We start from the raw sequence: 69,538 nt of genomic DNA on the forward strand, positions 1-69,538 counted from the left end.
CATGTTAGCTTTTAGGTAGAGTACTAAACTCTACTTATTTGATCGGCTTAAGGACCTGCCAATTACTACTCACCCGGCTTGCAACCCGACCAGGCTAGACCCTAGAGCCCTAATGCTGGGTGAATGACTAGGCTAGATAGGGGATGTTCTCTTCCAGTGACTTTGACCACATGTCACCTTGACCTTGATTGCTAGGTCATCTTCTGGGTTCGCTCTTTACATCCCATATCACTATAGAAATTAATCTAGATCAAATTTATTGAATTATCATTTCAAAATAAAAGAAAAAACTTTCACTTTATAAATTAAAAGTGATATATATAATATAAAATTCTAATATTTTTTTAACTTATAAGTCAGTAGATTTCATACTAACATTCATTCAATAATAGAAATATCTACATATCCATCATTAATTTGATAAGAAAAAACTACTATTTCTATGAAAGTTACATAAGAGAAAGTCTAAAAAATAACTCCTCGTGATCTAGAGATAACTTCTATTATACTTCATCAGAATCCTGAATATTAAAAAAAATATTAGAGGTAAAAATGATTTATAATATATAGTGTTCAGAAAAATCAATAAACAAAATTTTTCAATAAGAAATCTCATCATCTAACAGATAATTCTCTTTCTTGCAACTATGTATATAAACAACACAAACATCCCTAAGTTAAACAAACCTCTTCATCTCATAATAAGAAATGATGATTCATGTGTTTGTTAATATCTTTGTATCTTTCAAGTTGTTGCACATGTAAAATAGATTTATCTACAACACAAAAAATATATACACTAAATCACCAAAATTGTTAATAAAAAAAAATCTTATGAAAATAACTACCAATGTACTTATTAGTTACCTAATTCTTGTACATGTGAAATAGTATTATCTACAACCTAAATAAAAAAAATAGTATATGTATCACAAAACTATCAAAATTCATCATAAAAGTAAGTTATTTAAATAAAGTTAAGATACCTTTTGATTACTAAATTCATTAGATTCCATACAAAAATGACATAGTAAGAGAACTAACGCCTAACATTTAATGAACGCTAAGCACATAATAAAATGGCATAGTAAGAGAACTAACACTAAGAATTACATTAACTAAGTAACGAACATGTAAGGAGCATTTAATTGAACACTTAACTAGCAACATTTAATCAAAACCAGATGCATGAAATCCTAATCATGGGACTACACATAACCAACACCCAAACAAATCATCACATCAAGAGAATGAATCAACACATAAAGAGGAATTAACAACTTATCAATCTAGCAAACAAAATAATCATATCAACTCAAAAGTATGATTGGGGAAATTCATCGAACACTTTGTAGACATCAAACAATTCAAACTACATATATGAAGTGTCAAGCATGGGAGTCAATTCATCAAGAATTCATACAATCAATCAATGCATCAAGAAGTAAACCAAACATCAAAGAGTAAACTGAATATTGTTGTTGGATGGAGTTTAGATGGGGCTGATTTGTTGCCTACTGTCTAGATCTGATCGGAGGTGAACAAAATGAGGTGTAGGTGCTCGACTATTGTCCGAAGATGAAGATGACAATGAACCGATGAGGAAGGGTAACCCCTTTCCTCCATGATGGATGAAATGATGTAGATCTGGATGAATCTGCGTGTGATTGGAGAAAGGGATAACATGTTGTCGGTGTGATGGAGAAGAAGATGTTCAGAGGAAGAAAGATCGGTGACCGGCTGGAGGAAGGGAATCCCCTTGACCTCCAACGGTGATGGGTGGTGATGCGACCGTACGTAGAAGGCGCCACGTGGCGTCTAAGGGTCAACGTAGCATGTGGGATGTCAGTCAAAATCAAGGTCGGTGAAGGAATATGTGTCACTCGGGGAACAAGAACTCACTCACTTGGTCCATTGTTACAGTTCCTGAACCTTCCCGAGCGGGTATAGTCATTGCTCGAGCAAACCCTCTGAGCTATCGCTCGAGTACCTTTATAGGTCATAGCAAACAATATCCTCACTTAAGTACATAACCGCTCAAGTGTATGAACTACTGAGTTATCGCTTAGGAGGAACACTTTAATGAATATTTAAGCTGCTTGTATTATTAAATGCTTAGTGTCACCTATATTAAATGCCCATCATAGATACATAAATATGTGGGAAATAGGAACGGTCAAGGGAAGTAAACTAGCAGTTAAGATGATCTCATTAATGAGACTGCATTAAAACTTGAACGAAGATAAAATGAAGATCCTTTGTAATTAATGTACCATTCATTAGTTCGTTAACTCCATTGTAATAAATATAGTCTCATTGAATGAGGAGGAAAATGAAAAGTCTATGAAAAATGTATAAAAGAATAATAATAAGAAAATAAAAGGGGGTTTCAAAATTGAAATACTATGTCTACTCCTTGTATCTTCTTCTTCTTCCTCTCCACCGTTACTTATTTAGGCATCACCGTAGTGATGTCAACTCTCTTGCCAATGCATCGATAAAGTCGTCCTCGAGCTTCTCGGAGCAGGATCAAGTGGAGAAGATGTTGGGGTTGCAAGGTTGCAAATATAGTCCCACATTGAAAACACACGGGAAAGATCATGATTTTATAAGAGAAAAAATATCTCCATTGGCATGAGGCATTTTGGGGAGAGCCCAAGAATACAACTACGAGGGCTTAGGCTCAAAGTGGACAATATCATACCATTACTGAGATATCTAAATTCTCTTCGATCCAACAATTGGTATCAGAGCCCGAACTGCCAGAAGGTTTAACTGCCGACTGTGCACAAGAGCTATGGTCTGATTGAGCCATGTGGATACAATATTTCTAAATTCTTTTCGATCCAATAGAAGAGAAGTGGGCGTTGGGAGGCAAAAAATAGGATAACCCCGAAGCTAGACCAAGAGAAGTAGAGATATCGATGATCTCCTATTTTTTGATCCCCCTAAGTTCCTATAGCTTCTCATTTTTAATCTTCGCCACTTGATTCAAATTTCCATCAACGGTTAAAAATAAACAAGCTCTGATCCAATGGTGGAATGAGTTCATATATTGATCCAATCCGAATCTTGATTAATAGTTGAGATCTACTCTTCCTTCACTTGGATGAACCATATCTTTAATGAATGGCTTAGATCACTCCTGATCTTAGATGAATAGTTTAAATTGGTCCAAAGTTTGATCTCTCATTTAAACCTAGATCTAAGTATCAATTTGGTCCGATATGATCTCTCACCAAATATTAGCATCAAATATTGTAAATATGATATAATTTGTAATTAAATCTAAAAATAAATGTAACTCATGAAATGTATTATAAATATAAAATTAACACAAGAGACGTTCAAAAAGTATGTCTATATGAGTTCAAATATCGTTGCAAAATGATGGTTATCATGTCGCGACCGTTCCGTGAAATGATAGTGGAACTGGAACGGTAGAGCCCGTGACAATTACTACGATTGTTCTGATAAAATATATTCAAGATAATTTGAGACAAAGTTTTTTACTATCGTATTTGAATGTCTTATATAATTATATTTTTAACCATATTTATTTATTAAGTGTCTTATTTAGTTGAATTTGAGACAGAATCTTAAATACTGTCTTAAATTTAATATCTCTATGTAAAATTTTGAGACATCTATTATTACTGTCTTAATTAATTAGTATTTGAGACGAATTTTATCAATGTCTTAAAATTTTATCTCAAAAACTTAATTTTCTAATAGTGATAATAGACTCTTAAGAACAATTTAATAGAAAGGAGATCCTTAATCCAACTATAGAGTTGCTATCATGTGAGATTCAAACCGTGGAAATAGTTTCTTACAATATAGAGTAAGATTATGTATAATAGACTCTTTTTTAAAATACCGCATTAACAGAAACTTTGTATATCAAGTTGTCCTTTAAGAATAAAGACATCCAAGAATGTCTCTCATGCTCAGAAAAGATTGTTGAAGAGGTAGATTGCATTAGAGTGAAAATGTTATTCATCGATCATCATTTACTAGACGTAAAATTTCATTCCACGGTGATATATAGATCACCTACCCACTAGCGGGTTGACCGGCTATGAGCCAATCACTTGCTCTCAAACTAGTCTTTTATGAGCCCTTTGGTTTGCGAATTGGATGTTGGCTATGAGTCCATTCCATGAGCTAGACGTTTTTCTTTCGGTTTAAATGATGGACAACGATGAAATTCTTTTGTTTTTTTTCTTTCTCCTTAGCGAATATTTACTTCAAATTATACAACACTTTCAAAACCACCTAAAAACCAGCAATAATCGTGCTAAAAAAATAGGATTGTTAACAAATCAAATTTTGATGAGCAAGCTTGGTTCAATTTGGTAAAGACTTGTATGTTTTAGTTCAATACACATACAGGTCAACTAAATCAACAAACTTAAATAACCAACTTGTCAAATTAAACTAAATGAATTTAAACCCATATAATTGTATCCATTAATCTTCATGAACAATGAACAATTAGGACAGGGATCCTTAAGTCCCAGATCTCTGGATCAATCCTGATCCCTTGCTCATTCATTGAATGGATGGACTGGACCTTATCTGTTTAACAGGTGGGGTCCAGCCTACCCATCCAATGAATGAATAGAGTCTTTTCTGATCCAAAAAATTTTAGACTAGAGGATCTGACCTCAAATAATTAATGTTTGTAAACATGCATATTGATGGATAAACTTTTATAAATATAGTAAATAGATAAATAAAATTTTGAAAATGAATGTTAAATTTATATAATCAAGTTCAATAATCAATCAAGTAATTTTAAAAATATAAAAAATTTAAATTGTGAGTTTCATAATATCCTGATAACACCTTCAAAAGATCTGCCCTTTCAGCCCAAGAGCAGCTAAAGGTCTGCCTGGGAGTCCCTCACTGTTGCGGCCCATTATTGATTATCGAGGAAATTTATTTTAAAATTTATATTTATATTTATATTTTCTGGACGAGATCACGATCATGTCCAAATGTCAACAGTGGCCGAATACAATGATTGACAGAGATGACTAAGCAGCCGAACCTTCAAGTCCATCTAATCTGAACCGACTAACCCATCTTGCTTTAATAGCGAAAGCAATGATCCAATCAAATGTGAAATTGACGACTTCAAATCGTCTAATTTAATCGATCTTTTCTCAATAAAAAAAAGACAATTCATAAATTGTTCTACTGTAGAAATCAATAATCTATAAGTTCGACTCCCACCTCACAAATCTCATTTATTACTCTGCGCTACGTGTTGGGCGTAGCGGAATCGTGCCTTGGCAGCGAGAAATATAGTGCCGACAAATGAAATTATTTGTTATGAGGATTATTAATTAAATAATTCTGTGTAAATGCATAATTATTTTGGCTGACAAAAAGATCGACGCCCCAATTAATTCTGCAATAAATTATTTAAACACTGAAATGACTGGTGCTCGTCGATGGAGTGTCTTCATATACGTTTCTTTTAATATTTATGTATTCCAGAATTCCACTTAAATGTAACCGGACTTTGTGCATAAATTTGGGCAAAAGTGATAAAGACAAATATTATTCTAATATGATTCTATGTTAAATTTGAGTTAGACGGACGTCGATAAAAATAATATTAATATTGATAAAGAGATGATTTTGATGTATTCTATGTATACACATCCTAAAAATTAATTTTCATGTAAAATTTTAAGGGTGCGTTTGGTTCAAGTTATCATGTATAATCTTGGTTATGTGATTACCAGATAATTATATAACCAAAGTTATGGGGAATAAAACATAACTAAATATTATTTGGTTAAATCTATTTAATGCAACAAAAACTTATTTATTTGAAGGTTTTAATGAATACCTTAGTTTAATATTTTACCGTATTACTCTCAGTTACAAAATCAACTATACATATTATTATTATTATTATTATTATCATTATTATTTATTTTTTATGTTTTTTTTACTTTTCTTTTTCTGGTATATTTTTTACTTTTTAATGTTTTTTTTTATTTTTTAATGTTTTTATATTATTTATATTTATATTTTTTTATTTTGTTATATTTTTAAAATTTTAAATTTTATTTTTTTATTTTTTTATTTTTATAAATTTTTTAATTTTTTAAATTTTTAATTTTTTAAATTTAAATTTTTTTAAAATTTAAATTTTTAATTTTTAATTTTTAAAATTTATATTTTTTAAAATTTTTTTAATTTTTTATTTTTAAAATTTTAAATTTTTTAAACATTTTTTTATTTTATTTACATTTTTTCTCTTTTTCCCATGTTTTTTCTTATGGGGGTATTTTTTTGTAAAAAAAATTCGTTAACCCTGGAATCAAGAAAAACCTTAGTTTTCTGAGATTTTCCGATTCCGGGCTGCATGACCCTTTTACTGACGTGTCGGGCATGGAACATTACTCGAGAATTATCGAATACCTAAACCAAACAAGATTTTTGTTGATAACCTTAGATGGATAACCAAGATTATCAAAAATAACTCTGAACCAAACACATCCCAAGGGTTATAGTATGAGGACTGGTGGTATCAAAATTTTGCATACATTTAGATAAACAACTGGAACGTTAGAGACCATAAATCAAGGAAATAGTCCCCGACACAGGCTCTCTAATGCTCAAGTCATGTCATTTTCCTCGGAAATAACAGTGTACGATGGAAAAAGAACTGTTGAAGATGAATGCGTATGTATATGTACCTGGATAAGGAAGAAGACCTCCTTTTTTATATGACGCTGCATACCTTCAGAGTCTGCCTGTTGTCAGAAAATGTCGGATGTTAGAGTCTGTCGGGTGAAAGAGGATGTACGGTGACCTTCCATTGAAGGAAGGAAGGTTCCATTCGTAGGTAATAGCAGACCAATGGAATATTGCATAGCGGATAACAGTTATTCTCTAACAGGAGGTTACGATTCTCTGACATTGTTGTTGCTTAATGTTTTCCGTCTCACCCGGGTTCAGCTATAGACAGCTCGGGATGACCGCTCAGATGTACCACTAGGCTCGAGCGTTGATGAGAAGGATGAGCTGTGGCGAACCGACCGAATTTATCTGAGACTATGGTGAGAGACTCATCTTTCACACCTCGATCGTTGAAAAGTTGACCAGGAGTTGTCTTAGTAACAATACCAAATCCATCTACACAGTTGGAGCTAGGAAAGTTCGATTAGTCGGGGGCAAGTCAGGAACTAATCCAAGCTCCATCTTACGTCTCAGATCTGGGGACTTGTCCTGACTGTGACAGACTAAGAATTATGCGACTGATGACGTGAGGTGGTCTAACTTCCTCATTTGTTTGACTGTTGATTGTCACATTCTCTTGACTATTGATCTCCTGACCTTATCGGACCCCTCTTTTATACACTGAATCACAATATATTTATAATTTCCAAAAACTTATATTTTTAAAAAATTAATGTTAATGATAATTTTTTAATTTTTATATACGAAGTTCATTAAAGGACAAAAAGAAAATTGCTTATATTTTCTTCATAGTTTCAAATCTCCGTGTAAATGCTCCTCTCTGTCTTTCGTTGACCTCTGTTGCCTCCTCTTTCTCCTCTCCTCTCCTCTCTTTTCTTCCTCTTCTCAATTTCTAGGGTCGATCAGCAAACTTGTCTGCTAGCGACCTATTCCGCCCATATATATAATCCAACAGGACCAGGAACTGAGTAGCGTGGCTCAATTTTGGGCTATCATGGGAAGGCTACCTTGCTGCGACAAAGGAGTGAAGAAAGGTCCCTGGACTCCAGAGGAGGACCTTCTTCTTGTCTCCTACATCCAGCAACATGGCCCTGGCAACTGGAAGACTGTTCCTACTAGCACTGGTTAATTACCCGTCTCTTAATTCAATTCCCCTTCATCGCGAATTGAACTATTGAAGGTAAATTAGCTTCTTTTTGACTGTTCTTGTGATCGCAGGGCTTCTGAGATGCAGCAAGAGTTGCAGGCTCAGATGGACTAACTATCTCCGGCCGGGGATCAAGCGCGGCAACTTCACAGATCAAGAAGAGAAGCTCATCGTCCATCTCCAGGAAATTCTCGGCAACAGGTGCTGTGCGTCTGTGTGTTTGCTGATCTGATCGACTGCTGTGAATTTGAGGTGCCAGGATCTATCTTTGTCTTACAGATGGGCGACGATTGCTTCGTACCTCCCAGAGAGGACGGACAACGACGTGAAGAACTACTGGAACACTCACTTAAAGAAGAAGCTGATGAAGAAAATTCAGACTCTCAATCAAGAAGGCGGCGCTGTGACCGCTGCTCTGTCCTCGACCTCTCAGCCTGCTCTTTCGAAGGGCCAATGGGAGAGGAGAGTCCAAGCCGACATTCACATGGCGAAGCGAGCCCTTGATGAGGCCTTGGCCTTGCAGGATAAACCTACAGTATCGCCGATGACGATGACCACCGCCACCGCCACCGCCACCTATGCCTCCAACGCAGAGAACATTTCCCGGTTACTCCAGGGGTGGATGAAGAACAAAAGCAATTCAGCTAAAACAACCGGATCACATTACTCCACCTCCACCGACGCCTCCTCCTCCTCCGCCGCCACCGTCGCGGCTAGCAAGGGCGACCTGTCGCCGGCGATGGACTGTTCCCTGTTCAAGCTTGACTCGCCGGAGACTGATCAGCTTAACCACGGCGACATCAAGATTCCAATCCTCACTTCTTTGTTCGAGTCTTGGCTCTTTGAAGAACAGAGTATGGAAGTAGGCCAGTTTGAACTCATCCTTTGAGCTCCCTGTCTCCTTCACTTGTATGGTTTTGATCAAAGGATCAACTTGTTCAAGGAAATTAATTAAGTGTACATTATGATCGATCATCCTGAAGTGTTGGATGGTTCAAGTGTTAGCTAGGATGACTGTTAAGCTGTGCCACTGAATTATGATATCTATATATATATATAAACAGAAATTCACAAAAATATTTCTTGATCGACTTGGTGATCAAATTGAACGAATCTCTCTCCATGCTTCTTGGCTTGTTATGAAACTCTCTACTCTATCCTGTACAAATCTATGTACATATGTAGAGATACAAACAGTGAGATTAATGAAGCAGCAACCGTCTTGGTTTGTTTGTTACTGCATGGACAATGAGGTAAACATGCATCTTTAATTTAGATTGTCAAAAATTTTCTTTGTTTGTTATTGCATGGATGAGGATGATCATGCTTTACCTTTTTAGTTTGACAACGCAACTACATGCCTAAACACATTGAGGTCAGCATCAGTTTCACTGTCTCTCACCAACTACAGATGGAGACTAGTATCTGACTTGTTGATATCAGATTCACACTAGCTCAACTATTTAACAAAGAGTTGAAAAAACCTTAAGTTGTAGTAATTATAGCTAATGCAAGGTGTTTAACACAACAATAAAAGGTAATTATACATGTGAAGCTTTCTTCGAGCCATGTAATTCATATGACAAGTCATAAATCATATGGTTTGTGATGCAGGATCAACATTGGAAGATCCAATCTTTCAGAGGGTATAACTTTTAACTCGGAATACATGTAGAGCCTTTGTACTAGTAATTTTAGTTTTTATAGTCTTTAAAATAAGTTTTAAAGTTTCTTTTTCTGATAAAGTTTCTTTCAAAATTGGGATTGAAGTCTAAAATTTAGAATTTCTTTTCTTTTTAAATCTTATGGCATATGATCTATATAATACCTATAAGAAGAATATTCTATTCTTAATAAAATTTCCTTTTTAAGAGTTCTGATTTTCCTTCTCATCTATCTGACTTTACTTGTAATAGTGGATATGAAGGAACTTAAATAGAGATGTGAATAGACATCTTTCAGAGTTGTATAGGAAGGACATCTTTTACTTTATAAATGGTGGTAGATTTAGTGAGAACACATAAATTAAAATATTTAGTTTGGAAATTTAAATCAAAATCAAATTAAAACTAATTCAATCTGAATTTGTTATCCTGTCTGAACTAGGAGTCAACGGACGCTGGGGACATGACGCTCCTTGCTGGATCCTTGAGTGCTCCGGCGAACCTGCAACAGAACCGAGCCGGGGGGGGGGGGGGGGTCCCGGCGACGGCCCTCCGACGCTCAAGTCAAGCGAGGAAATAGCAAAGAAGTGGCTTCAGAGATCCAGACGCGCGTACCTCCGGTGAAGAAATGGAGGCCTTATATAGAACTATCGAAAGAGCCCAGGCACGTCGATCGAAGCAGTCATCTGCTTTAGACCATACCCAAGTATGGGCCTATCAGAAGAGCATATATGAGGCCATACTGCTACTGTATCCACCTCTCCCTGATGTGACGGCGGGATCTTCCATCGTGCAATCTCGTGTACGGCCTTATCATCAGACGTGTCTTCTCTGACATCCCATATCTCGAGACAAGCGCATAGGTCGCTCGGCTACCTTTGTACCCTCGCCCTTATCTTGGCCGAGCGGACCACCCGCTCAGCCCTTAGGTCCCAGCCGAGCGGACTCCTGCTCGGCCCTTAGATCCTCCTGCCTTGGCGTCAGAAACCCAAGCCCATGGATGGGTTATCTATAGCTCCGCTCGGACCATTATCCGCTGGGCCAGCCCTCCATCCGTCCTTAGGCTGGGACCCTTCAGAGGGTGGGCCCCCCATTCTTACCGCCGGATCAAGATGTGAATAGACATCTTTCAGAGTTGTATAGGAAGGACATTTTTACTTTATAAATGGTGGTAGATTTAGTGAGAACACATAAATTAAAATATTTAGTTTGGAAATTTAAATCAAAATCAAATTAAAACTAATTCAATCTGAATTTGTTAATTAACAATGAATATAGTATATTAAAATTAATTATAAAACTATTATAATTTAAATTTAATATTGATTAATGAACCTATAAGATATATATAGAGAGCGGAGGGATATGTTGGACGCCCCGCGTCCACTCATGAGCTAGAGTGAGCGCGCACGAGAGTTACCATCATATCAATGGGTTATATATATAGGTTTTCGATATATAACTGAGTGTGTGAGGCGTTCGGAAGTAATTCAGGAGTTTGAAAATATGAGTGAGTCACGGATGGAGTCGCGAATAGGGAATCGAGAAGCTCTTGTGTTTTACTTTTTATTGATTTAGTCGAAAGCCTAATTATGTTCTCATCTTTGAATTTTCTAATGTTTCCATGGAGTTACAAATTAGTCAAAAGGGAATTAATTTTTTCCAAAAATCATAAATGAAAGAAAAGTCCTTTGGCAATGTCAAAATGGAAATTGGCGCACGATTACGATGTAATTCTCCAATTGAATGCCATGACTATTAAGCTTTAAACAAAAAAAAAAGGAAAAAAAAAAGGTATTCTTACATAATTGTGGTCCAATTAATAATTATATAAGGGTAAATTGTACTAATACCCTTTGCACTTTGTTATAATTACAATGCACGTGTTGAGTCTTATATTGCAATTTGTAAACATTTTTATTCAAATATACTTAATTCATCGGACAAATTATTTTTCATGGAATTATGAGTTTAAGAGATATTTAATGGTTATTATTTTATACTTCAATGGAAAATATGAAAATAAAAAATATATCATTTTTATTGAAATGGTTATTCCTTTTTCAAAAAATATAAAAACAATATTTTATCATATTTCTCATTTCGATAATTTTTTTATTAAATTTAAAACTATTGTATCAATTTTTAAATAGCTGTTATAACAATCTAAGAAAGCGATTTGTTAGCGTCCCTTAAAATATAATCCATCTCTAATTGGAACTCACTTTTCTTGACTCGATCAGTGCTTATCTATAAACTTTTGGAAACAAATCGCATGGACTCCACTTTTTATGGAAATATTTCTGATGAATTTTTATAACTTTAAAAAGTATATTTTTATTCAGTTCATCCCTGATTATATAATGAATGCTATAGTGGAATATACAGAAAGTTAAACTACAATTTAGAACTTTAATTCCATGTTTTGTTGGTCAACCTTTCTATCTAAAACTCCACTTATTTAGAACACTTGGCAGAGAAAGGAAAACCACCAAAACCGTCCGAATCTCTTCACCAGTTTGATAAGATGACGAAAATCTTGCAGGTTTTTAAGCAACCCACCCTGCTTCTCTTGTCATCCTCTTTGAACCTTTCCTTTCTCCATAAACAACGCCAAGATCGATTAGGTCTTCCAACACCAAGCTTCACGTCTTCATATTTTTTTTTTGGACGAGATAATTGCGGGTTGATGAAAGCAGCTGCTTCTGTTCCTGTTCTTGTGCGAGATGGCTCTGTTTGCCTTGTCTTTCTGGTTCTTGGTTGCCAATTCCCTGATTCTTTTGGTCAGTTTTGTAGCCAGACGTGTTTCCAGGTGCCAATATTTTAACTGGGAGCTGTTTAATTGATCATAAAGTTATGCCTCTGTTTCCGTTTCTCATTGTTTAATTCTGTGCAGAACTAGGACAAAAGGCTCTATTCCAGAAGAGAAGTGGCTCGAATTCAGCAATCACGATTCATCTCCAGAGAAAGAAGAACCGCTTTTGTCTTTTAAGTTTCAGTATCAGATTCCTGATCAACAGAAGGGAAAAAGCAACGGAGAAGGTTTGCTTAAAAATGAGATTTTGGTCGAGGAAAAGCCCGAACATTATGAGACTGATACGTTTAATGAGCTCGAAGGAGACAATGTGTCTGAGGAGTGCTCAGGTTTTGATTCAGATTCTGATGCCATTAGTGTGAGTGATGGCTACTCAGTGCATGACCTTGTTGTGGATTCTGATGCCTTCTCGTCTGAGGAGGACTTTGAAGTGGATGAACTGAAATCAGATGAAAAAACTACTTACCCATGCAATGAAGAAGGAGGGATCGAATCTGTCATGGTTACTAAATCTCAAGGAATGCACTTGAAGTATACTGATTCCAGCAGTGATGAAGATGACAATGATGAAGTTTATCTGATGAGCCATGATGAAGCCCTTGCCCTGGATAACAAATATTCAGCCAGAAAAGAGGCAGATGATTGCACAAGCTCAAGGCCATTGCTGGACCCTCCTATCAATGCTTATTTGAGATCGATTGCCGAAATGGATGTTGTGCAAAAGGGAGGTCTAGATGAGCAGGAACACAAGTTTGAGAAGGCACAAGTGAAGGGCTCGGGTGATTGGGATTGTAATGAACTGGAAACACCATGGGAGCATCAGGAACTCATTGAGCAGCTCAGGATGGAACTGCAAAAGCCGAAGAATGTCGGCCTACCGACCATTTTAGAAGAGTCAGAGAGCTCCATAACAGTGGTGGATGAGAGTTTCCTGAATGAGGATACCATGGTTGAGATCCAGAAGTCTTACTGGAGCTACAGAGAAAGGATGAGGAAGTTTGACATACTGAACTATCAAAAAATGTACGCGATAGGTTAGTCGAAACCGAAAATTTATTCCTTCTCTCTAGAGTTCACTCCAAATTGCATCTCAATTTCCTGCTAAACTCACAGGCTTTCTTCAACTGAAGGATCCTCCTCTTCAGCCAGTGGAATCTGGGACGCTAGGACTAGCATTCCAATACAATTTTCCTCAAAGCTTTTGGTCGGTTCGTCGCAAGTCCAACTCAAATCCATCGGAGAAGCTCATCAAGGAGCTCCAAAGTGACTTGGAAATGGTGTATGTTGGACAAACATGTCTTTCCTGGGAGTTCCTGAGATGGCAGTATGAGAAAGCTAAAGAAATGCCTCAACTTTTCGATACATGTGGAAACCAAACTGCTGGAGAATTCCAACAATTCCAAGTGACAATTCAAAGGTTCAAGGAGAATGAGGCATTTCAAGGGCCGAGGTTGCCTAACTACATCGAATATCATCGACTTCTTCACAATCTTCTCCTAGTGCCTGTACTTAAAGGTATAATCTGAACTATATGAAGCCTAGCTACCACCAACATCTTTAGAAATTTAGAGCGGAGTGATTGAGGCCAATCTCTTGTTGCAGAGGATTTCTTCAAGGACAAAATGGAGGATGAACAAGTAATAAGTGGTAAACAGATGGAAGAAATCATGGAGGAATCAATCAGAATTTTCTGGGAGTTTGTCAAAGCTGACAAGGATGAAACTCTAGGGTTTCTCAAAGGGTTCATGGGCACTCATGTTGAACTGCAAAGCCCTTCAGATTTTGACCTTCTGGAAGACATCCAAGCTGATTTATACAAGGTATATTATACTTGTGATCAATCTTTAAGCACTTGAATACCATGTTACTTATATATGTGTGTTGTGCAGAAGGAGAAGAAGCTTAAAGACATTCTAAGGGCAGGCAACTGGCTGATTAAGAAGCTCAAGAAACCGAAAGAAGGCAGACCAAATCAAGATCTTTTGTTCTCCCAAGTAGACTTGAAGCTTGTGGCAAGAGTGCTGAGGATGTCAAGGATTACAAGTGAGCAGCTGCTGTGGTGTCGCAAGAAACTGAGCAAAATCAAGTTTGTAGAAAGGAAGGTCATCAGGGAACCTTCTTTCTTGCTCTTTCCATGTTGATGTTTAGAGTGATGTGTTTGTTAGATGCAAATCACACAAGTAGAGTTGCAAAGGTTTTTTTGGAAACGATTTAGTGTTATTTTTGGATTCACTTTAAGCAGTGTTTCAGTGTCAATAAATTGGACATAGTAAAACATTGAGAGTGTTTATAGGATTAACAGTGCAAATCTCTAATGAAATTGGGTTTATGATCAGTTTTAACTATCCAAACTGCAGTTTGGAGACAATTTCACTAACTCTGATCATTACTCGATATTTAAGAGTATCCATGTCAATTTTCTTATTACTATATTTAAAATTTAAGATAAATAATCCATTTTATTAAATTTAGATAATCATTTTTCACTACACACTACATTAAATATCTTAAAATTTTCATCATCCTTAAATTTTTAATTATTTTCTTCTATTTCTTCATTTTTTTTATTATTATATTTAAGGAATGAGTGGAAGGAAAGAGATTGAAAAGACTTTAGAGAATTACTATTCATCAAATCTAAATTTAGAGAATGGATATGGTAACTGCAGAGGATTTTTAGTTACCTTATCCAAAATTTAAAGTAAAATATTTGAATAGGGTAGCTGATGTGGATGCTCTAAGTTTGCTTGTGAGAGTTTAAATATTTTCAAGTTTTTTTAAAATGAAATTTATTTATTGAAATTTTATTGAGCTCAATATTATTTTATATTTTAATTAAAATATTGATTTGATAAATGGAATTTATATCATTTCCTTATTTTTAGCATATTGTAGATAATTTAAGATTATAAAAATTAGTAAGATTTAGATAAATCCTATTTATTTAGGCAGGGAGTAAGAAAAGAAAAGTGGGGAAATAAATTTGTCAATTTCTCCCATGGTACCAATATTGTTATCAAATTAAAACCTTTTTCTTATGAAGTTGAAAATTATATGATGTTATTTGAATGGGGAATATCTTTCATAGTATATTTGACGTTGTTCAAAATTTATTTTCATTCAATATGCATCGTAATTTATTTTTTTTAATTATGATTCTATTTTTCATACTTACACCTCTGAAAAATGAAAAAAAAACATTTATGATCAACGTTTACACCATGTATAATAAGATTATTTTTATCAAATAATAAATATGTTTATTAATGTTAAATAGAAATGCTCCTGTTGGGTTTGAGTAAGAAAAAGAGATTTAAAAAAAATAATAAAAAATTTCTTGTCAAGAATGGGATTCGAACCCATGCCCTTTCGGACCAGTACCTGAAACTGGCGCCTTAGACCAACTCGGCCATCTTGACGTTGTGTTAATGTTGACTTCTAAATATATTTAATTTTTATGAAACCGGTTTTACATTTAGCAATAAAACCCTTGCCCCTTGTTCGGGTTTTTTCTTTTATTGAATGTACTCTCGACTGCTTCCTTCCGCCATGGCTCGCCGCCTCTACTTCAAGGCCTCCCGCTGCTCGTGGCTGCCTCAGTCTCTCCTCTTCTCCCACCCTCAGCCTTCCCTATTCGTCCGCCACTCCCGTCCAGGTGTGTCTCTCGTATCCATCATTCCGTTCTTTGTTTCTGTCTTCAAGCTTGCGACTGTGGAAGAGATTGCCGGTCTTTGTATGTAGAATACGTTCAGGCCTTCAAGGGTTCAATAAATGTGCTACCTTCATCGTTTAATCTGTGCATCTAAAATTTCCGCTTCATGCAACTTAGTGCACATCAGACTTTTTACTCTATCACTTTCGTCAAGTATAATCTACCGAATCAAACTGGAAAATCAACTTAAAGATTGGATTTTGGAGACTCATTTAAACAAGTCTTTCATTCTATGCAGTGAGTGATATAGCTACTATCGCAGAAGATGTGGGAGGGTTTAAGGAGATGACCGCAGGAAATAGGAGGAAGTACTACATGCTTGGAGGTAAAGGAGGTGTTGGGAAGACGAGCTGCGCGGCTTCTTTGGCTGTTAAGTTTGCAACTCAAGGTCATCCCACTATTGTTGTCTCAACAGACCCTGCTCACTCCTTAAGTGATTCTTTTGCCCAGGTATGGAGTCGCTGCTCATTAGCAGTGTAGAGATCTAGTGATCTTTTTTTTTTTCCTGAAATTGAAGGGAACGTTCTTGAATCCATCTCTTACATTCTGAACTTTTTCTTTCAGTCTCTTGCCTTATTTGTTTAGGCTTTTACTAATTGTGTTATTGTGCGTCACAACCGCTAGGATTTGAGTGGTGGAACATTGGTACCCGTTGATGGGATGAATGCGCCATTGTTTGCACTTGAAGTAAGCCTAAACCTTCTAACTTGTCTCTCTATTTTTTTATTGAATTTCTTGAGGTATGTCCTTGCTTCCTTGGACTCCTTCTATATTCCCTTTATCCTCATGCTCTTCAAGTTTGTGCAGGAGCTTTCAGATTAATATTTTCGTTTTACAGATCAATCCTGAAAGGTCAAGGGAAGAATTTCGTAGCGCAAGTCAAAATACTGAAGGCACAGGGGTCAAAGACCTCATGGACAGTATGGGTCTAGGAATGCTTGCCAACCAGGTGCACCATCAAACACTATCTACAGTAGAATTCTTTCAAACATATTGTAACTAGTATATGTTTGTATTACTTGTCATGGGATTTGGTATATTTCATAGTCATCATTCATATGAATATGGCTGTAGGCATTTAGGATGCATTTAGCGCTGAGGAAGAGGAGAAGAGAAGGGAGTACACATTATAGAAGAGAGCAAAATTTCTAAGGGGACTTAGAGAATCTCACCATTATAGTATAATAGAACTACATTCCACAACAACCATAACAAAGATGGTACAGTTATTTTGACAGTAATTAGATCAAGTCATTGTCATTTCACTTAGGTTCATAGTCATCTCCCTCACTATACTATATTGAGAAGCTTGATTTGTCTACCTTGCTGTCCAGTAGGCTTTTTAAATTCTAGTGAAATCTAAAATGATCTTTTCTGACCAATTTACTGTTTCTATATCTAGTGGTTCCTAGAAATTGCTTACTTTTTTTTGATCAATCGTATGAAGCTAGGAGATCTGAAACTAGGAGAACTACTGGACACTCCTCCTCCAGGACTGGATGAAGCTATTGCCATTTCAAAGGTACAAAATTGATTATGCTAATGTTCCTGCACAAAATTTTATAATGTGAATCCTTTTTATTTTGTCAATTTTGTAGCTTATTGACTTAAAATCTGCGTGTGTTGTTTAAGATTATGGAATTTGTTAAAGAACAGGAGTATAGTATGTTCAGCCGTATTGTTTTTGACACTGCTCCAACTGTAAGCAATCTACATATGAACAGAAAATTATTTGTTATGTTTATTGTGAGCTACGTAGGCACATTGATTATCATTTTGTCATAGGGCCATACCCTTCGGTTATTATCCTTACCAGATTTCTTGGATTCTTCAATTGGCAAGATAATAAAGGTTTGAAATCTTAACATGATGTTTTATTTTATCTTATACGCGCCTATGTTTTTTCTCCATTGTATCCTTGAACAATAGTTCAGTGTTGTTGAAATATCTTTCGTGTATTTGCTCCTAAGAAAATTGTTGATGTCATGCAAACTATACTGATGGACTCATTATATGCAAACCTACATGGATCCACCCTATTCAACGCTTCATGTCTATTATGTTTTTGACTACTTATACCAATTTTACATCCAAAAATGATCAAGGGTGTGCTTGGGTTGACTCACTATATTGATGGTAATTCAGCAGTAGCTTGCAATTGTGTTCTAGTCCATAGTAATTGTTGCACAACGATAAGCTCACTTGATTGCTCCTTTGCTAATTTCTTTGCCAAGGTTCTTATAGTCCTTTTTCTTGAGCTTATTAAGGAACTGATTGGTTTGAAATACTCATTGTTTCCTGATGCAAATTGACTGATTCTTTCTGTTATGATCTAGTTTATGCACAGAGCAACGTATCCTAATACATCCATGCTGACACATGAGAGTCCACACATGTCTACCTCCATTGATCGACCATCACATCTGAAATTTCACTGCATGACTATTATATCTATGTAGAACCATGATATGTATGCTCTATGGACCCTAATCAATAAGCTGATCCTCTAACCACTAATGATATCAGATTCTAACTAAATCCTTAAATTCATTTACGATTCTCTTCTGTCCATCAACTTCATCTTCACATTTCTATTAAAATGAGTGAGGCTATGTAGGAAAATGCTCATCAATTGTTTCCATCCAACTGGCTTGTCATTTTGGAATTTTTAGGTGTATAATGACTAGTGCAGCATGGTGGGAGACAAGAAAGTGTTTTGTCAAGTTACAAGGATGTTGTGGTGATTAAGTGAAACATAACAATCATAAGAAGCAATATTGATGGTCTTTGACCAGTTTATGTGCTCCAACCACCACTTATAATGATGCATGCAAATCACAAATAGAGATCTCAATTTCTGTGTTTACTGTAACTTTGACTAGTTTACTATTTAGGTATTTGTTTGACTCTAAAGCATGACAATTGACGTCTCATATGATTAAGAAGCATGGTGCATCATTCAGTGTCGTATACTTAAACTAAAGAGCATGATGTTATTTGTTAGATATATTAATGCAGATAAGCCAATGGTATCGTGGTAGTTATTATAGTAGTAGCATTAGTCAGTAAAAATATTCCATATTTAATTGCATGCCAAGTCCTATGATCAACGTGGTTACCAGTTCATTTGACATAAAATCTTAACCCTATTGATGTCATCAATGTTTTGCTGAATATGTCGGTGTAACATTTTGTTTTTTTGGGTTTTTTTGCTCATATCAGCTAAGAAACAAATTGGCTTCAGCAACATCAGCCCTTAAATCTTATTTTGGACAAGGAGGACCAAAACAAGATCCGGTAAGTTTTAATCTCCCACAAGATACACATGTCCAACTCCTTCATATGTAACCTTTATCGCTATCCTTTTGATGTCTAGTCTGATAAACTAGAGCAACTAAGGGAGAGAATGGTCAAAGTACGGGAGCTTTTCCGAGACACAGAATCAACCGAGTTCATTATCGTTACAATTCCAACGGTAAGATATCATCTGTGCTTGTCCGTGCATGCACCAAATCCTGCATTTATCATGACTTCGTATTTATTGTGCCAGGATAACTAGTTCTGCAATATGGATTCATTTCTTGGGCTTTTGCAATATTATTTTAGTTCATGCATACAACCGTTTTCCGTGTCTAACATTGAGAAAATTGCACGATCTAATAACTAGAAACTGATATTGAAGGTCATGGCTGTCAGTGAGTCGTCTAGACTATATGCCTCCTTGAAGAAAGAAAGTGTACCCGTGAAGAGGCTTATTGTTAATCAGCTTCTGCCACCATCTGCAACTGACTGCAAGTTTTGTGCAATGAAAAGGAAGGTAAGTTTACAGTCTCGAAGTATCAATCTGTATTTTCCTCATCACATTCATGATAGACACTTAGCAATCTAGAAAATCAGACTCACTTTAGTATTCATATAATTTTTTTACTTCTGGTAGGATCAAATGCGAGCCCTTGAAATGATAAAAGACGACCCGGGGCTCACGGTCCTGAAGCTAATCCAAGCGCCATTGGTCGATGTAGAAATACTGGGTGTTCCTGCCTTGAAATTTATGGGAGACATGATCTGGAAGTGAGATTGCACACACACATTTGCTACATGAAGTTCCACCATATGGTTAAGGCTTCATTTATACTTCTAAATCGATTACTTCTTAACCTCCAAAATCCAGAGATTAACTCTCCTGCTTCATTGAATGTCACAGGCAAAGAGGAGAATCATTAATGAATGGTGAAGCCATCTGCGCAACATGCTATTTTTCTATTGAGTTTTCCTCTCTTGGCCTCAGTATAATAACAAATGAAGTCGAGTTTAACCAGTTGTTTTCAGCAGTTTAGTTTGGTAATAGTAGTTTATTCATTGTAATCTCACTCAACATCCCCCGGAAATTAAAACGGCGGGAATTCAACACGCGGAGGGCAATTGCTGATGGACGAGATGGGGCACTCGATGAGCCGCTCCCCCTTTGCATCCACGCACACGGAGACCTCGTACAATTGCCGATTCCCACCCCCGTCCGCGTTGCACCCCAGCTTCGGCTCGAACCCGGTGCTGTTCCTGATCGCGCTCGATATGTCTGTCGAGCTGTAAAGCCCACCGTCCGGCTTTATCCCTGCCGAAACCATAAACCACCATTGAGTGCCAATAAACCCTGAAGCAATTTTGTTTTATGGGACGAGTTAACCTGCATCTTGCAGTGCTTGGAGGAGGTTAATTTGGGTCCTGAGCCGGAGAGCGGTCCCGAAGTAGGCGTGCTGGTCGAGGACGGACTCCGAGCAGGTGCCGTGCTTTTGCCACTCGTGTTTCCAAAAGGTCGACTCGTCGCCGCTGGGGCAAGCCAGGCTGGGCCAGTGCGACCTCAAGATCTCCATCAAATCCGCAATCTGCAATTTTTTTATTTTCTCTCATTTAATCAAAATTATTATAAATTAATTAGTTTTTTTAATAAAAATTAAAATAAAGACGCACTTTTAATTTTTTACTTATTATTATTTTAAAAAATAAATTATCGTAAAACCGACCTGTGAGGCATCATATGCGTTCTGGCGATCGCAATTGGATGGATAAGATCCGTCGGCGTAATTGGGCCAGAGCCCATGGATGGAGAAGTCGGCCGTGGGCTTCCCGGTGGCCGGGTAGCAGCAGCTTTTCTTGGTGTCGCAGAAAGATCCTGGCCACTGTTATACACTTAATTAAGTAATTAATTAATGACTTAATTAAAAAAAAAAAAAGGTCTGTTATCTTAGCGGCCCTAGGGCCCCACGGATATGGAATTAATGACTTAATTAAAAAATTAGCAGTGAGTGGTGTAATTAATCACCTGCAGAACGAAGTAGAAGAAGTCGAAGTCACGAGCAGTGGACGTTGATGGAGCAGAAAAGAGAAGGGGAAGAAGGAGAAGAAGCATGATGGAAGGCAGCGTCATATCAAGTTACGATGTAGGTGGAGGAAGAAGGATGTATGTCGTAGGGTACTTATAGTCGTCGGAGAAGGAAAACTGGTGGTGGTGGCGGCGGTGGTTTTGTTTGGATAAGTTTGTCGTGAAACCTACAAACTCCAGGTAGAGGACGTTCCCTTGCATGCATGGCTTCCGGTTTATTAATTTGGATATATTATCATGATAGGTTTTTGGATTTAGGGTTCATTCTGAGCAGTTTCTTAATAAACATTTCTTTTGGTTGAAGTTTTACCTTTCAAGTGCGTCGTAGCGTGATGTGTAACGGAAGGGTGACGAAATAGATAACCTGGAGAAGGGAAATCTTGCACTCTACCTCGATAGCTAGGCCTTGAGTGTGTGGTTGGATTAGATCAGTGAATCGGTTTTCCAAATCTAATCTTCTGCCTTTTTGGATTTGTGAAAAGTAGTGGCATGCAGATAGTTAAGTGAATCTGGATTAGCTCATAACAAACTCATATACATTGTCCAAAAGAAAAGCTATGAAAAGAAGGATTAGAGTACTTTAGAAAGAAAATGGATTCTCCAGCCTATTTAGTTTCCCAAAAGATGATTTCGCCTTGCTCCCCAACAAGTCCCAGATCCTTGAGCCGCCTCTCCTGATAATATTCTAAGCCATCCAACTCGGACTCTCGGTCTCGGAAAGCATCATCAATTTGCCGGAGTAGTTTCTTCTCGCCTACTCTTATGCGAACGGCAATGCCAAGTCTCTCACCCAGATTCCCCCTTTCCATAAGTTTTTCATCCTGCATGCATAACCATGAATATGAGATGGTTATCAATGGCACAAAAGCAAATTGAGACAGCAATCCAAGAGAAGATGCACATTTGCAAGGTTGTTCATTTGAATTGGCTTTTGCTTGGATGGTTCTCCATATTATTTATCAAAAAATATAAGTACTAAAAGAGCAACAGCTATTGAGTGAAAGAAAAACGAAAAGAGCAACAATTTGCCAAGAGTTTGAATGAACTTAGTAGAAGAATGTTGATTTCAATTTACATTAACAGAACACATACCTCTTCTATAGTAGTGCCATAGCCAGAGAGGGCAGATTTGCAGGCATCTCTGACAACACGACAGATAGTTTCTTCATTGGCTCGACTCACAGGCAATTCAAGATGATCCCAAACTGAATTTCTGAAAATCGATTCTAAGAGAAAAGCATCTGTTCCTCCAAGAGCCACCAACCGTAAATATGGAAGCATCAATGGAGGAAGAGTGTGACCTTGAACAACATCAAAGTATGCAGTTTCAGCTAAACCATTAGATTCTGCAATGTCTAGTTTGTCTCCATAAAACGGGTCCAATTCACTTATCTCTAAAGTAAGAGTATATGCATCCCGATCAGGCCTCGGGTCAACAAAACCATAATCGAGGGCCAGATCAGCATTGCTCTTCCCCATATCATACTGAATATATACCTGCATTCAGTAACCATTTCATGTCTGAGTACAAATGCTACTTGTATTTGAATAAAAATTGGTTAGATCCCCATAGTAACCTCACCATGGAGATAATCTATTTGCTATTGAAAAACATAAATTTGGCATGATCGCGATAGAAAGAACTTCACCTGTTCACCAGATTTGATGTAGGCTGGTGTCCTAAGGGAGAATATCAGTTCCCTTGAGAAAAGGCCCTTTCCTTTGATCTCCCAGGAAGATTCCTCTACAGTAATATTGGAACTATGGTTGATCTGCGTGGAAAGAACAAAATCATGAAACAAAAGTGTGAGCCTTGGCATTATACACTGAGATCACCTCTGTTTTAGTAGCATTGGTGCAAGAAGATACAAGAGGAATTGAAGAGCACTTGAAGAAAAATCGTCAAAGAGATCCGATGGCTCTTTTTACTAGTAATACTTCCATCAAGAAAAAGCAGTCCCATTCAAGTTCTCAGAAGTTCTGAGACTGAATGACATGAATATTGTAATAATAACTAGATATATAGGTGCATCAAATACTTCAGCAGCCTGATAGACCTTGCGAAACCCAGTAATAAAACATTTGAAATTATGCTCAAATGCATGATAACATGGACTTGAAGCACATGCTGGAGACATTTGATGTCATTGATACTCTCAATGCAAATAAACAAGCAAACAAACCATGAGTTCCAACTATTTGGAATCAGCTACATGGATACTAATTATCTATTTGTTGGATGATAGACGGAGAAAAATCTTGGGGAGGTCTGTATATGGACAACAAAGAGAGACTAATATTTCAGTGATAATATTCAAAGTTTCATCAAGTTGTACTACTTGGAACAAAGAAGATCTTACAAGATCAGCTAGCGGAACTAGAGCAAGATTTTCACCACGAAGACGTGAAAAAGCTCTTGACCTGAGCATTCCGAAAGCCCAAAGAAAATCAAGCAAAGTTATGGCTGAAGGGAAGAGATCTTTGTTTGGAAGTATGACTTCTGCTTCCACTTTTGTAAATTCACTTTCAACATAGTCTTTGGCACCGATTGTGGTGCTCAGTAGTTGAGTCCCTGCATCATGCACACACATACAAACACACATCATCTTAATACAAGACGTTGAGGCTGACGAGGATGCTTCTGAGAGACACGAGATTGCCAGTGATAACAATGTAGCTGGAAAAACAGAGTTCGCTTACCTTGTATCTCAGAGAGCTCCTCTTCTGGCCTGCACTGCAAACGCCAAATATCGTTTAACGATCAGATAGCACAGGAAAAGGAGTCTTTTTGTGAGATGCCACCACTAATTTGAATGGAAGAGAACAAGACATGGATATGAGAGCAGCTGAGCATGCAAGTTCTCAGTCTCACCAGAAGAGAGTGGAATTGGTAGTCGTCGGAAGGATGTTGAGATAGGGGTGCCAGGGGGAGGCCTGGCCCAGGGCCTTCTCCCGGAGGAGGAAGAGGGCGATGGCGACCCATGGCCTGAGGCCGCCGCACAACCTCCCAATCTCGGAGGCCGCTACCGTGTCCGCGTCGATCCAGAGACTTTTCGGAATCTCCACCACCACCTCGTTTCTAGGGATGTCCCTCTGGGCCACGAGCCCCAAACCCTCCGGCACGAATCCAGGCTTCACCACAGCGGACGAGGCAGAGACCGCACCCTTCTTGGACATCCACTGCCAGAAGTCAGCCACTGAGGACTCCGGTGGGGCGAGGCTCCCTCGGATGCGAACACGTACGGCGGAGCCGTCGACGATCCTCCTGCCACCTGCGGCGTTGAGGAGAGAGAGGGGCCAGGGATTGTGGAGTGGGGAGAGGAGGCAGGATGAGGAATGGGGCAGAAACCGAGGCAACGCCATCCCTGCTACGATCGAGAGAGAAGAGGACGAGGGGAGTCCAAGTACCAACCTCGGCCATAAAAATTGTGATGGATATGCGAGGGATTCATTTTGGGATTATCCGCTTAATTTTTCATATTTCTCCAATTTACTAAATTTAGCAGTGATCCAAACAATCGATCTCAGTCAACGATGAGAGGCTAGGCGGCGACGATCCACAGCTCACCGACGACGCCAGTCGACCCCACGACCTGCAGGTCACGCCGGCGGACCCGTCATAGTCCCGCCGACTTGCACAATGCTTACTACTCCTGCGAGCTGTGCAACTACACGCTTGACGTCTCCTTCTCCTGCGCTCGGCAGAGCCGCCACCAGGCGCACAAAGATTCCATGCACATCTTCATTGGCGACGCCGCGTCCAACGGAGATCATGGGATGTCGATTGGATAACATAAGGGTCTGCTATTAGACTGAGCAGAATAACTGCTCAGTCAGAATTTTACTGTATCCGTACTACGTCCGCTCAGTCATAATTCCGCTGCAATAGTTGAACTTCATTGTCGGCCGAACGGGATAGTTGCTTGATCAAGATATCGTATTCTCTTAGCGTCCAACACCTCCTTAAGATACGGTTGTTCAACGCATCCCCCAAGTCAAAGGTAGCATCGGATCGGGTACCTTCTCTTCTCGATCGGAGACTTGATCGCTCGATCGACCGATACACTTATTGTTCATCCGGTCATATGATACTCGAACATTGACCGTTTTAACTTTAATCTTCATCGTAACAATTATTCTTGTAAGATGAACCCCTTCTTATCATCGTATCACAAATTATTCAGGACATATTGTAATAAAATTAAAAAGACAATTCTATATACCTCATGTTACGGTGTAATGCACTTTCACAGTTAATCAAACAAACAGAAAAATACTTTCTCAATTAATTAACTAGATATTCACTTGTTGATTCTTAGTGGAAAGATAATGTAACTAGATATTCACTTGTTGATTCTTAGTGGAAAGATAATTTTGAAACTCTAGTTGCACAGTGATGAGCTATTTATACATTCAAAGTTATGCTAATGATCAATAAAAATTTTAATGGAATTAATCATCTTTAAAATTAGTAGATTTAAAAAATTAAATATCTTAGATTAAAAAAATACAATTCTATACCCTCAAATTTCCTTCTTTCATTTTTAGAATAGAGAGGAAAGAGTTTTTATAAAAAATTTACATGTGATTGAATCTACTCTTCAAAATTAGTCTATTAAAAAATTATATACTGTATTAAAAAATATAATTCTATATGGCTCAAATTTAGAATTTCCTTTTTGAGTTCTTACATTTCAGCTCTTGAGAATAGAGAGAAAAGAAGAGGAAAAAACAATGTGTTCTTTGGGATAGAGAGAAAAGAAGAAAAAAATTATAAAATCTGAATAAAAAAGTGATAAATCGTAGATTGAATTTGAGAGACGTAAAATTTAAATATGCATCCAATCCATTGAGGGTTCTGCGAAATCATAACAAGTCATTAGGCAACATTAGTTACCTTGACAATATTATTGCTGTGTTTATTGTATAAAAAAAATAACATTTTGAAATCTTAAACTTAATTACACCTTTCGAGTAAGAAAATCTGATTTTTACATAAACTTTTTTATCTTCATAGAAAAACTATAAACACTGTTAAAAACGAAAAATACTCAACTATTTTCATTAGGGGTGGGCATAATTCGGTTCAAATCGAAAAAACCGACCGAACCGAAAATTTTTGATTTTTTTGTTTGATTTTTTCGATGTTTCGGCCGGTTTCGGTTTAAGTTTTTTAAATTTCGATTATTGGGTTTGGTTTACGATTTTGACTCCCAAAAAATCGAAAAAACCAAACCGACCGTATTATACTTAAAACATTATTTTTATGAATATTGGATCATACAAGTAAATAAGTTTCTAATCATTTATAATATAATAACATAATCAAATTATATATTTATATTTATTTATTGTTAGCCAATAACAAAATTTTAATATTACTTTAAATTCATAATTATTTTAATAAATTGATACTTTTTCTTTATCTCTAACTAATATTTATAGTAGCATAAAATCAATTTAATTTATTGTATAAATCGTATATAACCGACCGTATAAATCAGACCATATTACAATAAAAACCGGACCGAACCGTAATAAAATGATTTGATTTTGGATCAAAAATCTTTAAAACCGAAACCAAAAAAATAAAACTATAGTAGGGTAAAACCGGACCAAATCGGCCGATGCTTGGACCAAACTGGCCGATGTCCACCCCTAATTTTCATGAACAAGCAAGACACGATGTGTATCTGAATTTACATCGAACAGTATAATTTTGTGCACGCAATTGATTTGAATGAAAATTCTATTATACAGAGCAAAGACATTAGTTAGATACAATAAGTTCAAGATATGGTAACCTTTATTGAACCCCAAAAATTTGATGACAAGACGGAACTTCATCATGCATTAATGCAAATATATACGTGCTGCATAGAAATGCCATAGGAAAAAAGTTACATTCTAGTTAAATCCCAATAACACCTTATTAATTGCAGTAAAAACACACTATGAGAAAATAGTAGCCTCATGAGCCACAAATTGATAAAAGAAAATACCAAAGTCAAAACTGTTCCTGGTGTAAAATAGAACGACTTGACGATACATGAGATCGCTAGTTTGTATTACGGTGTAATTACAAAGTAAATCATAAAAAGCAACTGATCAGATGCGAATACCAGCTCGCGAAGCTCTACTGGAAATGCTATGCCATAATCGTTGAGCAAAGACCAGCAAGCAAAAAGCGACCTAGGCTTGCTCTTTTTGTTCAACTCGGATAGAAATACCTCAATTCACTGTTTCAGAGAAATTTTCATCAGCTACTTTCGGTTTTGGATCAAAGTAAAGAAATCTTGTAACAAAATGAATCATGCAACCAATAACTCGGGATTGCCTTGAGTGTCTGAACTAATTATACAAAAACTCTATCCTGACAGTTGTCTATTGTTCTATCAAACATATATTGGATTGAAACAAGCAATAATAATACAAAAAAAAAATCAACATAAACCTATCTTTTCATAATCATTAGTCATGTTTAACATCCCAAATATCATTAGTAAATATATGACCATTTTCGAAATATTTAACAAAGTTTTTAATTCATAATATCTTCAAATGCAAAAAAAAAATAAAAAAAAGGAGTAACATTTATTATTACCTCGAAGGGATTTCTCAAAGTTCTCCAATTGGGTCAGAAAACCATGATTAGGAGCTACACGTGGGCGTTTGCCCCTTACAAGTGACAATGCCTCTCGCAGAGTAATATGATTCTTCTTCATCAAATAAGCAAGAACAATAGTAACACTGCAAAGAAAGAAAACTAGTTACAAGCTAGTTGATTGCATGGCAACCACAAACATAATGTGTGAAAATGTCAAGTTTTATAGAACTTGCACATTACACTAATAACTATTTATTAAGAGAACAGTATCCTTAAAGTGCTAAAGCACCAATTGTGTACTAATGGTTGAAATTGTATATTCTTTCAAGAAACACAGATATAATAACCATCCCATGTACAATTCATAGTTGAAACACAGTTAATGAAGATAATTAATTTTTTAATTGATCATCTTGTGAGTAAATTGACAAACTGGCCTAATGCAAATTGTAGGCCTTCCAACTTGAAAGCATAATAAAGACATTGTTGGCATGACCAACAAAAAAAAACTGTGATATCCCAGCTAAATCTCAATCACAATCAATATGTTCCTTAATTTTGGAATATTTTTGTTTCATATTATTCAATCATTGTTTATATAAAACATATAAAAGGTTTTGTCTATTGTGTTTGTCTCTTCAATCAAGATAAAGCGATAGATAACCTACAACATGATTCATGGTTATTACCAACCATGACAAATGAAGAACACAACCTTGTCTTAATCTCATAATTGCAAGAAACTTAGCAGAAATTCTTAGTTCCGCTTACTGGATCAATTTGACAATGCACGTTATTTATACAACAACAACAACCAAGCCTTTTCCCACTAGGTGGGGTCGGCTGTATGAATCCTTTTACGCCATTGAGCTCTATCTCCTATTATATCATCATCTATATTTAAATAAATTTTATCTTGTTTTATTGTTGCTAACCAAGTCTTTTTTGGTCTTCCTCTTCCTCGTTTTATATGCATGTTTATCATAGTTTCACATAGCCTAACTGGAGCATTTATTGGTCGTCTAAGTACATGTCCGTACCATCTTAAACGTGTCTCTCTGAGTTTTTCCTCAATAGACGCAACTTCTACTTTCTCTCTAATGCTCTCATTTCTTATTTTGTCCATCCTCGTATGTCCACGCATCCACCTTAACATCCTCATCTCTGCAACTCTCATCTTCTGCTCATGTACTCGAGTCATAGCCCAACATTCAGCTCCATATAACATAACAGGTCTAACTGCGGTTTTATAGAACTTACCTTTAAGTTTAAGAGGTACTTGAAGGTCACATAAAATACTCGACGCTCCCCTCCATTTCACCCATCCTGCTTGTATTCTATGTAAGACATCTCTCTCAATCCCTCCATCATTTTGTAAAAATGATCCTAAATATTTAAATCTCTCGGTTCCAGGCAACTCGTCCTCTCCTATCTTAACAATTGTTTCATTACTTCTAATATTGCTAAACTTAAATTCCATATATTCCGTCTTTAATCTACTAAGCTTAAAACCTTTCCCTTCTAGTGTTTCCCTCCAAGATTCTAGCTTAACATTTACTCCTTCACGTGTCTCATCTACCAAAATAATATCATCTGCAAACAACATGCACCACGGTACTGTGTCTTGAATGTGTGCAGTGAGTTCGTCCATAATTAATGTAAAAAGATAGGGACTTAAAGCTGATCCTTGATGTAACCCTATCTTTATTGGAAATACTTCAGTTACTCCGCCTGAAGTCTTTACTCTGGTCGTTACATCCTCATACATATCCTTAATTAGTTCAATATATTTGATATTTCTTTATAATGCATATCTTTACAGATCCTCATACATATCCTCATACATATCTTTACAATGCACGTTATTTATAGGAGAGCAAAAATGATATTTCTTAATATTCATTTGATCTATTTTTTCTTTAACCCCACCACACTAGCAGTGTCAAGGAGAGCTATCACAAGTTCTTCTACATCAACAAAAATTATACCCAAAGCATTCTTATCTGAATTTGTTAATTACCATCTTAGTTAATAATTAACTTCTGTGCAACATACCAAAGGAAACAACAAAAATGATAAGAGGAAAAAAACAGAATTGAATTTCCATATAAGCTTATAATTAAATATAAACAGTATAAGAGATACTTATGCTTCTATACCACATTTCTAATGCCACAGCGTATATCCTTTAATTTTCTGTTGACAGTGTACTGTTGTTAAAACTGCATGTCTGCATCTTAATGACTTGAATGTTAGTCTACAAAAATATTTATACATGTGGTGGATAAAAGAAGGGGATTCCTCTTCAAGTGTGACAATGTGACTAAAGATATAGAAGATTTGGCAAGTTTAAAAACCGCTCAATATTTTAGGTCTGGACTCATAACATCACACATCCTGACAGTTGGTAGTGGAAAGCAATATGAGAACTTAATAGATTAGATTACATTGTTAAGCAATCATATTAGGAAAGGTTAATACAAAAATCAACAAGAGGGGTGAAGAGGGATTGGGCAACCTCAAGAAAATCAAAAGAATATTCCAATTGAGCTTTTATAATATAGGTAATGGTGCCTCAAAATTCTATTTTTTTCCTGGGGAAACAACCATAGTCCCACCCATACTCTAGCAGAAACTTTTCCAAACATGTCTCTTGACTTCAACAAACATGAGAGCAACAATCAACGGACTAAGGCAAGGCAAATGCCCCCATAATCAAGTAGTTCATTTCAGGTATCAATCAAAAAGTAGACAAACTGATAATAATTTCATATTTTGTAGAAGGGCAGAAGAATACACTTTCACTCAATGTGATTTCACAAGACATACATGCAAATAAATTTATAAACTCTTCTCTGCAGCTCTATGCTCAAGATGAATGAAGAAAGGCAACAACCAAAGGTAACAGAATGACTATACATTGCCCTGATTTGCAGCTGATAAGGACTGGCCAGAATGACAAAATCTTCAATGACATAATCACTAGATCACAACAAAGGTCCAAACCTTTATAGTTATCTGTCTCAAGTAGTTCCATCATGTATGAGTGCAAAGGATAGGCATCTTAATGTTTCTTTTCCACTTTCCCCTCCCCCCTCCCCCCTCTCCCCTCTCCCCTCTCCCCTCTCCCTCTGATATGAATCCCTAATTCAGTCCACTGAGCTTAGTTTTCTTCAAAAAGTTTTAATTTACATAGCAAACTCGTGATTATTAGAAATTCCCTTCCTGTAGATCTATTAGGTACTATAAAAATAAGAATACTAATAAAAACAAAGAGTAAACTGTAATTTTAAGTGAAATTTAGTTTCCTACCAAGTAACAAAAACATGAATTATTCTATAGTCTAGTTTACTATGTAAACTATGTAACTCAATATCATTATTCTGCCTTCTCTTGGATATAAATTTCATCTAATAGATTATAAGACAATCAAAGAAAGAAACAGAGGGGGAAAAAACCTTCTAGACATCCCTGCAAAGCAATGAACCAGTACACTACCACCTGAGCTTCTGGCTTCATCAATGAAATTAAAGCATTCATCAAAATGCTTATCCAATTCCGTCCCCGGTGTGTCAAACACTGAAAATATAGAAGAATGTATAAACTAATAGAATGTTCTAATAAAAATAGTGCAATTAATGCATCTGTAAAGGAGACATATATGAAAACATGAACATGTTAGTTTCAGAAACTTTGTTATTCTAGTTATTGACCTGATCACCTAAATATATAGATTACTGATCATTAGTAAAGCACCTTCTTTTGTTCGTCTCAAGAAGGATTGCACCTTCATACCATGAATGACCTACACAGCCTTTATCAGAAAGGCAGATCATATTATGTTTGGGAAGAGATAATTAATAGTCAAAGACAAAAAAAAAAACAGCTTTTCAAGGTAAGGTTTGTCTATGTCAATTTGGCCATGAATTTGTGTACATGCATTTGCAAAGTATCAATTCAAACAAAAAATTAAGTCCTATTAAGCGACAAGAAAAAATCTGATTTTTTTTGAAAAATTATTTTCAAATAGTAAATAAAAAACAACTCTACCCACAGTGAATAAACTATTCCATGGCTGGTCCCAAGCTTGGATAAAGGAGGAGGGTTTGCCAACCAATGCCAAACAAAGACAAATATTATGTTTGGATCCATCAAACTATTGAGCAACTCAAAAAAAAAAAAAAAATAGAAGAACAATCTAACAACAAAATGGGAAACCATAAATTACCAAAAGTGAGTCAAACCAAAGTAATATAATGATTGGTTGTTATAATGCAGGTCGGCCTTGAACCTCATCCATCAGATAAATCAATTTGTCAAAGCACCAAATACATTCACTAAAGTATGAGTATTGGGCCCTAGATTTTCCTTAACATTAATTACTTAAATTTTTGGCCATCAACAAGAAGAGAACATAAGCCAGAGTGAAATTCTTTAGATAATTAATAAATAAAATATTTGAGTCAATTGTTTGAATAAATGTTTTTATAAACCTTTTGAATAGGTAGATATATGTGATAGGCTCATCAAATCATTACAATAATCATGATTATGTGTTGTTTTCATCAAGTCACATCTGTCTCAAATACCATTTTCTAGAATATTGCAATACTCATGCTTTGGTAGTTGTTCGATTAAGATGAGAAACTGATTTGAGCACGCAAGTGGTTTAGCAAGCGGCTAGAAAGGTTGACTTAGAAGGGGTGTGGTCCAACAGTCTTATGACTTGCAGAATTGTCACCAAGGGATCTCAGTGCATACACTCTAATGCTCAAGTCAAATTGGATTTGAGTTGGAAGGCAAGCAAGCTTGAGAACAAGTGTTATGGATCTCCAAGATGTTAGCTTTGGTTGGCAATTCAGCTGGCTTTTAATTGGCCTTTGTGAAATGACCTTGGTGGTCCTCTTCCAATGGTCAGCATGGTCTAGACAAGAGGTCTGCGAGTATCGCAAGGTAGAAGGATTGTGCGCATGGAGGGACTCCTCTTCAAATCGCTGAGATGGTGGGCTTCCTAGTAGCAGAAACGCAGGAGTGGTGGGAGGCCGCTGCAGGCTCCTCCTAGAGGGAATATCTAATTGGAAAGACCCTAACCCCATAAAAGGGCTCTAGTATAATGTAGAAGTAGAACTTGGGGAAATAGAAATAATTTTGTATTACTTCTCAATGAGAAAGATAACAGAATATATATGAATTTAAACCCCCTAAATTTAGAACTTAATGTGGGACTAAACTTACTAGACCAATAACCTTATTAACTAATACAACAAAGAACATCCGAAAGAAAATGAAAAACGTCTGCTGAAAAATAAAAAGGAAATAAATTCTATGGGACACAGTAACAACAATGAAGAAAAGGAAAAGTAAACCAAAAAAGATTAAATTGGAAAGATGGAAACATCCAAGAAAAAATTGAAGGGACGGAACACAATGAATGTCTGAAATGAACAAAATGGCACATCAAAATCATGGTTACAAAGTTGACCTGGATGAACGTGCAAATAAAGTAGAAAATTCAAGCGAGAAGGCTCACCAATTATTGCTAAACAGAGAATAAGTAGGAAGTTCGGAATGTCTCCAAACAACAGAGACATGCAAGATTACATTTTCAGGTCAGTACTCATATCAAAGATGACGATACGAACGTAATAATCCATCAATTTTTAGTTCCCCATACAATCGATAAAGATAAATCGCACAAAGAATAAAACGAACCGTCAATCTTCTTATAGACGAATTCATCAGGGAATGCTGGATCCAGCGACTTCGCGACCGTCAATATATGAGTGATGTTCAGATTCTTCAGCGCTGGCTTATTGAGAGCAGCGCCCACCGATCCCAAGAACAGACCCTGGCACATCAGGAACCGATCTTAGACACATAATAACAAATCAACTGTGGAATTCCAAGAACAGATGGTCAACTCAATAATTTTTTATTCTTATTTTTGCTCGTTTACCTCCTCGATCTTGCACGGGACGTTGTCCTCTCTTGAATATCTTGCAGCACATAGTGCCTGGACGCAGGCAAGGAGCTTGCTCCTTCGAACTTCTTCATCCTGCGACATGTTCGATCAAATGCCAGCAATCACTGCTAGAAGATAAAATAATCAATCGAGCGGAATCGAGAAAGGGACGATGGGAGAGGGCCAAGATCTACGAAAGAGAGCGAAGGAGGAGGAGGAAGCCGAAACGGTGATGAGGATGAACAATCGAGACGAGTCAGAGTCGTCCAAGTGTGTGGTTGTCATTAAAAGTAGCAAAGAAAATTAAATTTCATTTTAAAATAATAATATAGTCGGCAGAAAATTAATAGAATAATTTAACATCCAAAATATCATTTAAATTGTTTTTTTTTAAAAATTAATTAAATAATTTTAATCATAAAGTAGCTTTATTAAAGCTGCTTGCTGTTCTAAAGTTATTAAAGACATTATTCTACGAGCTGACCGACTATAAAAAATATTTTAGATATTAAATTATAAATGAAATCCTATTATTTTAATAAATTTAGAAAATCCTTTAAATATAAATGCATTGCCTTGTACTTATTTAAAATAATAATAATAATAACAATGACTAATTGGGCTTCCCCGGTTTCAGTCCCCGCCATGGCAAAACACCACGAGGAAACGAGGAGCAGCAAGGCGACAGCATCAGCACTGTCCAAGGCTGCTCTGTAGTCTGTCCTCCCCCTTTTCCCTTTGCTTCAGCACCAACCAACCTCCTTCCACTTGCATCTCCTCCGTTAACTCCCCGATTTATTTATTTATTTTTTCACAAAAAGGAGCGATCTTTCCATTATCGATTTCCCCATCTCGAATCCTGCTGTCACGGGCAGATTGCGAGCGCTGGTGGAGGTGTACTGCTCCGCCTCGTCTACTAGGGTACTCTCGCTGCTTTTCCCCCATGTCCGCTTCCAGGTGGAGGGCCGGCGATGGTGGAAGTGGCGGAGGACCGGCGGAGGAAGGTATGGAGTCACTCCGGCGGCTCGTGAGGCGAGTGAAGCCTTTCGAGCATGCTGGCCTTCTGGGTTTCCTTGTCTTAACTGCTCTACTGTTCGTTTTGCTGCTCTACTTCGCCCATCTGGAATACGGCTGGGGTTGGATTAGCCGGGGCGAGGGAGGATTGCGGAGATCTGTGACGGTGGTTGGCGGCGGGGGGAGAGGGAGAAGCCTCGACGGCGGGGAATGCGATTGGTTCGAGGGGGAGTGGGTGTGGGATGAGAGGTACCCGTTGTACGGGTCCAAGGATTGTGGTTTTATGGACGTGGGGTTCCGGTGCTCGGAGAACGGAAGGTCCGATCAGTTCTATACCAAGTGGCGGTGGCAGCCCGCCCGCTGCAGTCTCCCCAGGTTTTCCAACTTCTGTTTTGTTTTCCGTTTATTTTGTTCTTCTCATTCTCGTTTCAGATGTTTTACTTCGATCACACTTTATAGTGCCAATTTAGCATCTAATGCTTGCCTATTAAGATATTCTTGTGCCATACTGTTCTTTCAACCGCATTCTTTCATGGCTTTCCTTTTGATGCTACAAAGCTTAAGTGGAAAGAGAAAATTACAATCTTGAATTAAGCTTGCCCTAAATTTGTTGATCACATTGCCTTTCTAATACTCAAATTTTAGAGGATAGAATAATCGCATGTTTCAATTTTTTCAGCTGCCCTCGGTGGATTATTCACTCGAATCATTTGGAATGCCCTTACATTTATGTGTTTGAGTCACTGAGACGGTAGAAATAGGAAGCAGCAACTCGTCTTCTTTCTTAGTAGTTACTGCCCTTTTCGGTCAGCCAATTTATGATCGTTGCATGTTAACCTGGGGTAAGTCTTATCGACAACAGGTGGTGCCTCTTGTTTGTTGACATTGGCCAGGAAACTTGAGCTGTTTTAGCCGTAACTGGAGAGAGGAGTAAAATCTTGCTTGTTTGTGTTTGTGTTTGTTGACTTCAAACTTATTTAATTGTTAATAGCATTCCAATTTGCCCCTTTTATACCCACCTTTATGGTTTCCTACCACTCGTTCTTCAATGCTAACTATTCATCCTGAGCGCCAGGTATGATTTAGAGCAGGATGACTAGCTTAACAGTCAACAAAAATATCTGAAAAAACTGCCTTTTGGAAGTCCTTGCTGTTGCTGTTTTCCTTTGTGCTACATGTTGTCCAAATTGAAATCAAGAAGCATCCTTGACCTCCACCTTAAAATCAGATGCATCAAAGTGATTAGCAATGAAACCCCGGAATTCTGCAACAATAGGGTAGTTGTCCACCACTTTTCTCCAATGAGATCTACCTGGGCGTTAACCATTACAAGAGACTATTTTTAATAGTAGAGTATTTATTCTACTGCTACAATTTTCTATAACTCATTTGTAGGTTCAATGCCAAGAAGATGCTAAAGAGGTTGAGGAACAGAAGGTTGGCTTTTGTTGGTGATTCCATTGGTAGGAACCAGTGGGAGTCCCTTCTTTGTATGCTTTCCATGGCAGTTTCCAACAAAACCTCAATTTATGAAATTAATGGTAACCCAATTACAAAGCACATGGGCTTCTTGGTGTTTAAATTTGAAGAGTACAATTGCACAGTCGAGTATTATAGGGCACCATTTTTGGTTCCTCAGAGCCGTGCCCCACCAGGTTTACCAGAGCAAATTAAGACTACACTCAGACTAGATATCCTGGATTGGTCATCTTCCAGGTGGAAAGATGCTGATGTGCTTGTATTTAACACGGGCCACTGGTGGAATTACGAGAAGACTCTCAGAAGGTAAATATGCCATTGTGTATTTTTGCCTGCATAATCCTACCAAGCTTCTATTGTTATTAAGGTGGATTTTAGTCTACAAAGAACTATTATGGCCTTGCCTTGTTGTTCTTTCTTATCCAAGGAATTTACTGTTTTGTGTATATATTTTTTCTGTTAACTTGGAAGGAGAATGAAGCCAATTAATTTAGGTTCTTAAAGTCCAGCATTAATCAATTCATTTATTTTATTTTCTTGAAAACAAAAGGGCTGCCCCTTTTAAACTGTTTACTTGTTTAGTTGAAGGTTTTGTAGTTATTTGATAATTTTTATTAAAGATCAAAATAGACTATTACCCGATTGGTGTATCATCTTTAGTCACAAGCCTGCTTTTGTTTGTCTACATGATATAAGGTCTGATTTTCACATGTACGTCTTCCCTTTTTGTACAACCTAGATTGAAATCATGAAGTATGGTTAATAGATCTGCATTAATATAGTCCTTCACTCCATAAAATATGTTTATACATCAAACTCCTCAAGCTTTAAATTTTCCACTGTAAGTAATATAAGACTAGAATCGCATCTATTAGGTCCTTCCTGCGATTGTTAAGCATGAATACTTGACTATTATTTCACTTACGTACCTAGTTTTCTTTTTTAGTGGTTGCTATTTCCAAGAAGGGAGTGATATAAAGATGGAGATGAGTGTTGATGCTGCATATCGAAGATCAATTCAGACATTGTTTGAATGGATCCATAAAGAAATAGATAGGAACAAGACTCATGTTGTTTTTCGCACTTATGCTCCTGTTCATTTCAGGTTTGTGCTGATCAACTTTTTTTTTTTTAATATTTCTTTAAAGACTTTTTTTGTCTTAGGACTAGTTCCTATCCCATCCCTCTTATGTACCTTCCCATGAGAATTGATGAAAAACTATATTAGATTGCTGATTGATTTGCACTTGTATTAACTCATTTATTATATATTTTGACATCAAGCTTGCTAACAGTAACCTAACTGTCATTTGGATTGAGCACTCAAATTGTTTTTATCAAATAACTGTATTTTTGTAGTTCATTCCTCGTTGTGTAGGGAAATAGTTGAATGCTACCCTTTGAGACATTATAATACATAAGATCACAAACATGTGGTATTGCAGTCCAGGTCAATGGAACTTCTGGATAGATGACAAGATACATACCACTATACCAGTGTGATTATAATTAATTCAATCAATATGGATAAATAGTTCTTTCCATTCTGATGGATTTCTTTGTTTGATTTCCATTTTATGTGTTGCTGCTGCTGTTTTTGTCTTATCTCTTTCATATATATATATATATATATATATATATATATATATATATATATATATATATATATTGAGTTAATTATTTGCACAGGCTCACTTAGGTTTGAGTTGGGTTCACGTCACATAAATTTTGGTTAAGTTTTCATATCTCGATAATCTTTTTCATTTCTGTTAACCACATTGCCTATGTATGTAACTGTGAATGAGATTTCCTAATGTAATTGCCATCTTTAGGTTAGGCCTTCATTGGAATTGAGATCTGTCAGTATTTGTTTTTGGCTGTAACACTTTTTTTATTAATACAACTTGATGTTTCATGTTCACTTTTTGTTTCTTCTTGTTCACTTCTAGAAAACACTCCCAAAATTCACATGATTAAGGCTTTCCTCTCCTCTCCAGAGTAGGAACCAATCAGTTGTCATCCCAGAAGAACCTCTGGGAAGCAGCTTTTCTTTTGCAGTTAGTTTGCCATCTATGTTTTTTTGTCTTCCTATTATCAGATCAAGAGGCAAACTTAACTTATCTTCTAAGCAAACTTCCTAATTGATTTGGAATTCAAACTGGCAACATGTAAACAGCTGATGAATATAGTGAGGACCTCATGCTATCATCTTTGTTTGGGATAGGAGCTATCAACGACAGTATCAGAATGTTTTCTCTACATCACTATACTTCATCACTGTCACCTTGCTGGAAATGAAATTGATTGCATTGTTTTGGTATTTTGTTTGTCATTCTTTTTTGAACTATGAACTTTCACGTTTAGCAAGATAATCACCACAAAGATGCTTAATTGATGTCTTGTCTAGTTTACGCAATTGTTCACTTATTGTGGTCTACAGTTTCCTTAATATGTTTGATTGCAGGGGTGGTGACTGGAAAAATGGAGGGAATTGCCACTCAGAAACATTTCCTGATCTAGCTTCACCTATGATCCCGGAAGAAGCATGGGCACATTTATTGGAGCCATTCAAAACCTTCCCACTGGAAAATCCATACACAACTCAGGATTTTGAGTTGGATCTGCTGAATGTGACCCAGATGACAGCTCGAAGAAAAGATGGTCATCTGTCTGTTTTTTATTACGGTCCCTCGGGTACTGCTCCCCGCTACAAGCAAGATTGCAGCCACTGGTGCCTACCTGGGGTTCCAGACACATGGAATGAGCTACTCTATGCTCTCATCCTAAAACGTGATTCTTCACTCAGTCGAGATACCACTGTTTAAGCACCACTGCCTAACTTGCATGGAACTCATACAGAAAAGGTTTGGCATTCCTTTGGCGGACATCGTCTTTTCCTATGACCAACTTCAGGTCCAAACACGGTTAGATCCCGCCGCATCAACTGCATAACTGGTTTGCGATCCAAGAGGCTTGCGGATTAACTTGATAGAACTGCTATTGAAGCAAATTAAATGTAAATATTATAGCCTATCTTGTAAATTGGTGATTTCTGTTCTGATTGTAAAGCAACAACACATTATACAGAGGTACACAAGAGGAACGGAATTTTTGAAAAACTTAGGTATGATTCTGTCAACACCTTATGCTTGGAGCTTGAAAGCCTTTTTAACTAGCTTCATTTGTTTTCCTGTTTATTGTATTACATTTGAAACAGAACCTAAAACCCAAGGTAAGATTTTGTTGTACATCATTTTCTGAATATGGATGAGTAGAGATTGTGTTTGTTCATAAGTGGCTGAAGGTGCATTACATTTATTATTATTAGTTGCAGTAAAAAATGTTCTAAATCCTTCAAAGTATTATATATATGTTTTTTCCCCATTCCTACTTGTGTTCTACACATCACATTTTGAGGACCAACAACTCATTGGAGACTCCTACCATTATTCCATCAGCATGTGGATTTCTATGATATGTGATGATCTGATAAAGGGGGTTCATTGAGTGAGTCAAACAACAGAGGTGTGATGATGTGATAAAGGGAGTTCATTAAGTGTGAGTCAAACAACAGAGGTAGCAGTCCACGGGAGGTCAACGGCAAAGGGCCGGATGCTGAGGGCCCAAGCGGATCTCTTTAGCAGTGACGATCGGGTATGTATTTGCCCGATCGGCAAAGAGCAGGTCCAAGTGAAGCGTCCATTCAATCGAGATCATCAGACGTTCGTCATAAAGCAGAGGAGCGTGTGTATGACTGGAGCATTAATCCGATTGGGCGGAAACAAACTATCGAGACTTGTCGTCATGCGAAGGAGCAGTCGAATCCTGCCGAGCAGAGGAATACTTAGCGGAACAACTATCCTACTCGATCAAGTAGATGGATCGCTGACACATCCTTTGGGGAGAGCGCTGCTGCCACAAGACTTGGTCAATGAACGGATCATATGATGAAAACTTCTACTGCCTTGTCGGGGATATTCATGCCTTGTTAAAGTTTGGTGTGCATTTTCCAGACGTGTTCTTTCATAAGATAAATTGGAGAATGTGCCCACGATCAATTAGAGAACGTGCCCACGTCTTGAGAGAAGTACGCACGTTGTACACCAGGGGCATTATATAAAGGAGGTTCATACACCGACGGAGGTATGCACGCATGATTCACTATTCATGCTTATGTCTACTGTTGTTTCACCTTTTTCCTCTTTTTAATGATTGACTTGAGCGTCGGAGGGTTAACACTAAGGACCCTTTCCCTAGTTCGACATTGACATTTCTTGTATTGCAGAACGGAACGGAATCTATATCTAAACTTCAGTTAATGTAGTAGCTACATCCTCAACTTGCTATCTCCATAATTTTTTTTTTTTGGACAGGATCAATATGTTTAATGCCTTCAGACTTTAGATCAAGTAAAAGAAAAAATTGAGTAGAAATCGGCGACGAATTAATCATAAGATTAATGGCATTTGATACGATGAATTAATCATCTGTTTATTTACTACAGCCACTGCCGTTTCCATCCTCGACGACCTCATCCATTCTTGGCGTCGGGCGCCGGCAAGTGCTGGTCCGGCGTGGCCTTCCGGAGCGGCGGTGCCGATTGGACGCGACAGAGCTTCGCCCTGTGCAGCCGGCACTTGAACGATCCAGCGTGCGTGGGCGGTGCGCACACGCACTTGGGCGAACCCACCGACCAGGACGACTGCGGAGCAACCTGCTGGCCCATACGGCGGTGGCTCCCCTCCTTGTAACCGCCTGCTTCTCCGCCGGCAACGAAGGTCGATGCCATGCTCTCAAATTCGTCCGCAAGCCGGTCTCGTGACGACTAATTAACTACAGCCGTCAAGACAGACTGCAGTCTGGAGTTTATATAGGCAAATTACGAATCTCAATTCCACTGTAAAATTACGAAATAAAGGTGCCACTGCAACTTTTTGTTAAGGCGACCGAACTAATTAGTGGGCGGTGCGTCGAAAACACGCGTCGCGGCGGCGGATTTGAGATATGGCTGGTAACGCAAAAGCTTGGTCGGTTTGTCGCAACGCCTGCATGGGGTCGCATGGGACGGAAGTCGCACCACATCAAACTCATCCGTCGTCATATTTGTGATTGTACGAACTATTTATACGGCACTATGCAGTCCATAGTTTAATCCGGAATAAAATTTGACCACTGAGTTCAACCGTCAATTTAGATTGAGTACAGCCGTCAATTTAGATTGAATTCGTTGAATTGATCTATCTCATCAAACTAATTAAACGAGTTGAGTTAAAATTTTATCAATTCAAATTTATCGTGGGCTAATCCACTTAGGCCCATGATCCATGCGAATCAGCCCGCGACAGATTTGAGTTAACCCGTGGATTGAAAAATATATGTTCATGGACGTGGAGAAGGACACGATACGATTTAAAATATGAAAATTTTTCTAGCTGGTTGTCGACTTTATTGATCATGAAATTGAGGTCAGATAGTTGAATTTGTTTTTGTATGAAACATTAAAATTTGTTTCTGTTTGTCAACAACTATCAACTCTTGCATAGCCCATAAGTTATTTATCTCACCCTTCGCTATCTTGATCTTCCTAATTATCTCTTGCAAACCATAAATCTCTTCTTCAAACAATGTTTTATGTGAATTTATCTCAAACTATAATTTTTCATTCTCCTTTTAAAGATTGCATATTAAACTGTAGAAGTTTGTCGAAGATATGAAAGTTTTTTTAAATTTTTTAAAAAAAGTTATGGGTCCGGGGGGTTGGTCCGTCAAACCCGCAATTCGCCTTCGATTGGGTGGGATTGGAAATTTCTCAACCCGTCAAATTGAGCGGTCGGCCCGTCCCACCCCACCAAATAGTTAACTTACCACAGACCAATCCATCTCGCTACTAATTGATTCGTTTGAGAGATCTAACCACGAGTTTGTTGATTCAAGCTGAATCGAATTATAATTCGGTTCAAATTATTTAAACCTTATAAATAATTAAATAAAATATTATAAATTTAAATTTGACTTAAAAAATTTATTAAATATTTTTTGAGCCCATTTGAAAGCCCGCGAATCGTCCCCATTCGATCGCAGCCCTAACTGCAAGAAGAGCTTCCCTAGTTGGGTCCGTACACCTGTCGGTGTAATTTAAACAGGTCAGATTTAATGGGCCTGGGCCCAATGCGTCGCTTCATGATCACGAGATACAGCCCGACCCATTGTGGTCCAAGTCAAAACGGCGCTGAAAACCCCTCCAGTCTCGGAGCCCTATCGCGACGAGCGATGAAAAACGACGCCGCTACGGAGAATGACCACGTCCGTCTACGCGATGGGAGCGGCAGCACCGGAGACGGCGTAAGGAAGAAGAAGAGGAAGGAGGGGAAGGGGGAGGAGAAGAGGAAGAAGAGGAAAGAGAAGAAACCGACCGTCAGCATCGCTGTCGCAGGGTCTATTATAGACAACGCGCAGTCTCTCGAATTGGCGACACTTGTATGTTTAGTTGTCTAGCTGAATTTTGTGTATGATTTCTTCCTGGAGACCCTTCCATGACAATCCTCCTTCTTTTCTCACTTCTCTCATTTGTAGCTGGCTGGTCAGGTCGCTCGTGCTGCCACCATCTTCCGGATTGATGAGGTTGGTGCCGCTCTTTCGAATAATGTCTCTTCTTCAATTCTATGAATCCCACAAAGCTTGCATTTTTAGTTTAGTAGCAATTCCAAACTACCATCCTCTCATGGATGTTGGTGTGGCTCGCTTTTCTAGTAGGAATCTCTGTTCCACTCCACTAAGTTTATTAAAAGAGAGATTGGTAATCCGCCAGATTTTATAAAACTTGAACTTCAGCATTAACGAAATACTCTTTTTGATATTATTCGGATTTTTGCATCCACTAACTACTCTTTCCTGAAGTAGCACTCTTTGTTTTAAGCAGGTTGTGGTGTTTGGTAACAAGGCATCAGCAGATGACGATTCTATACACCCTGTTAACAATGAGGAAAGCCAAAGTGGTGCTTTGTTTCTTGTGAGAATACTACAGTATTTGGAAACACCACAATATTTGAGGCGTCGTCTCTTCCCAATGCATAAGAGCTTAAAATTTGTTGTGAGCGCATATTTCTCCTTGTGTAGATATTGCTGATGCCCAAAATTCTTCATTTCACAATTTGAAGTTCTTGGGGCCTAGCCTTAATGCTTCTTCTATACTTTGGTTTAGGGATTGCTTCCTCCGCTAGATGCTCCTCATCACCTCCGGAAACACGAGTGGTGTCCTTTTCGAGAAGGTGAGTATTTTCCTCCTTGATTGTAAAATCGATGTGGATAACCATTGACCCATGTAACTCCTAACTATTATGAGTTAGTGTGGTTGGGTTTGATTGAGCTTGGTGATGCCAAAATGATATTTGCATGGTTTGCTTTTTTTTTTTTTTCAAGCTGCACTCAATAATCTTGCTTGCTAGGGAATTGGTGTAATTGGAATCTATCCCTTATCCTCATTTGAGTTTTAGTTGTGCTTCTTACTTACTATACCTTTTTGATGTGTATGAAATTTTTTAACATGCTCTGTATGAATTTCAATATGATAGAACTTGCAGATAATTAAAAATCTATGATTACCCTTACTAGTTGCCATCCAACACCAGTTAAATTTGCCATTATTGCACACTAGTTTTATATTGTTTTTGTGCACCCTCAAATAGAGTTGCAAATGAGCCAAGCTGAACCAAACTTTGTGTTGTTAAGATTGTTTGGAAAGGTAATCAAGCCAAACATAAAATGAACTAAGCTGTTGAAACAGCTGTTCAAGTTTGTTTTTTTAGATTGAACTTGGTTCAAGTTTGACTTTATCTTGATTCGTTTTGATGCTATCGAACTCTTATTCGAGCTTGAATCTTTTTTACATTTTTAAGCATGTTTGGTTGGTTAGTGAGCTTGATATTAATGGCTTATTATTTGTTTTCAGAGCTTCTTTCTTTATTTATAGGATTATCTATCTATTTGATGTGGTTTATCCATGGACATCATTCATGAACAAAATTTACAATCTCTGTTCATAAACACTAACGAGTTGAACGCATATGTGTGCTGGATTTGCTTGTTTATTTAATTTAATTTGTGTGTTGAACAATCTCTGTTCATAAACACTAACGAGGTTTATCCATGGCATGCATCGTGTGTTGTGTGTCTTGTGTGTGTGCATGGGTGAGTGCGAGTGTGCAGGGGGGTGAGTGCATGCACATGTACTATCCATGGTTATTATTTCATTTTTTTTCCTTTCTCGTCTCCATGGTAATGTAATTCCTTTGTATGCTATTGGGTTGTTGTCATGACTCAAGATGATTGAGTGTTTTTGTTGGAGTGGCTGTAAAATTCATCATAAATTGGTTCCCCTCTGTTTCTTATAATTTCCATGGTGCAAATGTTCACATCAGTCTCTTATTTTATAAGTAATAACATGAAGTCTACTATAGAATGTTTTATCCTTTTTCCCTCCTCTGAGTTTGGCTAGTTGGGTCACTTGCAAGTGCATATATGGTCAAAGCATATCACAGTAATTGCAGAACTGTGTAATCAAAATATTTAATCTCAATCAAAATAATGTTACTTATTAAAGAATTTTCATGATTAACAAATCCTTAGTACCAGGTGACCAAAAAGAATTGAGATTTTACATAATTATCAAAAATGAAAGAGTATCTTAAGTTTCTAATGTTGATCTGTATTTTTTCCAATAAAAAAATAACTATTCCTTTATGCTTATAATACCTTTTTGTTAATCAAGAATATTTTATTGATTCTTTATAAACTAAACATGCAGTAAACTTCTTCATATCTCATTTATTTCAGGAGATGTGAAGTTGTTATGAATTGATAAACTAACTTGATTTGAGTAATTCAATTGAAGATTAAATCAATATGCAATTAAAATATGCATATGCAGCCTTATGACATTTATGTGTGGCCGGTATTGTATATCCATATGTGGCCACACTAAACAGTTCTCAAAACACTACTTTGTCCTGACCTCACCAGTCAATCCGCACTATATAAAAAATCAGATGTTCTTAAAATATCTGGTTTTTTATAGTTCAGTTTTTATTCCCTTAGGATTTATCACATGATATTTATTTAGGTCTGCCTTAAATTCAAAAGGAACAACTACTCGAGCAATATCTTAGTCTTACCTAATGCCAGTAAGGATTTAGGAATAAATGGTTATGGAATGTATATCCTTAATAAAGACTCCATATTAGCTCTATTTGGATGGTTCAATATACAAGGCCCACTATATTGGTCTGCTAGATAATAGAGCTGTGAAGGTGGAAATAAAATCTAAAGAGCACACCTCTGAAGTTATTTATTTTTCATTTGTGCTGTGAGACCTCATTGAATATGTATGCACTTACTTGATGCTTAGAATTTCTATATATGTATGAACTAAGATCGTGACTTATAACCTAAACAGAGTTGCTCAACCTAATGCAGGTGTCACATTGGATGCTAATCCTTCAAATTCAGAGGGCACCTCTGTAGATGTGGGGTTAAATAAGGTTCACTCTCCAAATAGAAAATTTCCTTGGAACTTTCCCTGCTTCATGAACGCTTAACATGCTCCTATTTTTGCAGATGTTTACCCCTTTAGCTTACATTACATTTGTTGCGAACTACATAAGTTTTTTCTTCAATGTTCAAGAGTGTAAAGTATTCCTTTTACTTTGTCCTGTCCAGTCATATGGATCTGCAAAGCCGTTGATTGTGTACATTCAGATCAAACTGATATGAGGACACAGTCTTTCAATTCTTACCTGCAGGTTATGCTACTCTAATGGTTCTTGATATGTCAGCGAAGTATATTAGTAATTCTATTAACAGAAAACATTGACTATTTACTTGAAGTATCGGGACGTCATCATGATTGTAATGTACTGCACTTGAGATTATCTTCCTTTATGGGATGGTCAATGCACTTGTAAACCAGTATACTTTTTGTTCATCTTTTCCAGAATTTGATATGGATAAACCATGCCAAAGGCTAAATTATCTGAATGACTATCATATTAGTTTGAAATGAATCTTATCATATTTTTGGAGTCTGCTTTGTCTTGCTTTTAGTTTAATGCAAGTGAAGACTTGCATTTGAATCAGTAAGATAACAAGCTATCTTAGACTGATTGACAACATAGATTTTAAGATGCTATGGTCCTTTTGTAGCAAAAGGTGATTACGCTCATCTAGACGCCCCACGCGGCCCGCTTCTTATGTGAAGGAGGGTAAATCACGGAGTCAGCTTATAGCTAACCGCCAAGTGGCTAGGGGACGAGAGGAGTTTTTTTCCAAGGGCATGTACCCGCCCTGCCCCATCGTAGCAAATCTACCACCCTCAAGCCAACTGGGCACCCCTGTGGGGACAACATGCTATGGTCCATGAACATAGATAAGATCATTGGATGCATTATAAATAGCCATATTATTATTCTGAATCATCACGAGGAAAATTTTCTCTTGTTAGGCACCCATTTTGTGTGTGATTGTACTGATTAAGCACAATAGGATGTATTGCCAAATTTTGTGGAAATAGCTAGAGTTCCTCTAAGTTGTTTGGTTTCTTCTAAGAAATAGAGGAAAAGCTCAATTACTCTTCCATATGAATTACTCATTATTCAATGAATGTGATGATTGACTCAAGGAATGTCTTTGCAGACTATCTTGGTTGAGGGAGTTTTAGAACCTGGAAAACGTGTAACTGTAGCAATGGGAGAAAATCGTAGCACTGAACTAGGTAATATGAATGTTTCATTTTCTTTCTCAAGTCTAATTATATGTATATGTTGGCTGGATAGGAACTGTTTTTTTTTTTCCTGAATAATATTTAAATGTTTTCTATTCATTTTTTTCTTCACTTCAATAGTTTGTCATGTAATCTCATATGTTGTGTATTCTTGGTTAAGTCTTGGCAAAAGTTTTGAATGGGCTAAGCTCATTTTCTTATGAATCAGAAAACAAACTCTTTCTGTGTGAGATGCTTTCTGGCATCATTCTCAGATGTCTGAATAATGATGAACAGGGGTTGCTATCAAGCTTAATTCGTGTTTTTCTTCTTTTGGAGTAAGCTGAGCTTGACATTTGAACAAGAACTGATTATCTATTTTTGGTTGTGCATTTAATGACTGTCCCAATTGTCTGAGGCATCATACTTGCATGTTTGTTTCATTGTGCAAAGATGCACTGCTGGTAATGTTATTTGGTATTTTGTTTCTTGGTTTCAAGTGCTGCCCTAATTTGCAATAGTGAAGTTTTTAGGCTAATATCTGATTGTTAGACCAATTATATCTGTCTAGATGGCTTTAAGAAAGTTGTTTCCTCCAGTCAAAGGGACCAAATATGTATTTATTGGGGGTACAAAGTTCGATATGCTTCAAACCTCAGTAACGTCTTCAAAAATTGCTCCTACAAGGTATATGACATGTCCCTTGCTTCTGATTTCGATGAGAACCATGCTTGCATGAGAATATATTTTCTAATTTGTAGCGTGGATATGATCACATTATTGGAACTTCAGAGCATGGTCTTGTGGTTAATTCGTCAGAGCTTGAAATTCCTTCATTTAGGTAACATTTGTATTGATGTATTTCAGTAGCTTTTCTCATTATCTGACGGTTTATTGTGAAGTTCAAAATTTCATCATGTTGACTTGCTTGAAAAACATTCAAAACACGTTCTTAAATTATTTCTTTCTTTAACATTTATAGTTGTTATGTTAATGTCTGCAGCCTGCATTGCTCTCTGCATTGTTATATTTGTCTAAGATATATTAACTTGCGTAGACTAATATTTGTGGGATGCCATATCGTGCTTATGAAAGAACCTTTCCACTCGAATGGAGCTATATCTATTGCAAAATTTTAAAGGTTAATCATGATTGTTTAGAATCATTTCTGCTATTTTAAGATATATTTCTTGCCCTGTCTCCTTATCATGGCGTATCTAGCAGAGACAAAACGCTATGCATCTTGTCACAGACTTCTTAACTTCTATTTTCTGGAGATCTTCCATTGTTGTTATGTTTGTCTAGATTAAGGAGCAGGCTGTTTATTACATGTGTAATGGCATATTAGTTGCCATTTACATTGTTATACCTGTACTGTCTGAAATCTGGAAATATGAAAAAGATGACTTTAAACCAAGTGTGTTTCTTAGGTCAACCTAAATATAAACAGTGATAGAGGTACGAGAACCGGATCATGTTCAGTGGTGTCTGATATTGAGAGAACTGCTAAAATCCTCATCTCCTACAGATAGACAGGATTAAATTTCTTCCCATTCTCACCAATTGTGACGAATACATGATACAAGCTTGCTGTAGAGAGAATTGAAAGTGCTTACTGATCTCTTTTGTGCCTTCATTGTTCTGGAGGGATTCATATAGTTATATCCCTCTTTATGCTCAGGTTCTTCCCGTGTATAAATCAGTAACTAACCGAAGATGGTTATTACTTCTTTCCTTTACACTACTTTCCCCTTCAATATGTAATATACCATTGTACTCACGTACAACATCAATACACCCATGCAACATATTACAACACCAATTAAACTATACCAAGATGTTTAATGAAAATAACTACCCAACCACTACAACGACTGTTCATCAGCACATTACTCATTAATTATCTTCCACTATTATTAAGTATAAATGTAATTAACTTCTATTATTTTGTCTTCTATATTCTCTGCTGAAGAAGAACTTCTGCAGCTCTATCAAATAAATATATTAAAAAACAATCTATGCAGGATTGGTGTTATAAGTTCTCTGATCGTTAACAATTATTTAAATTGCATTTTGATAAATAATCAATGTTAGATAATTGATTTAATAATGACCTCACATGCGTCCATGTATATGCTTGCATTCCACTAATGCCCCATGCAAGAATAGGATCGAGTACACATGCTTTTTAAATCCTGGATGATTCCTATATCAACAAAGTTTGATGGTGAATCTTTAATTCATTATATTTTGAACAACGAAAAATATTGTATTGCTGGTTCAAACTGCTTTCAATTGCTTGCATCACCAGTCTCTCTACAGCTTCATTTGTATTTCATCAATTTCTCCTCTCACTAAATAATCAGTGATTTTTTAACAGGCACCTTCTGATTGTGTTTGGTGGACTTGCTGGTTTGGAAGAGAGTATAAAAGAAGATGATAGTTTGAAGGTATGGATAACCAAACTGTGCATACGACCAAAATATCTTGTCTAGGATCTCTATTTGCTGATATAAAACAGAGTAAAGAGGACGGTATCAATTGAAAGAATAGGTAAAAACTAAACAGGTCAATGAAAATGTCATACTTCCAAACCACTAAGATCACTTTTTATTTATTTATTTATTTTTGCAACCATCCAATTGCGATTTACCATGCATTTGTTTGTTTGGGTTCATTATGTGAGCTTGGAAGGTGCAGTTTACTCGTATAGGCAGTTTTGCAACTTTTTTGGTCTGTAGGCTTGCACCACATGGTCAAATTATGGTAAATTTTGAGAAAAATATAAGGGTTTGCTAGTTTCTTCAGCAGTAGAATTCGATATCTACAAAAAATGACTTGTTAATATGACATTTCATGGATACAATGATGGTGCATTTGATATGTGGAGTGGAATTGATAAAAAAATGTAGTTATTCCTAGAAGATGGTCAAGATGCTTTGAATAAAATTGACAAGGAATGAAATACTTATTCCTAGAGAATGGAATAGATAAGGAAGAAAGAAACTTGGAGCATGATTTTCTTAGACTACTAAAATATTGATAAATAAATATTTCATCTGCCATGTTCTGTTTACTTGACTGTTTGATCTTCTCAGCCTGGGGATCAGTCTATTCAGTTGGCTTGGTTCCTCCAGCCGGCTCAATCCACCTGGCTTGCTATACTTACTTGGTCAGACTGATAGAGCTCGCCAACTTGTTTGATTCCTTTTGATTGTTCAAATCTGCTAGGCTCGTTCAGCTAGTCTAGTCCTGATTCATCCAGCCCACCTAGTTGGCTGGCCAGCCTGCCCCATTCATGCTACTCAATTTGTCTAGTTCGCTTGGCCCTTTCACTCCCAGCCAGTTCTACCTGCCTAATCTATCTAGCTTGTCCAATTAACTCATTCTTCATAGCTTGCGCATTAGAATGGTGAAGAAATGAGGGAACAGGTCTACTGAAATTGATATCTACACACCATAAATGTGCATATTATGCACCTGCACTTACGTAGTTTCTTAATTTTTCATGGTGATTGTGATAAGAAAGTTGAATGATGGTTCTCTTATCTTTTGATGATTTGCCAGGGAAAAGATGTGCATGATGTATTTAATTCTTATTTGAATACATGCCCTCTTCAAGGAAGCAGAACCATAAGGACTGAGGTATCAACCTAACCAGAAGACTCCTGATTTCGTAGCATCATTAAAAAAAAAAAACTTCTTTGCATCCTGCTGTGTTCCATTTTCAGGAGGCCATCTTCATCTCCCTACAGTACTTCCAAGATCCAATAAAGCGAGCACAGCAGCAATGCAATGGTAAGTAGCTTGGCGCAGCATATTTCAACTTGGTCGAAAATACATACCATTCGGCTTGGAAATTGTTTGGGGAGTTGGATTTTGAAGTTCCAAAGCTCTTCGGAGAAGGTTTGAGGTGAATGAATATTCGGCAGATATTTTTCTCGCCACAAACTATGGTGCCTGATGGAACTCATGAAACAGCAGAAAATGCATTTTGGGGGAATCAAAATCATTCGTCCCGGGAAAAAAAGAATCAGACTTGCCATGAGTTGGATGCTTGTGATGCCAATTTAAGTACATGCATTAGCCATGTAGAGTTTTGTTACTCGGGACTTACTAGTCATGTGTCGCAATCATGCATTAGCCTTGTTTTCTTTTGCCTTTCTATGAGCACACATTAATATGCAAGACCCAAATGACTACTCCAGCAACAAATTAACCACTTCAATTATTCCAACATATAACCTTGCAAGATCATGGCAATGCACAAGAATCACACATTGTAATCAATCACATTATTCATCTTGTTTGTTTCATGAAATTCGTTTGCAGTATCATGGAAGAGGAGAGCTGAGGCCTTCCTGCAGAGCCATGGGATGCTGCGGCTGGTACCTTGATGACACTGAACTCAGCCTCTTCCTGAAGGAAGGTTTCTTCGTCACTCGCTTCGCACTAGCTCTCGCATACAACATCTGCACGTACGGCGAAGCCTTCTCTCTCAGCTTCAGAATGAGAAAGAAGACGACTCTGTATGAAATGAGCAACACAAACAGAGCCATCAAATCTAGCCACTTTGACCGGTTCAAGCTGACGCCCATTATGTGTTCGATTATATACTCGCCACTCAGTTTGGGGGCTCCAGGTACCAGCGGGTCAAACTCACGTCCTATGAAGTCATTCTTGAGGTTTCCCTACACAGAGGCTCACCATGTCAAAATATTTCAACATGCCTGCCTCCATAGCACAATGACTGGTCTCTCACCTGCAATGCCCATGACCCGTAGCTGAGAAGAGAAACTGGATATCGCCAAAAGATCTTGGGAAGTTCCGGCAGTAACCGAAAGAAACCGGCTGTCATCATCATAATTCCCTGAAATTTGGAACACAATCGAGTGTCACATACTGCCTAAACATATATGATCGATCCTTAAAAGGGTTGCTTACAATGAGGCCAGCTCCAGTTATGATCCCCATCAAATAATTAGGTACGAGAGACGCCACAATCATCATCAGGCTCTCTATGTCAGCAATGCCGCCGTAGAGACTGATGGTATAGTAAGCAAAGTGAGAGAAGCCCTTTCTAAACTTCACCATGTAGAAGGTTATTGAGCCACTGGCGAGAGCTATGGCAACCAAGAAAGGCGCCGAAGACAGGAAGTTAGACAGTATGAATACTGCAACTCCGTAATGGCCGTTTCGCCTTTCGTGCTCGAAGACCTTCATCTCTTCGATGAAGGAGGGGAAGCCACCAATGGACATGAACGTGAGGAAGCCCGAGACGAAGCCCCCACAAGAGGCTCTTGCTAGTATGGCTCTGTAGCTTGTGCCGACATTGAAGAAAATGGTGCCCACACACACAGAGACCACCATGTAAATGATGATTCTTAACCAATAGTAACCAATGTCCCTAGTCATGTTCACAGAGGATCTCTTTGTGAGAATTGTGAGCTGTTTCCACCAAGTGGCCTGGCTGCCTTTGTCAGATTGAACACTGAGCCCTCCCTTAAACCAAAATAAAGAGGAAAAAAAACAATGGTTACTATTGCAAAGAGGTGAATTTGGAGTCGCGAATAAGGAGCTTACTATCTTGCATATCTCTTGAATCTGCCTTTGGGTATGCCTGGCATACTCTGAGCTCCTGTATTCATCAATGAGAATTACTTTAATCTGTGCAGTAGCTAATGTCGACAATGGATCTGATTCTGTCTCCTTAATGAAGAAAAGAACACCATAAGATAATTATGTGGAAGCAGTGTTATCGAGATCAATATGCATACCTCATGTATCCTCATTGAGCCTCTAATGGTGGCGTTTACGCGATCAAAATCAGAGTTTATACATCTGAGGAAGTGGTCCGAAGGGTTTCTTCTTCTCGGGCAGGGAAATCCAACATCTGCAAAAAACTACAGCACCAAATCAGAGCTTAGATGTTTCCCCGATCATCCCTCCCCTTGAACGACGATATTTGTTGAAAGTGTTACCTGAGTGGCCAACTTGGCATCTCCGAAGAAGACGGCCTCTCCGCCGGACAAGAGGCAGAGGTCATCGAGGAGGCCGAAGACCTCGCTGCTGGGCTGGTGGATGGAGGAGACGATGGTCTTGTTGCCGTCCACCGCGATGTGCTTCAGCGTCTGCACCACGAAGAAGGCGGCGGCGCTGTCGAGCCCGGTGGTGGGCTCGTCGAGGAAGAGGAGCCGCGGCCGCGTCAGGATCTCCAGCGCGATGCTCAGTCTCTTCTTCTCCCCGCCGCTGATCCCCCGCATGTGCCAGTTCCCGATCACCCGGTCCGCGCACTCCTGCAGCCCCATCTCGAGGATCGTCGCCTCCACCACCTCCGCCACCGCTGCCTCCTCCGCCTTCCTCCTGCCGGCAGCCGGCAGCCGCAGGTGGGCCGAGTAGGTGATGGTTTCCCGCACGGTGAGTGTCCCCAGGAACACGTTCTCTTGCCTCACATATGCCTGTGCCAATCAGTAACATCTCTGTTCACCCAGTGGACAAATTTATTTCTAAATCGTACGTAAAATTTATAAACCGCAGAACTTACTCACCACAGCTCCATAATCCAGCCTTCTCTTCCTTCCGTTAAGCAGCACGCTGCCATGTAAAACGACATTGTTTCCGAGCCTCCCTGGCGCCCAAACCGACCGACAGAAAAACTCAGCAATCGCACCAAAATCAGAGATCTCGATTGGCCAAGAATTAAATCGGTTGAGCACCTGACCTGCTAAGGAATCAAGAAGCGTCGACTTGCCGGAGCCGGAAGGGCCCATGATGGCCAGAATCCGGCCGGGCACCGCGTAGCCGCTCAAGTCCTGAATCAGCTTCTTCGGCGGCCGGCCGCTGCCGTAGTTGGGCAGCGCCGCAGTCAGGTCCTCCCACACCAGGTAGGCCGCCTCCGCCGCGCCGGGTTGCGGCGGCCGTGGAACCTCCCGCGACGTGGCGTTCACTTCTATCTCCATCAATGATTAATATCTCCTCCCGCTGCCACCGGAACGAGCTGAGCGTGCTCTGCTCTACAAATATTGACTTCAATCAGCACAGCCCGGTGTCGCGGTGCGTGGGCGATGGAAGCGTGAGGTGGAGACGCGCGAGGGAATTGAGCTTGTGGCGGCAGCGTCGCCATCAATGAGCGCCGGAATAGGTTGTTGGGCGCTACTTATTATTGTCAAATATTTCTCCACCCGGGCAAACATTTAACACTGCTCCCACACAGTAATCCAATTGAAGAGTAGCCATTAGCGACTAAATTTATCAAGAGTCTAATTGACTAAACTTCAATTGAGTCAACTCAACTCCAATAAGTCAGAAGTTGTTCAATCTTTTTTTTTTTTTTTCTTTTTCCCTCCTTGAACACTACCTTGCTAGGATAAATAGGGTACATGGGAAGCACGACTAGTATTTGCTCCCCAAGTGCACATTCGTTTTAATACTTTGCTTGATTTGGTTTTCCCATTTTTCTCACGATCCGGCGGACGCATTGGAGAGCTATGGGTACAACTTCCGGTCGGGGAACGCACGCGACCCATGTGGATCGTGTCGGGTCACTTCGAACCGACAGAGAGATGCAGTTGGTGGAACGCATTAGTGCCAATGAAGGCTGCAACTAAACTGTGGAGCATTGTCTCTCTTTCATAACCAAAAAAAAAATGATAACAGACAACCAAATAAATTTATTTAACTATTCTAACGAAAATTATAAATTTTGTAAAATGTAACAGAGTGAAGAATAATATCAATTCTGGTATTTTTTAAAATGATTACATGAGTTGCATTTTTTTAAAAAAAAATACTATGAGTGTGTGTATATATATATATATTTTAAAATTCCATAAAATATATATAATTAATTATCATAGTGATACAATGTATCATTATTTTTTGCAAAATAAAATATAAAAATTTATAAATCCACTTAGTAATTTTTACCAAAACTTTGGGACAGTAATTAATTAATTATATATTATTTTATCTTTAACTCATGGAATAATAAAAATCTACATACAAAAATATAGTATAACTAATAATGTTCTAGGAATTATTCGGTATAATATACCGAACTCTAGATCTCATAATGTACTAAAAAAAATTGTGGTAAAAAAATTCATATCTATATATTATCAAAATTTTAATATAGTATAAATTTTATATCATTTTTTTATTAAAAATTTAGGTAGGTGTATAGTATAACAAAAATTTTGATATAAATCTTATATTGATACTTCATTTTTTTAGTAAAAGTTTAGGTATGTGTATGGTATAACAAAAATTTTGATATAAATCTTAATATTTCATTTTTTTTTTTAGTAAAAGTTTAGGTATGTGTTTGGTATAACAAAAATTTTGATATAAATCTTATATTAATATTAAAAAAATTTATTATAATAAAATATCGTATTAAAATTTATTATAATACAATATCGTATTATAAATTGATATATTTCAATATGTTTTGATATGATATATACTATATATTGAATTTTTAATTTTTTTTTTTCCCATGCATACCCAGCCTTATTTGAATTTTTTACTCTTTACAATTATATAACAAGCTGTCACATCAGTTTTTTAAAAATAAAAATCATATTAAATTTAAATTTATTATAATAAATAATCATGGTCCTGTACAAGATTTTTGTTGTTGTTCAGTAGCATCAATATTTATTCAATAAAATTTTCAATTAATACATGCATCGGCTCAATTAGCAAAAATAAGGCTCATTTATTCTCTTTTGTCCATGGTTGTCCATGTATTACTGTAATCCAGTGGTCATTATATATTTTCATTTATTATCATTTTTTTACTATATTATAATTAACATAATTACTTTAAAATTCACTAGCATCGGCTCTCCCCTTTTTGGTGTGATTTGCCAAGTGAGCAAAAAAATTCAAGGTATATCAATAAAGTTGACAACATAGGTACACAAAAAAGATCAAGATGTTCCATAAAAATTCTAAGCATATTTTTTTCAGCAACAAAAAATAGGAAGTCAAACCTCACAACCATTAGAAATTATGACAAATCATTCAACTAATCATCTTGAAATATACATAGAATAACAGCTAAATGAACCTAACAAGTATATTTAAGGAATCAACAAGATGGACAGGATAGAAGTCATCCATGATTGAGATAAATATAAACTTTCTTCCAATGAATTCAGTGACATGGAAAAGAACATAGCAATTAATATAGATGTCAATTTAATGTCTCTGAAAAGGGCGACAATATAATCTGTTAGTAACAAAACAAAAGCATCAAACTCTATATTGTGGGTTGTCACTGCTTTACATATTGGACATCAATGGACACAGATGGATAATAAATTAAACACTAAACTCATCTACTGTATTCCATTTGTTTCTCTAAATTTATACTTCCTTTATAAGATAAGAATTTGTCATTAAAAATTAAATCTAATACAGTGATCTAATTAATAGTTTAATCATAAACTAAATTAATTGATATAGCTAGATGATACTGTACAAAAATGAGAGTATGGAAAGTTATGGATGTGGCTACGGAGTTGACTGGATGTACACCGCATCCCGCTTTGCAAAACAAGTAATGTCAGTGCCGAGTTAGGGAAGGGGTCTTTAGCGTTGGTCCTCCGATGCTCAAGTCAGTCACCGGAAATGTAGAAGAAAGTGTAGCAACAGTAACGCAAGCGTAAACAGTGAATAGCGAGTACCTCCTCCGGTGCTTGGAGTCTCCTTTATATAGATCCCTGGTGGGCGACATGCACGTTACTCGAGGTATGAATACATTCTCCAATGTGTCATATGAAAGGACTTGTCAGGAAAGTGCCTCTGACATCATACCTTAACAGAGTATGCATATCCCTAACAAGACAGTAGAAGCTTCCGTCGTACGATCCGTTTGTTGACTATGCCTCGTGTCAGCGGCACTATCTCCCAAAAGGATATCGAGAGATATAATAATGGTCTCACTGCTTGGCCGAGCGGGGTAGCCGCTCAGCCGGGACTCCTCCGCTCTGTCGGCCTCACCTGCACTTCCTTGCGATGACTGAGCGTAGTCGCTTGCCCCTCCCGATCGGACAAGCTCTCCGGTCTCCTCAACATCCTGTCGTGATCTACACTGAGCGGCTGACTATCTTACCATATTATCCCTAGTTGGACGGTTGGCTCGCTCGGACACTGATTGATCCCGACTGGCCGTTGTAGTTTCCTGCCGATCGGACACTGATTACCCTGATCGACCTTACTAAGGTCCTCTGCTTGATTCCCATAGGTGAGCCTTTTGACATCCTGATATTGACCATCTTAACTTTGACTTCCACCTTAATAGTTGACCCGTGCAGGATGGTCATCTTTTATCGCCGCATCACTAGACTTATATGTGAAAACTTATTGTCTTATATTATATATGATGGGCGGATAATGTAAATGAAAACGGTTGCATCTCCTTGTTCCCTTTGGAAGATCAACCCCCAGGTCTTTGATCTTCATATTGCTTAATAGCAATTCTATGATAATGACTTTGAATTCGATCGTTGGATTTCGCAATCAGAAACTTTGAGAAATTCATGCATAAAGAACAACTCGGATAATTCCATTATTTCTAACTTCATGTACCGTCTTTTAGGGGAAAGGCTGATTCATAGGTAGCAATCAACTAACAGCCATACTGAATGGATTTAATTTTTTGATTCCCACATGGATGGATAGAAATAATGAATAGCTAGTACCCATTTTTTGCCCTCACTAACACGCTTTGAAGATTATTGATGGTGCCTTCTATCTGCACTTGTACTATGAAAGCTTAAATGCCGTCTTGTTGGTTGCACACTTGCAAAATACACACTTGCATATACATCAACAGACAATTCTTATTTAATTGTCAAGTGAGTATTCAGTTAAAATCAAATTTAGTCAGAAATTAAATTAACTAAATTATGTTTTTTTTTAAACTAACTCAATAGATCAAATTTTAAATAAAAATTAGACAAATCAAAATAATAAAATATTAATCAATTCGGTTGCAAATCGAATTAGTTGATTTTTTTTAATTAGGGTCTAAAATTTCAGTTCAATTTTAATTTAAAAATTAAGGTCTATAAATTTGATTGAATCTAACAATTTAATTATTTAATCTATTAGATTTAATCAACTAAAAAAATTTAAAATCTCAAAGTGGAAATGAACTAAACGAATTAATCTATTTTTTAAAAAAAATAAAATTTAAAGAAGAATCACATTTTTAAATTTCATCGGTTCCATCAATTTATCCGATTTAACTAAATTTTTACTCACCCTTAATTATCGTCACCTTTCATTTCAATATGTTTAACGAGAGCACATGCTAGTTAATTAAATGAAACTACTAACCATGCTTATGATTGTACCCCAAATTTAGAGAAATGTTTTTTACAAATACATTATAATTGAACATCGAATTAATAGTGTCCAGGTGATGACCTGAATATCCCACTGCGGTATTATAGCCTCGGGGATGGGAAAAAAAATTGTATGAAAATAATATATGGAAAAGAACCGAGACAAAAAAAAATTGATGAAAATTCGAATAATTAAAATAAAAAAGGTAATGTATAAGCAACCTTTAATTGTTTAAACCTAAAAAATCATGTCCATTGATTGTAATGAATATCTGAAATAAAACTCACGTAAAAGAAATGACGATAGTAATGAAAAATTGTTTGAACGAAATGGACAGCTACATTCAACAAATAAAGACCTTGATTAAAAAAAACTTAACAGATTTCAAGGCTTGTGGGGTCGCTCTATTAATTGGACTGCTCCTATGCCGGTGCTATAAAGTGAATATATTGCAATATAGTTGCAGCTCCTATATAATTGAGCAAGTGTTGCTGAAAGAAATTGTCATTGAAAATTATTAAAAAAAATTGAAATCTTATTTTATAAAATAATTAGCTTTCTTTATTTTGTTATTATGGAACCAAAAGGGTCTCAAAATTTATTGCAAAATTAAACTAATGGTTGTCGGCATGACCAAAGACTCCTGTCATCAAATACATGCAAAGCAAAGTGGAAAAGGAAGATTGTTCATCAATAAGCTTGTTGCATGTGTACCTTCTCACAGCTAATGTTGGATGGAAACAATGTGGCTAATTAAGTGATTTAAGCCAAAGCATTATAGGAAGACCCTAAAGAAGAAAATTTTCCCCTACCCATAAAAATGAAAAGAAATAGTATCCAAGAAATTTCTCCTTTCTCTCTTTCAAACGATATATTTTGATATTCATGTCATGAAATCAAAATGTATAGATAAGACTTAAATAAAATAAAAACAAAAAGGAAATAATCCCATCTATTAATTTAATTAATAAATGATTTAAAAAAGTAAAAGTTATAATAAGACTCATCAACAATCACACTACTAATCTACAGATCAAATGTGAATGTCTTATATGAGAATAACATAAAATGTAATTTTTCTATGCTCATTCTCAAAAATCCTCCTTACGACTCAAATTGAATTTAATTTAATCATGTTTACCGATACTATATGTTAAATCGTAATGGTAAATCATGATTCATCCTTATGACTAGACATATAGTCATAAATCATTATAACTCAGAATTTGATAAAATCAAATAAAAATTTTAATAGAAGAAATAGCAAGAATTGCCATTTTTTCTAAAGATTGATCTTAATATCACCAGCTAATTATATCTAGAGAATTTTGTTCTTTTCAATTATTAAGTTTGTTGATATTAGTTGAACTTTTTTATCTTTAAAAAAATCATAAATATTAGTTTAAATATTTTTTTAGCATTTTGTTAAAAATATTAATATAATTTAAATGATAAGAATAGCTACAATTTTTTTTAAAAAATTTTTAAATATAAATATTTTAATTGGTAAAGGTGTTTAAGTAACCAAATAATTTGAAGGATAGAAATTAATTATAGTTAAATAAACATTTGCTAATTAGTTTTATGCGATTAGATTAGATGATTACCATAAACCATTTGAAGTCAAATTTTACAAGAGATGAAGAACTTATTTAATAATTTTAAAATATAGAGATATCTCGAAACTCTTTTTGATTTATTTTATGTATTTTTATGTTTTTTTTAAAAAATGATGTTTTTTTAATTAAGTTTACCATAATATAAATTAAAGTTGTTAAGACTGTTTCTTTCTTTATAATGTGATTATAAGGGATTAAGAATACATTTTATTCTTTTATGGAATTCAATAATTTTTTTCAATAAATTAAGGTGGATAACGTAAAATTGAGTTAGTCCGATTAAATTAAATTATATTATGTTAATATCTAATATCTAATGTCTACTTTTAATGTGTTTTTTAAAAGAAAGCTTTATATACCGTTTTTAATTATAAAAATTTAATTTGTAATTTATGGCTGTGAAAAATAATGAAATTTTAGTATACCCTACAATATCATATGAAATATATTGAGCTATACCAATTTAACAATATATATATAAAAAAATTTGATATAGGATTATATCATATCAAATTTTTTAATATCGGTATAAGATTTTTTTAAAAAATTTTAATATAACGTATTGATATCAAAATTTTACTATATCTGATATAAAATTTATAATAGACTAAAAATTTAATATATTAAAATTTTAATATGATAACAGTATAAATTAATTTTATATCGAATAACTCAATATGATATAGAGTATAGTATTCGATATATCATATTAAATCACCCTATGATTAACCTAATATATATATTTGAACTTTTTAATCTTTAAAAAAATTATAAATATTAGTTTAAATATTTTTTTGGCATTTATTTAAAAATATTAATATAATTTAAATGATAAGAATAGCTACAATTTTTTTATTTTTTAAATATAAATATTTTAATTGGTATTTTATATTTTTGAAATACAAATTAAAATGTATATTTATTTTACTTTTTAAAATTTTTAATCACTCAAACCGTCACAGGTATATAACTTGAAGGATAGAAATTAATTATAGTTAAATAAACATTTGCTAATTAGTTTTATGCTATCAGTTTAGATGATTACCCTAAACCATTTGAAGTCAAATTTTACAAGAGATTTTGATTTTTTAAAAATGGGAGGAAGAACTTATTTAATAATTTAAAATATAGAGATATCTCGAAACTCTTTTTGATTTGTTTTATGTATTTTTATGTTTTTTAAAAAAATGATGTTTTTTTAATTAAGTTTACCATAATATAAATTAAAGTTGTTTTCTTTCTTTATAATGTGATTATAAGGGATTAAGAATACGATTTTATTCTTTTATGGAATTCAATAATTTTTTTCAATAAATTAAGGTGGATAAAGTAAAATTGAGTTAGTCCGATTAAATTAAATTATATTACCTTAATATCTAATATCTAATGTGTACTTTTAATGTGCTTTTTAAAAGAAAACTTTATATATCGTTTTTAATTATAAAAATTTAATCTATAATTTATGGCTGGGAAAAATAATAAAATTTTAGTAAACCATACAATATCATATAAAATATATTGAGCTATGCCCGATTTAACAGTATATATATATAAAATTTTAATATAGGATTATACAATATTAAATTTTTTAATATCGGAATGAGATTTTTTAAAAAAATTTAATATAAATATCAAAATTTTACTATATCTGATATAAAATTTATAATATACTAAAAATTTAATATATTAAAATATTAATATGATAACAGTATGAATTAATTTTATATCGAATAATTCAGTATGCATGATATAGAGTATATAGTTTGAGCAAATTGCTTTTCCCCCACACGCCATCTCCCCTCTCTCTCCCCCTTTTAAATGATCGTTCTGCCCTCTATCCTTTTTGATTTTTTTTTTTTATTTTGTTTTTAAAATTAATTTTATTTATTATTTTTTTCATTCATACTTATATATTTTTTAAAAAAATTTAGTTTTAATTTTTTTAATCAATTTTATTTATTATTTTTCATTAATACTTATATATATATATATTTAATTTTATTTAATTTTTATTTTTTAATTAATTTTGTTTATTAATTTTTCATTAATAATTATATTTTTAAAATTTTATTTAATTTTTATTTAGTTTTATTTTTAATTAATTTTATTTATTATTTTTTAATATTTATTTAGTTTTATTTTTTTAATCAATTTTGTTTATTATTTTTTTATCAATTTTTTTTTAATTTTATATAATTTTTAAATTACTCCCTTCCTGTAAATTACCTTTTAATTTTTTTAATCAATTTTATTTAATTTTGACAGAATCTCTCACCCTCTTTAAATTACCCATCCTCCAACCATTGACACTTGTCAAAACACTCCCTCCATTTAAATTCGTCATTCTCCAACCATTGACACCTGTCAAAACACCCCCCTCCCTTTAAATTACTCCTCTTCAACGCTTGACAAATGTCAGAACCTCCCATCCCTTTAAATTACCCACCTTTTAACGCTTGACACATATCAAAATCTTTCATCTCTTTAAATGACCCTCCTTCCAACCCTTGACACATGTCAAAATCTTTCATCCCTTTAGATGACCCCCCTTCCAACCCTTGACATATGTTAAAATCTCTCATCCCTTTAAATCACCCCACTTCCAACTCTTGACACATGTCAGAACTTCTCACTTTCTTTAAATTACTCATCCTCCAATCCTTGACACATGGCAGAACCTCCCCTCCTCTTAAATTATCCACCCTTCAACTCTTGACACATGTCAGAACCTCCCCTCCCCTTAAATTACCCACCCTTCAACTCTTGACACATGTCAGAACCTCTCATCTCCTTAAATTACCCACCCTTCAACTTTTGACACATGTCAAAACCTCTCCTTTTAAATCCTCCTCTCACACTTCATTTTTAGTCACTCTTCATTCACACCTCCCTTCACTGCTATCTCTCTCTTAGCCTCTCCTTCTCTCTTCCTGAAAATATGGATGACTATTTGGGTTTATTTTCAGATAGTTGGTCAATTGAGAATGATGTTCCTAGTGAAGATATCTCCAACAACAGTTGCGATTATACAATCGAATTTACCACAAATCAGGTTAGTTATTATCATTGTTTTATGCATATTCATTATTTATTTTATAAGTAGAGAAATTATATTAAGATTGGTAGTGTCATACTTATACATCTTTGTTATATTTTTTTTATATAGATATTTGAAAGCAGAAAAGATATGATAAATTGGGTAAAAACAGTTGGTCTGAAGAATAGTATTGTAGTGATTATTAAAAATTCTGCTAATTTAAAAGGTGGCAAGCTACCAAAGTGTCATCTTATGTGTGAAAGAGGTGGAAAGTACAAACCGCCACGATATCTAGTTGATGGACAATCCTTAAAAAGAAATACTGGGACTAAAAAATGTGAATGCACATTTGAGCTGCGAGGTATACCAATATTTCCAGATGGTGTGATGTGGGGTTTAAGGGTTGTTTGTGGTTTTCATAATCATCAATTAGCAGAATATATTGATGGCCATGAGTATCTGAGTAGGTTAAAACTAAAAGAAAAAAAATTTGTGCTCGACATGGCCAACAGCACCACACCTCGTGAAATTCTTAGTATTTTGAAGGAAAGAGACCCGTCAAACACTACGGGGATCAAAAGAATTTATAATGCTATTTTCACAAATAAATCTGCTAAACGGGGCGGCCTAAATTCTATTCAGAATGTCTTGGATCAATTAATCAAGAAAGAATACCTCCATAATTACCGTACAAATCCAGACACCAACGAAATCACAGATATTCTTTGGGGTCATCCAAAAAGTCTAGAGCTGTCTGTCAACTTTTCATCCGTGTTAATCATTGATGTCACATACAAGACCAATGAGTATCGGATATCACTATTGGAGGTTGTGGGTATCACATTCACAATGCGAACTTACTCACTTATGTTTGCATATCTTAGTAATGAGAAGACAGAGCAACTGACATGGGCATTAGGTACCTTAAAGAAGTGGATGGTTGAAAAGACGGCATCGTTGCCATTGGTATTTATTTCAGATCGGGATTTAGCGCTTATTAATGCAATTGAAACATGTTTTCCCAATGCACGTCACATCCTTTGTATTTGGCATATAAACCAGTGCGTAATGAAGAAATGCACCCCTATGCTTGGTCTGGAGTGGCAACATTTTTATGTATCATGGCACTCACTCATTAATTCATCGACACAATGGTCTTATCAGCAGAAGTGGGATGTCATGCACAAGGAGTATCAACGATTCGAGAGTGTTCTAAATTACCTTTGGGATACATGGTTACACCCTTACAAAGAGCGGTTTGTTTCAGCATAGGTTGATACATGTATGCACCTCGGGAGTAATTCAAATCAAAGGTATAGTCACTTTATAGTTTTATTATTTAAATTTTTGTTCATTATTGTAGTATTTCAATTCTTTTTAGTATTTAAACACAATGTATTTTTTTTATTACAAGGCAGAATCTGCACATGCGAGACTGAAATTATATTTGGGAGATACCATGTCATCCCTACAGACATCTTTTGAAAAAATACATAAGATGTTGAGAATTCAGTTCGGGGATATTAAGAAGTCGTTCGAAAAATCTCTAAACATTCCACGCCATCAACATTTACATGATGACATTTTCAGTCAAATAAGGTGTCGGATTTCATTAGAGGCAATGGAGTTGATTTATGGTCAGCTAAAATGTATTGAGGAATCATCTCACCAGTTAGTCGGCAGATGCAACTGTTCTATCAAAATTGTATACGGATTGTCATGCGAGCATGATCTTGCACATTACCGTTACTTTTCCATTCCAATTCCACTTCTGAGTTTCAACGCTCATTGGAGGAGATTGTCGATGCACGTACATCAGTTTAATGACGATGAAGCAGAACCTAACAGGACATCCCACGTTGTTGAGATATTAGATGGGATGGATCTACAAATGCGAGAGCATATGATAGAGAAGTTTCTTGATATGATAGATCCATCTCAAAGTACATTGCGAGCTCCTTCATACAACACAGAACATAAAGGTCGACCTACGGGTAGAGATGAGCAAAGTGGACGTCGCTTATCTTCTTTCGGAGATGCATCCATTTCAGGATCTAGGGTCTCTCAACCGACTGCAACATCTCAAGGGAGAGGAAGACGTGGAAGGGGGTCGAAGGTTCGCAATACTCAAACGACCCATGATCACTCTCCAGTTCCACCCATCCATGATGCTTATATTGAGAAATTACCTGTGCCTCTGCAGCGTTATATTTCTCACACTGTTGATGTTCAACCTGATGGTCATTGTGGATTCAGAGCAATAGCTGCACTAATTGGGTATGATGAAGAAGGTTGGGTTCAAGTACGATTTCACCTTATAGAAGAGATTCAATAAAATAAGGATCTATATGATCAACTTTATCCAGATCCAAATTTGGTAACCAATCTATTATTCTCATTGAATTATTTCGAGCCGTGGGCACCAGAAATATATTGGATGGACGCTATGCCTTTGGGAATTGTCATCGCATCAAGGTGCAATCTTGTACTTCATACATTTGGTGAGAATATTGGGAGTTGTTTTACTCACTTGTCATTAAGAACTCCTCCAGTTTCAAATCAAGAGCGTCGAGAAATAGCTATTGCTCATGTTGGCAATCACTTCGTACAAGTTTTCTTACATCCTCATTATCCTGTACCACCCATTCCAACTTGGTGGTGACAACATTCATCGTATGAAGCTAAAGGATGGGTCACTCGTTACAGGACACGTGTTTATTTGTGGTACGAAGTCATAGGTGTACCACCGCCAAACGCATCGGGAGTAGAATTTGGAGGCAATATTGGTTAAGATTTCTATTTATATTTTTTTTCATTTTTTTTTGTATTATTACATGTACTCTTCATTTGAAAAAAAAATGTTTGTTCCTAAGTTATGAATGTGTTCACTATTAATTGCTAGTATTTTTTATTAGTTTTAAATATAAAATAAAAATAAACAAAGATTATAAACGTATAAAAAAATTATTAAAAAAAATAAAACTGATAAAACATCGATAAAAAAAAATTGATTAACAAAAAAAATTAATAAAAAATAAAATTTTAAAAAAACCAATTGAAAAAATATAAGTATTATGAAAAAATAATAAATTAAATTAATTAAAAAATAAAAACTAAATAAAATTTATATAAAACTGGAAAAATAAAGTATTGATAAAAAATAATAAATTAAATTAATTTTAAAAAATAAAAATATACATGTATGAATGAGAGGTATTTTTAAATAAAATTAATTAAAAAATTAAAACTAAATAAAAATTAAATGAAATTAAAAAAACAAAAAGAAGAAGAGGAGGCTACATGCATCCTTTGGCAGGGAGAGAGGAGGTGGAGAGATTAAAGTTGTTAAGACTGTTTCTTTCTTTATAATGTGATTATAAGGAATACGATTTTATTCTTTTATGGAATTCAATAATTTTTTTTCAATAAATTAAGTAGGATAACGTAAAATTGAGTTAGTCCGATTAAATTAAATTATATTACCTTAATATCTAATATCTAATGTGTACTTTTAACGTGTTTTTTAAAAGAAAGCTTTATATACCGTTTTTAATTATAAAATTTTAATCTATAATTTATGGCGGGGTAAAATAATGAAATTTTAGTATACAGTACAATATCGTATGAAATATATTGAGCTATACCGATTTAACAGTATATATATCAAAAATTTTGATATAGGATTATACCATATCAAACTTTTTAATATCGTTATGAGATTTTTTTTAAAAATTTTAATATAACGTACTGATATCGAAATTTTACTATATCTGATATAAAATTTATAATATACTATAAATTTAATATATTAAAATTTTAATATGATAACAGTATGAATTAATTTTATATCGAATAATTCAGTATGACATAGAGTATACAGTTTGGTATTCGATATATCATATTAAATCACCCCTATTATCAACCTAATATATATATCATTCCATATATGCTCGTATACACACTTACTATGCAAAGAGAAGATGTCCATTTGAGTTGGAGTAATGTAGTATGTATGATAAGAGCATTCACATTGGTATTAATATGTGAGTGTTATAATATTTAAATGATGTTATAAATTAATATGGATGAGTGTTATAATATCACATATTACCGGTGATCTTCTTTGAAAGCTGAGTAGGATGGAGGCAGTTGGTGGCGAGGATGAGCACTTTGACGAGGTGACGACTTTGACATGGGGTTGGAGGGTGCGTTGCAGGCTCTGAACCTTTAAGTGAAGCGAAGGAAGGACTAAAGGTTGCCGAGGGTAACCTAAGCCTACTCACACGTAGACAAATCACACAAGAACGTTATCACTTGGGCGCCCCCGGGGCGCCTCGTCCAGCGGGGGCCTTATTGCAATGGTCCAGGCACTCGGAACAGAAAGTTTATCAAAACTCAACGTGTCGTGATCTGTTGCGACCTGGGATAAAATTTTATCCATATCCAGACACTTGAAACCCTTCCAAGCGCCCCGATCAGGGTAATAAATACAACTATCCCAGTAGTTCAGAATCACTTGTACACGAATTGCTTTAAGTATTCTATTACTTTATGTGCTTCCAACGCTTGTAAGAGGCTTCTCCGCCTATGATGAAAGGAGAATTCGATTAGTGCTTCAAAGTCTTGGATTAACAATCTTCCCGATTGTAATCAAGTAAAATCGGTATCCTTTTTCTTTTTATTAGTTTATCAATTTTTTTTATACAAGTGTCTTATTATTTCAAAAGATCGAGAAAGGTTCTATTTTCTTTTTGAAGGGCAATTCACCCTGTTCTACCGGCCGCACGGGTCCTAACATTGCAAGCTCTGAACCTTTAAGCGAAGCGAAGGGGGGAGTGAAGGTTGCCGAGGGTAACCTGAGCCTACGCACACACAGACAGAGCACATGGGAATGTTAGAGCCAAAATCAGGGAAGAATAGCTTCATCCTAAAATTTACGTGGAACCGATGCATGATGAAGAAGAGCTAAGGCAGTTTCAACTATATGTCTATGTTTTCTCTTAGCAGAGTCATTTTGTTCTAGAGTGTGAAGACAAGAAACTCAATGAATAATTCCACAAGAGATAAGATAACGATGGAGAGCTTGATATTCGCTCCCCAATCTGAATGAAAAGAGAGTATTTTACTATTAAAATATCGTTCAACTTGAATTTGAAAATTACAGAATATATCAAATAAATCAAATTTTCTTCTCATAGGATAGAGCCAAGTATATTTACTAAAATGATCAATGAAGGTAATATAATATTGTAAACCTTGATTAGACAAAATAGGTGCAGGGGCCCAAACATCAGAATGAATTATTTCAAGGGAAAATTAGAAACATGAACAGATGAAGAGAAAGGTAGCTTATGACTTTTAGATTCCATGCAAGCCCTACATGAATAAGATGGAGAGGAGGTAATGGAAGTAGGTAAATCATACCTATTGATAATTGATTGAATAATACGAAGAGAAGGATGACCAAGTCGAGTATGCCAAGCTGGTTTATTTATGCGTTCACCAACAAAAACTTTGATTGAAGAACTCTGAAGATAGTAAAAATCATTTTTTATTCTCCCATAAAACACAATAGCATTTAGAGCTGTCAGACGGGTCAACCCATGGGGGGTCAACTATTTGGCGGGGCGGGGCGGGGCGACCCGTCAACTTGGCGAGTTGGAAAATTTCCAACCCAACTCAATCCAAGGCGGGTTGCGGGTTTGGATAGAGCCTTTGCATGAAAGACATTGCGCATGTGAAAAGTTCGATTAGATAAATGAACATATGTGTTTCCAAGATTAGCAATTTGCAAACCTGAACCATCGCCTACTTGAACCGTATCTGAGTCATAATATGACATTACGTCTATAAGGATATTATAATCTGATGTGACATGATAAGTTGCTTCAGTGTTAATATACCAATAAGTAGATGAAAACTTTGAGATTTTACCATAAGTAGGCACAGATGAGAGGACTTTAGGATATACTTGTGAAATAGATGGTTGTTTTGAGGCTGTAGGACTACTAATGAAATTTAAGTCAAATTGACTAGAATATTGAATACCAAAATGTCAATTTCTGAGACAAATTTGACATTTACTCGAGATCAATCAAGTCTTTTAGGGCATAGATTTTCAATATGACCAACGATGTGACAAATCTGACATCGGTCTGAACTTTACTTTTGGCCTCCTTGATATCGTTGAGTATTTGACATCTAAAGTAAAAATAACTTGTCCGGCGACAACTGTTGGACGACGTCACAAGAAAGAGCTTCTACC

At 36.2% G+C, this 69,538-nt stretch overlaps 9 protein-coding genes and 1 non-coding gene across 10 annotated transcripts; 5 read left to right on the plus strand and 5 right to left on the minus strand.

Annotated features, from left to right (window-relative positions):
• The first annotated feature begins 7,554 nt into the window (after window positions 1-7,554).
• Window positions 7,555-8,944, plus strand: LOC121969187 (transcription factor MYB30-like). The gene is made up of 3 exons (XM_042519142.1): window positions 7,555-7,850; window positions 7,945-8,074; window positions 8,153-8,944. Exons 1-3 carry the CDS (start codon window positions 7,721-7,723, stop codon window positions 8,760-8,762), a joined length of 870 nt encoding a protein of 289 aa, XP_042375076.1. The 5' UTR covers window positions 7,555-7,720; the 3' UTR covers window positions 8,763-8,944.
• A 3,164-nt stretch (window positions 8,945-12,108) lies between these two features.
• LOC121969185 lies at window positions 12,109-14,572 on the plus strand. The gene is made up of 5 exons (XM_042519141.1): window positions 12,109-12,349; window positions 12,434-13,386; window positions 13,466-13,867; window positions 13,955-14,172; window positions 14,242-14,572. Exons 1-5 carry the CDS (start codon window positions 12,264-12,266, stop codon window positions 14,491-14,493), a joined length of 1,911 nt encoding a protein of 636 aa, XP_042375075.1. The 5' UTR covers window positions 12,109-12,263; the 3' UTR covers window positions 14,494-14,572.
• Window positions 14,573-15,690: 1,118 nt separating this feature from the next.
• TRNAL-CAG lies at window positions 15,691-15,771 on the minus strand. The gene has a single exon. It is a non-coding gene; the product is annotated as a tRNA-Leu (tRNA).
• A 104-nt stretch (window positions 15,772-15,875) lies between these two features.
• LOC121969190 (ATPase GET3B-like) lies at window positions 15,876-20,395 on the plus strand. Its single transcript, XM_042519146.1, has 12 exons — window positions 15,876-16,007; window positions 16,303-16,514; window positions 16,689-16,751; window positions 16,903-17,013; window positions 17,512-17,586; window positions 17,697-17,765; window positions 17,850-17,915; window positions 19,287-19,361; window positions 19,441-19,539; window positions 19,747-19,881; window positions 20,002-20,180; window positions 20,269-20,395. Exons 1-11 carry the CDS (start codon window positions 15,902-15,904, stop codon window positions 20,137-20,139), a joined length of 1,149 nt encoding a protein of 382 aa, XP_042375080.1. The 5' UTR covers window positions 15,876-15,901; the 3' UTR covers window positions 20,140-20,180; window positions 20,269-20,395.
• A 57-nt stretch (window positions 20,396-20,452) lies between these two features.
• On the minus strand, window positions 20,453-21,672 carry LOC121969192 (ribonuclease 1-like). Its single transcript, XM_042519147.1, has 4 exons — window positions 21,385-21,672; window positions 21,086-21,241; window positions 20,749-20,947; window positions 20,453-20,676 (listed from the first exon to the last, which is right to left on the minus strand). The coding sequence occupies exons 1-4, from the start codon at window positions 21,487-21,489 to the stop codon at window positions 20,453-20,455; spliced, it is 684 nt and encodes a 227-aa protein (XP_042375081.1). The 5' UTR covers window positions 21,490-21,672.
• A 268-nt stretch (window positions 21,673-21,940) lies between these two features.
• LOC121969188 (fructose-bisphosphate aldolase-lysine N-methyltransferase, chloroplastic-like) lies at window positions 21,941-25,224 on the minus strand. The gene is made up of 6 exons (XM_042519143.1): window positions 24,317-25,224; window positions 24,145-24,173; window positions 23,805-24,016; window positions 23,094-23,216; window positions 22,537-22,941; window positions 21,941-22,265 (listed from the first exon to the last, which is right to left on the minus strand). Exons 1-6 carry the CDS (start codon window positions 24,805-24,807, stop codon window positions 22,050-22,052), a joined length of 1,476 nt encoding a protein of 491 aa, XP_042375077.1. The 5' UTR covers window positions 24,808-25,224; the 3' UTR covers window positions 21,941-22,049.
• A 2,048-nt stretch (window positions 25,225-27,272) lies between these two features.
• LOC121969193 (dual specificity protein phosphatase 1-like) lies at window positions 27,273-34,274 on the minus strand. The gene is made up of 5 exons (XM_042519148.1): window positions 34,008-34,274; window positions 33,764-33,899; window positions 31,510-31,630; window positions 28,049-28,194; window positions 27,273-27,683 (listed from the first exon to the last, which is right to left on the minus strand). Exons 1-5 carry the CDS (start codon window positions 34,113-34,115, stop codon window positions 27,676-27,678), a joined length of 519 nt encoding a protein of 172 aa, XP_042375082.1. The 5' UTR covers window positions 34,116-34,274; the 3' UTR covers window positions 27,273-27,675.
• A 358-nt stretch (window positions 34,275-34,632) lies between these two features.
• Window positions 34,633-39,795, plus strand: LOC121969189 (protein trichome birefringence-like 10). Its single transcript, XM_042519144.1, has 4 exons — window positions 34,633-35,402; window positions 36,423-36,812; window positions 37,453-37,611; window positions 38,971-39,795. The coding sequence occupies exons 1-4, from the start codon at window positions 34,957-34,959 to the stop codon at window positions 39,329-39,331; spliced, it is 1,356 nt and encodes a 451-aa protein (XP_042375078.1). The 5' UTR covers window positions 34,633-34,956; the 3' UTR covers window positions 39,332-39,795.
• Window positions 39,796-42,725: 2,930 nt separating this feature from the next.
• LOC121969195 (putative methyltransferase C9orf114 homolog) lies at window positions 42,726-51,498 on the plus strand. Its single transcript, XM_042519150.1, has 11 exons — window positions 42,726-42,983; window positions 43,080-43,127; window positions 43,423-43,596; window positions 43,708-43,774; window positions 45,978-46,042; window positions 47,193-47,271; window positions 47,831-47,946; window positions 48,021-48,100; window positions 49,640-49,709; window positions 50,827-50,904; window positions 50,991-51,498. The coding sequence occupies exons 1-11, from the start codon at window positions 42,777-42,779 to the stop codon at window positions 51,063-51,065; spliced, it is 1,059 nt and encodes a 352-aa protein (XP_042375084.1). The 5' UTR covers window positions 42,726-42,776; the 3' UTR covers window positions 51,066-51,498.
• LOC121969194 (ABC transporter G family member 12-like) lies at window positions 51,475-54,415 on the minus strand. Its single transcript, XM_042519149.1, has 8 exons — window positions 53,981-54,415; window positions 53,808-53,887; window positions 53,241-53,717; window positions 53,037-53,162; window positions 52,843-52,968; window positions 52,204-52,761; window positions 52,022-52,129; window positions 51,475-51,950 (listed from the first exon to the last, which is right to left on the minus strand). The coding sequence occupies exons 1-8, from the start codon at window positions 54,216-54,218 to the stop codon at window positions 51,594-51,596; spliced, it is 2,070 nt and encodes a 689-aa protein (XP_042375083.1). The 5' UTR covers window positions 54,219-54,415; the 3' UTR covers window positions 51,475-51,593.
• Between the last annotated feature and the right edge of the window lie 15,123 nt (window positions 54,416-69,538).

This window comes from Zingiber officinale, chromosome 4A (genome assembly GCF_018446385.1).
Source record: "Zingiber officinale cultivar Zhangliang chromosome 4A, Zo_v1.1, whole genome shotgun sequence".
NCBI classification, from domain to species: Eukaryota; Viridiplantae; Streptophyta; class Magnoliopsida; order Zingiberales; family Zingiberaceae; genus Zingiber; species Zingiber officinale.

Coding starts and splice junctions, on each gene's coding strand:
- LOC121969187 (XM_042519142.1), top strand. CDS start 7,721: ATGGGAAGGCTACCTTGCTGCGACAAAGGAGTGAAGAAAGGTCCCTGG. Junction 7,851..7,944: donor GACTGTTCCTACTAGCACTG/GTTAATTACCCG, acceptor TTGTGATCGCAG/GGCTTCTGAGATGCAGCAAG. Junction 8,075..8,152: donor CAGGAAATTCTCGGCAACAG/GTGCTGTGCGTC, acceptor TTTGTCTTACAG/ATGGGCGACGATTGCTTCGT.
- LOC121969185 (XM_042519141.1), top strand. CDS start 12,264: ATGGCTCTGTTTGCCTTGTCTTTCTGGTTCTTGGTTGCCAATTCCCTG. Junction 13,387..13,465: donor TCAAAAAATGTACGCGATAG/GTTAGTCGAAAC, acceptor CTAAACTCACAG/GCTTTCTTCAACTGAAGGAT. Junction 13,868..13,954: donor CCTAGTGCCTGTACTTAAAG/GTATAATCTGAA, acceptor CTCTTGTTGCAG/AGGATTTCTTCAAGGACAAA.
- LOC121969190 (XM_042519146.1), top strand. CDS start 15,902: ATGGCTCGCCGCCTCTACTTCAAGGCCTCCCGCTGCTCGTGGCTGCCT. Junction 17,766..17,849: donor TTTTTGACACTGCTCCAACT/GTAAGCAATCTA, acceptor ATTTTGTCATAG/GGCCATACCCTTCGGTTATT. Junction 19,362..19,440: donor GAGGACCAAAACAAGATCCG/GTAAGTTTTAAT, acceptor TTTGATGTCTAG/TCTGATAAACTAGAGCAACT.
- LOC121969192 (XM_042519147.1), bottom strand. CDS start 21,489: ATGACGCTGCCTTCCATCATGCTTCTTCTCCTTCTTCCCCTTCTCTTT. Junction 20,948..21,085: donor ACGCATATGATGCCTCACAG/GTCGGTTTTACG, acceptor AAAAAATTGCAG/ATTGCGGATTTGATGGAGAT. Junction 20,677..20,748: donor CCAAGCACTGCAAGATGCAG/GTTAACTCGTCC, acceptor TGGTTTCGGCAG/GGATAAAGCCGGACGGTGGG.
- LOC121969188 (XM_042519143.1), bottom strand. CDS start 24,807: ATGGCGTTGCCTCGGTTTCTGCCCCATTCCTCATCCTGCCTCCTCTCC. Junction 24,017..24,144: donor GGAGCTCTCTGAGATACAAG/GTAAGCGAACTC, acceptor TGCATGATGCAG/GGACTCAACTACTGAGCACC. Junction 23,217..23,804: donor TAGTTCCGCTAGCTGATCTT/GTAAGATCTTCT, acceptor CTTTCCACGCAG/ATCAACCATAGTTCCAATAT.
- LOC121969193 (XM_042519148.1), bottom strand. CDS start 34,115: ATGTCGCAGGATGAAGAAGTTCGAAGGAGCAAGCTCCTTGCCTGCGTC. Junction 31,631..33,763: donor CGTCTATAAGAAGATTGACG/GTTCGTTTTATT, acceptor CTATATTTTCAG/TGTTTGACACACCGGGGACG. Junction 28,195..31,509: donor TTTGCAGGGATGTCTAGAAG/GTTTTTTCCCCC, acceptor CTTTCTTTGCAG/TGTTACTATTGTTCTTGCTT.
- LOC121969189 (XM_042519144.1), top strand. CDS start 34,957: ATGTCCGCTTCCAGGTGGAGGGCCGGCGATGGTGGAAGTGGCGGAGGA. Junction 35,403..36,422: donor GCCCGCTGCAGTCTCCCCAG/GTTTTCCAACTT, acceptor ACTCATTTGTAG/GTTCAATGCCAAGAAGATGC. Junction 36,813..37,452: donor TACGAGAAGACTCTCAGAAG/GTAAATATGCCA, acceptor TTTCTTTTTTAG/TGGTTGCTATTTCCAAGAAG.
- LOC121969195 (XM_042519150.1), top strand. CDS start 42,777: ATGAAAAACGACGCCGCTACGGAGAATGACCACGTCCGTCTACGCGAT. Junction 47,272..47,830: donor AAATCGTAGCACTGAACTAG/GTAATATGAATG, acceptor ATATCTGTCTAG/ATGGCTTTAAGAAAGTTGTT. Junction 50,905..50,990: donor GCAGAACCATAAGGACTGAG/GTATCAACCTAA, acceptor TTCCATTTTCAG/GAGGCCATCTTCATCTCCCT.
- LOC121969194 (XM_042519149.1), bottom strand. CDS start 54,218: ATGGAGATAGAAGTGAACGCCACGTCGCGGGAGGTTCCACGGCCGCCG. Junction 52,130..52,203: donor TAACTGGAGCTGGCCTCATT/GTAAGCAACCCT, acceptor TCCAAATTTCAG/GGAATTATGATGATGACAGC. Junction 51,951..52,021: donor ACGGGTCATGGGCATTGCAG/GTGAGAGACCAG, acceptor GCCTCTGTGTAG/GGAAACCTCAAGAATGACTT.